Source organism: Mustela nigripes, chromosome 10 (assembly GCF_022355385.1).
Source record: "Mustela nigripes isolate SB6536 chromosome 10, MUSNIG.SB6536, whole genome shotgun sequence".
Taxonomy (NCBI): domain Eukaryota; kingdom Metazoa; phylum Chordata; class Mammalia; order Carnivora; family Mustelidae; genus Mustela; species Mustela nigripes.
In genome coordinates this window covers 57,025,480-57,097,310 of record NC_081566.1, presented here as the reverse complement: position 1 = coordinate 57,097,310, position 71,831 = coordinate 57,025,480, and the positions used below count along the sequence as shown (strand labels likewise).

General features: G+C 44.1%; 1 protein-coding gene and 1 long non-coding RNA gene across 2 annotated transcripts; both read left to right on the top strand.

Annotated features, from left to right (window-relative positions):
* Positions 1-30,783: 30,783 nt before the first annotated feature.
* Positions 30,784-70,005, top strand: DUSP10 (dual specificity phosphatase 10). Its single transcript, XM_059414115.1, has 4 exons — positions 30,784-30,900; positions 33,173-34,026; positions 65,055-65,426; positions 68,680-70,005. The coding sequence occupies exons 2-4, from the start codon at positions 33,216-33,218 to the stop codon at positions 68,943-68,945; spliced, it is 1,449 nt and encodes a 482-aa protein (XP_059270098.1). The 5' UTR covers positions 30,784-30,900; positions 33,173-33,215; the 3' UTR covers positions 68,946-70,005.
* Positions 36,089-37,380, top strand: LOC132026206 (uncharacterized). Its single transcript, XR_009406829.1, has 3 exons — positions 36,089-36,142; positions 36,602-36,636; positions 37,210-37,380. It is a non-coding gene; the product is annotated as an uncharacterized LOC132026206 (long non-coding RNA).
* Positions 70,006-71,831: the final 1,826 nt, after the last annotated feature.

The window sequence follows — 71,831 nt, the reverse complement described above, 5'->3', positions numbered from 1 at the left end:
ACATGAGGAAGCAGCCTTTGACTCCAAAATGCCAGCCTGTGCATTTGAATCAAATGTCGGGATTTTTTAAGCATATACCCTCAAATGTATTTTCCCTAATGTCCATCAAATTGTTAGGGGTTAATAATGGAAGATTAAGAACACTGCTATCATCCAACTTGATGTAATCCTTCGGTGCATATTAATTTTTGTGGAAAGTGCTTAACAGCTTGTTTGAATATCTTTTCTTTGAACTAACTGGATTGGCCATCTGTTTTTACAACATAGGGAAGACCTGGAGTTGTCCTAAGTCTGTACCTTTTTAATCATGACTCTATATTTTTAAAATGCAAGATTAATTTCTTCAGAACACCAAAGGAAGTTCAGAAACCCTCCTCAGATGGAAATAAAAAGCCAGAGTATTGTGAACCTTTTAGTGCGTTGGGATCGATTTATGCACAGAGCTTAATTTTTGACTACTAAGACTCCATGATGTGGCTGTAACGTAAAACGCACAATACCTGTCCCTCTGTAAGGAAGTATATAAAGATGAAGAGGATAGGGTGCCCTCAGAGGGGTCAGCATCCTACGGGGAAATGGAGAAGCTCAAGAAAAGCAAGAAATGAAAGGGATGGAAAGTGGCATTTGGGGCAGAGAGAACATTTTCCACCTGCTCTTACTGCTTGATTGGTTTCCAGTCAATCTTCTCTCCAGATTTTGCTGATGTTGCTAGAACACTCAAGAATCCTGGACACTCTCCTTCGCCCAAATAAAACTTTCATTTAGAGAGGATTTGCTAAAGGAATACAAGGGAAGTGGTAGCCTTAGCATTGAGCTCACACAGCAGTTCTTAAAAGTAGCCCTTCATGGCTGCTGGGCAGGCTCAGCTCTTCAGCTACATGGCCAGTAGGTAGGTTTGGTGACTGCGTTCTCAGAAGAACATTGCACAAGTACAAGAAATTTAGGCTCCTCTTCCATTTCTGCCAAGGTCTGGATGTCTAGGCAGTCTTGATTTTCACATGCGCTGGGCCTCATTTTCTTCATCTCTAATATCAGGAAGATTATTCTACTTTCTTCCCCAGGATGAAGCCAGGAGGGAAGAAGCTGTAGTACAGAGAGGGCCTTTGTGAACCGTGCTGCACTCCAGGCTGTAAGAGATAAGGACTATTTTTCTTACCCACGTACTCCAGGTCTCCCTTCTGGTCTCTTCACTCTCATCCAGCCATCGCTTCAGTGCCTGCTCAGGAGGCTGTTGGACACACTAATGTGGGGTCTTCCTGAAGGCATTGCATCATGATCCTGATCAGAAGGAGACCGGATTCCAAGCCCTTCGGGAATTCTCTGGGAATCCATTTCTGTAGCTCCAAAGTCAAGTTTTGGAGTTCTCTCTGTCGTAGAAATTCCCGTGCCACAGCAGGCAATATTTGGGCACTCTATCTATCTTCCATTTGGAGAAGACTCTGCGGTTCAGACTTTTCTTCCCTGTGCTTTAAGTGTCCGTCCGCATTTCCCACTAGTGGGGAAATCAAAAGCATTCAAACAGGATGGTAACTCCTCTTGGTTAAATGTCATCCTCTTTACCTCATCTCCACTGAGCACTTGAGTCTGAACCTACTGCCGAGGCTACTCCAACCTTCGCTTCCTAAGACGAGGAGGGTCATCAGCCCCAGCTTTGGGGCTTTTCAAGCAATGCCTTTTTTTTTTTTTTAAACTTAACTTAACTTTATTTATTTAGAGAGAGAAAGAGGGAGAGCATGTTCACATGTGGGGGGATGGGCAAAGGGAGGGCAAAGGGCAAAGGGAGGGGGAGAGAGGGAATCTCAAGCAGATTCCATACTGAGTTCAGAGCCCAACCCGGGGCTCAATCAATTGAGGTGTGTGTGTGTGTGTGTGTGTGTGTGTGTGTGTGTGTGCATGTGTTTAAACTCCACCGTAATTAATTCCCAAACTTGATATATAAATTCTCACCTCCAGAAGGTTGGATACGTATCCATTAAAAGATTTGCATGCATATATATGTGCGAGATCAAGTCTTTCCAGCTCTCATTTGAAGAATATAGGTTATAAATCCATACTCAGGATGACCAAGGTATTAATAATTACTTCTGTAATGTTTGATATTTGCAGAGTGACTTGCTGTTATTTATTACATGATTGCTTTACATAGAACAGTATTTTTTCCTTGCTCAAAAGAGCAGGAAATGAAGAATGGGCTTTTATAAAGGTTTAGAATGATGTCTTTGCCATCTTCTGTCATGCGGCCGTTGTGGAGCTCTCTCTGAAAGAGACAGGGTGTAAAGCCACATTCCTTTGTGTGTCACTGACCAAGAACTCATAAAGTAAGTAGGACAGACTAGTGCTCAGTTTTCACTGCATAACTATGAGCAAGGTTTTCTTTCTTGACATAAGGCTGTAATCATTCCACAGACTCCTTTTCTATAAGGATATCCTTAATTTATTGGAAGGTACAAATTTGGATTTGAAGATATCTACTCTATACACATCTTGTGGCTCTACTGTCTTACTAACTTGATCTTAGTCAAACCATTTTGCTATTCTTGGTCTCTGAGTTCTTCATTTGTCACATTGGAATGACAACATCTAATGCATAGGGTAGAACAAGGTTTGCTGGGAGAATAAAATAATGGGTACAAAGCACTTTGAAAATATCAGAAGTCCATTAAGAGGTGTTATTATTACTATTCTTCAAACCAAGGTTTCTTTCTATCCCACCCTATCTGGAAACTGAAATTCCTGGCTCAGCCTCCCTGATCTAAATTTTAATTATGTATTTTGTCTTACTACACTGTTTACAGATTTCAACTTCTTTTGCCTTATATTGGTAGGCAAAATAGCATAGGGTTGAGACGACTAATTCTGGATTCAGATAGACAAAGATTTAAGTCCAAGGATTTGATTTAATCAAGACATCTAACTCTGGCCAGTAACCATTACTAGACCAGTCTTCTCCCCATAAATAAATATTAAGCAGGACAAAATATGTGAGACTTTTTTTTTTTCAGCCATCAAGCAGTAGACAACATCAGACTATGATCCCCGAGAAAGGGAAAACTCACGAGATCCCATTTGTGGAAAATGTCTCCAATGCAGCACAGAGACCTGGAGTAAAAGCTGACTGCACAGGAGTCCTTCAGCGAAGGAGCAACATCTGAAGCCATTAAAGGGGTTAGAATCTGTGAGACAGGGCACAAGAAAGAAAACTGTGAAAAGAGGGTCATACTCTATTAGGGGGGTTTCCCATGAGTTCTTGAGTGGAGAATGGGCTGCACTTCCACAGAAAGAGACCAAAGGAGACTTACCATATAGTTACTGATGTAGGACTGTAAGCAGAACAGGCTTTCTTGCGGTCTAGTAGTGCTGGTAGGTGGCAGAGTACCAGCTTAGGTCTTGAGAACTTCCCTAGACACCTAGCTGAAATACTAAGAAAAAGATATTGGAGGTAAGGAACATACCCTAGACTAAGTCCTACCCTATATCACTCACACATATCTTAAAACCAAGCTTTGACAAGATTTTCACGAGAAACAGAGTGAGCGTTTTGAAATGCACCAAACCAAAAAAGCTTGGGAAACATCTTGATCTCTCCACAGACCTTCCATAACAAAGCCTAAAATAAAGCCTAAACAAGTTCAAAGTTATTACCTCATGACTAAATGCTTGCCAGAAAAAAGTTCAACATTTTGGAGAATAAAAGAATCCAGCATCTCTCAATAGATAATTAACAATGTCTGGTAGACAATAAAAAGCCCTAAACATGAAAGGAAACAGGAAAATCTAATCTATGGTCAAGAAAAGAAGTCAGTAGAAAACTGACATCAGGATGGCCCAGATGTTGGATTTGCCAGTCAAATATTTTAATGTTTTTACTTAAAACATATCAAGGATGAAAGGAAAGTATGTCTTAATGAGTAAATAAAAAATATTAGCAAAGGAAAGCACTATGAAATAAAAAAAAAAAACAGATTCATTTAGAGCTGAAAATAAATTAATTGTAATAAAAAATTATCTAAAGTTCTTAACAGGAGATTACAGATAACAGAAAAAAGGGACTGACTTGAAGAAATATAGATAGAAATTATTCAGTCAGCATAACAAAAGGGGAGAAACAGTGAAAGAATGAACAGAGTCTAGACCCCATAAGACAGCATCAAATACTATAAAAGACACATAATTGCAGTTTCAGAAGGAGAAAGGAGTGATAAAGTAGTAGAAAAAGCATATTTTAAGAAACAGTGGCTGGAAAATGTGTAAATTTGAAGAAAGATATAACTTAGAAATCTTAGAAGTTTGAGAAAACTTGGGTGCCTGGGTTAAGTCTCTGCTTTTGACTCAGGTCATGATCTCAGGGTCTTGGGATCCAGGCCTGCATCAGGCTCTCTGCTCAGCAGGGAGTCTGCTCCCCGCCCCACTTCCCCACCCCCCGCCTGCCTCTCTGCCTACTTGTGACCTCTCTCTCTCTGTCCAATAAATAAATAAAATCTTAAAAAAAAAAAAAAAGCTTGAGAAAACTTAAGCCCAATTAATACAAAGAAAGTCACATCCAGGTACATCATAGTCATCCTGCTGCAAAGCCAAAACTAAAGAGAAAAACTTCAAAGTAGACAGAAAAAAGAAAATAGAGCTATCAAGCTCTGAAAAGATATGGTAGAAACTTAAATGCATATTGCTTTAAGAAATCAGTCTGAAAAGGCTGCATACTATAGGATTGTCCTGAAAAAGGTAAAACTATAGAGACAATAAAACAGATGAGGGATTGTCAAGGGTTTGAGGGGTGACAAGAAAGGACAGATGGGTGGAACACGGGATTTTTAAGGCAGTGAACCTATTCTCTATGATGCTGTAACAGAGGATGTAAGACATCCTGCATTTGTCAAAACACGTGGAATATACAACACAAAGAGTGAACTCTAATGTCAACTATGGACTTAAGTTAATAATAATGTGTCAGCATTGATTCATCAACTGTAGTAAATGTGTCATACCAACCTAAGATATCAGTAAGGGGGAAACTGTGAGCAGGGGAGGGAAGGAGTTAGGGAAACTCTCTGTACTATCTGCTCGTTTTTCTGTGAACCAAAAACCACTCTAAAAATTAAAGTCCATTAGATAAAAAAAAAAAAGAAGGCATGTTTTATACAAGGGCATGTTCTTATATAAGAACATACCAGAAGGCATGTTCTTATACAAAATAAGAAATTGAGACTACTTCTCATTAGAAACAATGGGAGCCAGAAGCCACTGGAATAGTGCCTTTAAATTGCTACAACGACGATAAAAAGCCTGTCAACTAAGGTTTCTATATCCCGAAGAAAAATATCATTCAAAAAGGAGGGTGAAAAAATGAGGATATTTTATTCAAATAAACAAAAGCTGACACATATGCTAAGAAGTTAATGTAAGAAATGAAATAGAGTACTGAAATTACTCAATTAATCCAAAACAAGTTTAAAAATTAGAGAAACAGAGGAATAAAAAACAGCAGGAAAAATGGAAATCAAATAGCAAAATGGTAGATTAAACTCAACCATATCAATAATTTCATTCAATGTAAATGAGTCGAACACTCCTATTAAAAGAGAGTTATTTCCAGACTGAATAAAAAAAGCAATACCCACTTATATGCTATTTAAATGCAAAGAAGTATACAATACAAACAGAATGCATAAAAAATTGTGTGTCTGTATGAATAACCGGGCAGAGTAGATTTCAGACCAACTACTAATGTTAAAGGGAAAGATTGCACAATAATGAAAGGGAAATTCATCAGGAAGTGGTAACAATTTAAATATGAATGTAACTAAGAGCTGTGAAAGGTATATGAAGCACAATGATAGAATTAAAGGAAAAAATAGAAAAATCCATCACACTAGAGATTTTAACACGCACTACATCAGCCAGGAATCTTTAAAGAAACAGATGTGTGTATGCAAGCATGTGTATAAAGAGATTTATTTCAAGAAATTGGCTGGTGCAGCTGTGGGGGCTGGAAAATCTGAAATCTATAGGGCAGGCCTGTAGATTGGAAACTCAAGCAGGACTTGATGTTGGAATCTTGCTCTTGAAGCTTTTCAACTGGCTGACTGGGCTCCACCCTATTATCGAGGATAATCTCTTTTTTACTTAAAGTCAAATAAGCATAGGGGTTAACCCCATCTACAAAACATCTTCACAGCAACATCTAGATTACTGTGTGATTAAATAGTGGGGATCCTGGAGTCTAACCAAGTTTGACACATAAAGCAGGTAGTTACAGTAATTGATAGACTATGCACATAGAAATTCAGTAATGATATGGAAGATATGAAAAGTAACATCAACTAACTTGACCTAATTGACAGGATAGAACACGACAGCCAACATCTTCAGAATACACATACTCTTCAGGTACCGATGGAACACTTACCAAGACAGACCCTATGCTGGGCCATAAAATAAGTCTCCATACATTTCGAGACTAAATGCTTGATCCCATAATGGTTTAACCACTTCCTGTGTCTGTAATTCCATTTTCCTCCTCTGTAACATGCTCACGGCATAGACGCTGCCATTATGGTTGGGCTATTATGAAGTTTATGAGGATTCATTGAGCTAATTTATGAAAAGCCTTTTGCAACAGCTCTAGAAAATGCTTAATAAATAATAGTATTAAAATGGCAATGATGGGACACCTGGGTGGCTCAGTTGGTGGGACGACTGCTTTCAGCTCAGGTCCTGATCCCGGAGTCCCGGGATCGAGTCCCGCATCGGGCTCCCAGCTCCATGGGGAGTCTGCTTCTCTCTCTGACCTTCTCCTTGTTAATGCTCTCTCTCTCAAGTAAATAAATAAAATCTTTAAAAAAAATAAAATAAAATGGCAATGATGATGAACTGACTGAAATTAAACAAAAAATCTAACAAAAGCCAGCGCACAATCTGTTACTAGTTATAGTAACAATTCATTTAATCAGAAAATACTCTTGAAGTTTTAGGATATGCCAAGATCTCTGCAAGAGAAAAACAATGATGGTAAAAAGAAGTCCCTGTCCCTGCTTTCTTGAAATGTATTGTCTGGTGAGAGAAATAAATACTAATCAAGTAGTCACTTTGAGATGAGTGATGTGAATAAAAGGTTAAAATCTAATGCAAAACAAAGGAACTTAACATCACTGGGGAGAAGACAGTTGCAGAAAGAGAACTGAATGTGTGAAGGCTCATCTTAATGGTGAGAGAAGCCCCGCGTGGCTGGGGTGAGCAGAGTCAAGGACACCTATGTGTGATGAGGTCACCACGCATGGCAAGGCCACCATGCATGGACCCCAGACTCCCTGCTGGGGAGCTTGCATCCTCCCATCCACTCTGAGTAAACAATTGAGTGAAACGACTGGTTTGACCATTTTCAGGAATAGTTAATAATTTCCCTATAGCTCGGTTTAATTAATCAGGACATTTTTGTTCCTGTTGCCCAGTAACACATCAGGAATCACAGAGGGAGAGTGATTTGGCCAAAAACCAAAACTAAACAAGACAAAACTTTAACAGAATATTTGATAGTTGAACATCCCTGCTGATGTTCCCCCGTGAAAACATCGGTTTCATTTGTTCGCATCTGCTGGAACTTCAGGGTCTGCAAACAGTGCTTCCACCCGAGGAGCAGCACCCCAAAATGCAACACCACCCCCCTTTCACCTTAGGAAAATCTTCCACTGTCCTCCCAGGACAACTGTATTCGCTTCTATCCTCATGAGCCACGCAGAAAAAGGAAATGGACGTTTCTTTTGGGGATGATGTGGAAAGCACTGTGAGTTTGCATAGAAACACACACATACACACACATTTCTACCAAGTGAAATGAAAGAAGGTTAAGAACCATGACATGGATTAAAAAAACAAGCAGTAAAACATGTGCAAATCTGTAAATGTGAGTGTTGTAAAGTGGAGGCAGTGATATGGCTACGAATTAGAAGTCAGAGGTTATAGTATCAAATATCAGATTTCCATGATACTATCTGCTCCATGCTGTCTCCCTCAGTGAGGACATGTGACGACTAGGGGATCAACAGGAAGAGCTGCCAAAGGGACATCAACCAGAGGGTCAGAGAGTGGCTGATGCCATATGCTTTGAGAAGGCATATCTATTTTCATTTCTTCAAATCTTTTAGGAGGATGAGAAAATGACATTTAAAACTACTTTGGAGAACCTAATTCTGTTCCCAAAGGAAGTATATGATAACAGATGAAATGATGGAACTTGTGTAGAAAGTAGTCCTGGCAAATCACCTGGGTGGCTCAGTTGGTTAAACGTCTGCCTTTGGCTCAGGTCATGATCTCAGGGTCCTGGGATGGAGTTCCACATCTGGTTCCCTGCTCAGCCAGGAGACAGCTTTTCCCTCCGCTCCTCCCCCCTCCTCATGCTTTCTTTCAAACAAACAAACAAACAGATAAATAAATAAATAATTTTTAAAAATAAAAAAAGAGACCCCTGATAGTTGACAATACAGTAGAGTCCTGGTGAAAAGAAACAGGTGCTAGGTAGTTGGAGAAGCAAACCACACTCCGAGGGTAGGACAGAGCAGGAGCTGTTACAGTGGTAATGTCGGGGGTGGGAGGTGCAGGATCGGGGTGTCTGGATGGAGAGGATCCCATAGAAGCTACACAGAAGCAGGGGAGGTGACATTGCTGCAGGTTTTCCAAGATCAGTTCTGGAGGTCCTCTCTGCAGCATAGTGTCTATAGCTAGTTATACTTGATTGCATACTGGGAAATTTCTAAGAGGGTAGATCTTATGTTGTGCTCTTTTCACACACACACACACACACACACACACACACACACACATGAAAAATAATAATAAAGTGGGTAAGGAAACTTTGGGAGGTAATGGATATTTCTACAGCTGTGATGGGGTTGATGGTTTCATGAATGGATATGTATCCTTAAATTCATTGAGTTTTATGCATTAAGTAAGTCCAACCTTTTGTCCCTCAAATTTATCTGAATACAATGGTTAAGAAAAGAAGAAGAAGAAGAAGGAGGAGGAGGAGCAAGAGGAGGAGGAGAAGGAGGAGGAGGAGAAGAAGAAGAAGAAAAAGAAGAAGAAGAAGGAGAAGGAGAAAGCATGGTGATTTTAAAAAAAAGAACAATGCAGTCTGGTATAAAAGAAGAATGCCTGTGTGGTATGGGAAATACTATGTAGTAGCAGTAAACAATTACCAAAAGATGGTTAAATGAAGAGTTGCCAACAGGTGGAGATGGGAAATTCTAGAAGGCAAGGAGGTGGTTGGCAAGTGAGGGGTTTGGTCAGTCCTCAAACACCTGGGCTAAGACTATAGGCAGGCCAACTGTCCCAAAATAAGGGTCTGCAACAACAGCTTGGAGTCAGGCAGGGCACTTCCAGGGGAAGCTTGTGGGACTTGAAGCTTATACAATTTGGGGATCCAATTTAAGAAAAACAGTACAAAATTGAACACGCAAAGTTAAATACACAAGTGACTTCATTTAGAATGAGAAAACCACAATGCATTACGTAACTGGAAAAGTTGGTAGTTCACCAGTTTTACAAAATACAGAAAAATAATGCAATTTCACAATGGAACTTAACTCAACTCTATGACTGCAAAAGCAAACTGCCTGATACATCTCTAAAATGCTTGCTTTTTATGTTTAGACTACATATTCCTTGATCACCTTTCATGTTACAATGATTTTGTTATATTATTATTATTATTATTATATTATTTTTATAGAGTGGAGAGATAATTCAGTCTTTCCTCTAATATGTCTGAATTTTTTAAGTAAACTTTCTTTATTAAAACAGCTTTAGATTTGCAAAAAAATTGTGAAGACAGTCTAGCTCCCATACACATCATACCCAGTTGCCCCTCTTACTAGCCTTTGACTTTAATATGGTACATTTGCTACAATTAATGAAGGGATATTGATATATTATTGTTAACTGAAGTCAGTATGATACTCAGATGTCTTTAGTTTTTGCCAAGTATTTTTTTTTCTGTTCCAGGATCTCATCCAGGACACCACATTGCCCTTGGTGGTCAGGTCTCCTTAGGTTCCTCTTGGCTGTGAGTGTCTCAGACTTCCTTTGTGTTTGAAGACCAGTTTTGAAGGGGACTGGTAAGGGGTTTTGTAGAATGTCCTCTCATTGGGTTTTACCTAATGTTTGTCTCGTGATTAGACTGAGGTTATAGATTTCGGGGAAGAAAGCCACAGAGAAAAAGTGTCATTTCATCATGTATTGTCAAATGTATGTATCATTCCTCTCCTCATTCTGTTCTCTTTGAAAGAAAATCACTATTTGTGGCCCCCACTTAAGAAAATTTAGGGAGTTATGGGGCACCTGCGTGGCTCAGTCGATTAACCATCTGACTCTTAATTTCGGCTCAGGTCTTGATTTCAGGGTCATGAGTTAAAGCCCCAAACTGGGCTCCATGCTGGGTGTGGAACTTATTTAAAAAAAAAAAAAAAAGACCGGGGGCACCTGGGTGGCTCAGTGTGTTAAAGCTTCTGCCTTTGGCTCAGGTCATGATCTCAGGGCTCTGGGATAGAGCCCTGAATCTTTGCTCAGCAGGGAGCCTGCTTCCCATCTCTCTATCTGCCTACCTCTCTGCTTACTTGTGATCTCTGTCTGTCAAATAAATAAATAAAATCTTTAAAAAAATAAATAAAATAAAATAAATAAAAATAAATAAATAAACAGAGAGAGAGAGAGAGAAGAAGAAGCAGGGAGTTTCCTTCCTCCTTGAGGGCAGAACATCTACATAAATTATTTTGAAATCTTTAGCATGAAAAATGTATCTCTTCTCCCTCACTGATGTATTTATTCAATCATCTATTCATATCATTATAAATATGTGGTATTTATTTCAGACTTTGGATTATAATCCAATACTATTTTATTTATATTGTTGCTGCAATTGTTTCTACTTGAACCATCAGAAGCTCTTTCAGTCAGCTCCTGTGCCTCTTTGAAATACTCCTGTCATTATGATTATAATTATAATTAAATACTTTGTTATTTTCTGACACTACAGGATGCTCCAGGATCCTCTTGTATATTTCCTTCCCCAGTCCTAGAAGGAGTTCTGGCTCCTTTGTTTGGAGAATGGTATTAGAAACCAAGATGGTAAGCATCACGCATGTTCATTGCTACTATCCTGCAGGTGCTCCAGGCTCTCAGCTGACAAAACAAGGAAACAGATGTACACACTAGCCTATATATATGGATATTTTTGCATGTAACCATCTGTGTCTGTATTAAGTCAAACATCGGTTTATACTGAAGACATGCACTCTAGCATATATATACACATATGTATGAATATTTCTGTATTTAACCATCTATCTCTATATTAAGCAGACCATAGGCTTGTACTGATGTCTCCAACACTAGACTGTTGTCTCACAGATCATCATTCTAGTCTCTTCTCCATGTCCATCTGTGACCTCCCACATCAACAGTGAGGAAGATGACACCCACTGTCCACCATCTTTTCCTTACCTAACCAATTCCAGGTAGACATGTACAGCAGTGTAAGAATTGTTAACACTTTGCCCCGTGGGATACAACTTTGTCAACTAGAGTCTAGTGCCGATGCAGGGCTTGATTTGGTCATGATTCCCGCAGACTCCAGTAATTTCCAAAGTTACTTAGGTCAGCACCTTTTTGCCCCGTCCCTTTCAGAACATTTGTTTCACATATTTTTTTTAATGCAGTTGGATTATTTCGTCATGTCCTGCATTCCATCCTAAGATCTCCTGACCTCCTAAATGGTTTTTTAAAAGTGTGTGTGCATTAAAGTTCACTCTGTGCTGTAAAATGCATAGTGTCAAGGGTCCCTGATTCTGGGAAGTTTGTTTTCTCCTCATGGTGGTTCAGAGATGTTTCTTTAGGATGTGTCACTCATTCTCAGCAACATCAAATACGTTTTTTAGGATCATTATCAAAATTGGGAAAACTCTACTGAAGTTTCATAAATGAGCTGTAAGATTTGGAAGAACTTTCCACAGACTTCCATCTGGTGCCATGCATTTCAAGCCTGGCTTCTTCACACCCACATATTTGTGATGCCATAGCCCTGCCTATTTGTGTCACAACAGCAAGAGCGCTCACATACCGGGCAGTGGAAGTATTCCTGGAAATCAGTCTTGCTTTGGAACAGCTAGTAGTGTCTTAACTACGTGGAAGTATTTGTAACCACAGAAAACACCTTACTGGTTTTAAATAATTGTAGCTTCAATATATCACTTTTGCAAATTTTTTAAAAAATACGAGACCATATGGACATAATCCTATGACCCCATAGGAAATGAGGGACCCCAAAGATTTATTGGCTTCATGGCAAATCTACTTCTGAGTCAGACAGACCAGTCAGTCATTCAACAAATATTGACCGGGCACCTGATATGTAAAGAGCTGTGTGTTCAATAATAAATGAGACACAGTTCTGCCCTCAGGCCCTCACCAAAACCCCATGCCGGTAGCAAGATACAGTGCTACCGTTGGGAGCAAAGCACAGCATAGTGCGAGGAGAGAACTGGGAGTTGACAGAACAAGGACTGAGAGATAAGGGGCCAGAGCTGTTGAAGGAATGCAGCCTCCGTGGGGCAAGGGCTGAGGGGGAGGGCTGGACCCACGTTCTGAGCAGCGCTGGTGATCCTGCGCTTGAGGTACTGGAGATAGTACCTCTAGCTCACGGTCAGAATGATGCAGGGAACCAGGCTCACAGCAGCATGGCAGACGGCCCAGTGGTTGAGTAGGGAGGGTGCTGCAGCAAGAAACTGCCTGCCCTCCGTCTGCCCAGGGAGTCCCCTGCTAAGATGCACTCCATGTGGGACACCAAAGAGTGACCGGAACTTAGAGACTTGAGAGGGCCCGTCTCAGCCTTCACTCTTGTCCCATTTTCTCTTGCTAAGCCAGGCACACCATCAAGATGACAAATGAACTGGAGGCTAACACCCAAAATGAACTGAAGTTGAGGAAAATAAACATTTAACTTTTATTTATTTCTATTGCTGTTGTGTTCACAGCAAGGGTAGCAAGGGAAGGAAGGAACCACTTGAACCTCTTCAATAATCATCCCAAGTCAGGGATTTGCAGCCCCATCTTAGGCAGAAGATGTTAAGAGAGCCTGGCCAGCTTTACCTGCTGTCAGGTGTCCCTTCTGGGAGGGGCTGTGCCAGACACTGAGATACATCAAGGAGCAAGGCGGTAGAATAGTTAGCATCACAGAGTTTCCAACCCAGTGGTGATAAATTCTAAAATTACAAAATACGAGAGAGGCTGTATGTTCTCATAGTCTGAGGCACATACCCTTGTCTGGGGGATGAGGAGGGCTGGTCATGAAAGTTGCTTAAGACATACAGACTTCCCCAAAGTTCACTTTCCTGAGAAGCTTAGAGGACACTCTCCTTTTCCACTCTAATTGGTCACCCTCTACCCTCTACCTCCTCCTCTACCCCTCCAAACCTGGCCAAACTCTCTGTCCTCCCTTGGCCTCCCTCTTGTCCATTTCAGCTCCATCCCGAACCTATCCCTAGAGCTGGTTTCCTTCTCACATGGAGTATCTGACCCTCCTTCAACTTTTCCAATTTGCATCACCATCTTCTGGAAATAACACAATTTGTTTTGTCCCCTCTCGAACAATTAAAAAATGTATTGAGCATTTATAATACATACCAGGCATTGAACAATGTTTCACATTTACTTTTCACTTCTACCTTATGAGATATGTTCTGGTATTTTCCTGCTTTGACCAATAAGAAAACTTGTCAGGAAATCGTAACTTGCCCCAGTTTACACAGGAAGTAGAAGTTGCCAGACTTGTCATGGAATCGGTTGATTCCCAAGGCCACGTTCTTAACTATTATGCCAAACTATCTCCACAAGGGATTGTGATACGCCCTGAAACTCTGGATGACCTTCCCATGGGGAGAAGGTTTTTCTGACTTTACAGGGGCCACAAGACACTGAGTTGCACCTTCCCATAGTGGGCAGTTCTGTTCCTCCCCCACCGAAGGGGTGCCTCGACTCCTTAGTGGTGGGTGTGGACATTCGCTTCAAGATGAGAGATGGGCCTTTGCAGGGTGCCTTACAGCAGAAAGAAGAACACACTCAAAGAAGACCTAGAAGATGGTCCGAGGAGCTGGGACCCATGCCTCAGACCCGCTGAGCTGTGGGCTGCTTGCTCAAGACAGGAGATGAGAAGCAAAGCCAGCTTGTCTGAGGAGCCAGGAGAGCAGGGCTGTGGTGGTATACTTGCCTCCTCCCAGTAGGAGGAGCATCTGTGGAGGGGGATATCGTGGGGAGGTGAGCCAGGACTAGAAATCCCCTTTCTGAAAATTAATTTTTTTATTCAGTCATCAGACCCATGTGGTGACCCTCCTGTGTAAGTCCTGGGCATCGGGGACCAGACAAAACAGACAAATGTCCCTGCCCTGGAGAGGTTTCATTTGGGGGCCTCTGGCAGCAAAGTGAATGAATCAGTGACCAAAATGCACCTGATCATGCTGGTGATAATGGAACCCCACCCCTGAAGAACAGCACGGTCAGCGTTGTCGAATTAATGGCTTGGGCGGCAAATATTCACTGTAAGAAGCTGCTTTGCTTCAGAGCCAAAGTTCACTCTGGAGACCCCTCAAAGAGGCACCAGAGAGAGATCCCTGAGTATGGGCAAAATAGGGTCTAAATAATCAAAAGTGTACTTATGCCCAACTTCTCCGAGATTCACCTCATAGAGAGAGCAGGATGTTCCAGGGAGCGGGTGTGAATAAGGTGGCCTAATTTCCGTGACTCGCGCTCTAATACCTAGTGGAGTTGCTGGCTCCATGAGTTGTTTGATAGTAAGGCTATTACAAACACTGCAATTAATGAACGTCTAGTCAAGACAACCAGAAATGATGTTCCTTAATATTAATTTGCACTTCACTTCTTTGGCGACCTTGAATAAGTCATCTCACTTTTGTAAATTTCATGTTCCTTTTCGGGAAAAAAAAAAAAAGGAGGGGTGCGCTAAATAATTCCTAAGTTTCCTTCGCACCCTTACAGAGTATTTCTGTAACGTTTCATGAAAGAAGTCATTCCAGGGGATGAGTATGAGTGGAATGCTGCTCAAATGCGTGCCAGATGCAGAAGGCAAGCAGCACATCGGCCAGAGGGTCCGCTTTGAGAGCCCGGATCTGCAGGTCCTCCTGTATTGGGAGCCCTGGACAAGCCATCGTGTAGACTGTAGGCATCACTCACTCAGGAGCTGTTTTGTTTTCCCTCCCCTTGGTTGACTGCCATGCTGTTCTGACCATTTCTATCAATGCCTGAGGGGCTCTCAAAGCAGCTGCACACATCTGGGGCCCTTGGAGAAGGAGGTACTCTGCGTGAGAGAGGTCCCAGAAAACCAAAGCTTATTTCTGCAGGTGTCAATGCTCTCCTCCAACATCTAACCTCTTTCCCTCTGGGTTGGGAAGAGGAACACCTGCTACAGTTCTGTGTGGAGCTCCTGAATCTCCTGCGCAGGGCTGGGGCTGGTCCCCAGATAAATGGGCACTTTTTTTTTTTTTTTTTTTTTAATGTTTAAGATTCTTGTGTTTTTGTTTCTTGCCTGCTTATTTGGTTTTGTTCTTTCCTCCGCAATCCACTCTCTCATCCCCCTCGCTTTTTGATTCTGTTTTGCATCTGTTTATTTAACATGTAACTGCTTAGTTGAGGTCCCTGAAAGCCGTCTGTGCTTCCCGAATGTGTGTGACCTGAGGTTTGTGGCAGCGTGTTTCTCAGAATAAGGACATTTTATTTATTTATTTTGTAAGACTTTATTGGTTTGAGAGAGAAAGACTGCACACAGAGGGAGAGGGAGAAGCAGACTCCCCGCTGAGCAGGAAGCCCGGCACGGGACTCGATCCCAGGACCCCAAGACCATGACCAGAACTGAAGGCAGATGTTTAACTCACTGAGCCACTCACGTGCCTCAGAATGAGGCTTTTTAAGCTTTCTATTAGGATGCTTTCAAAGCTGATTTTCTTGTGATTATTGAGTATAAAAATCTGTATTTAGAAATCAAGAGATAATTTATGAAATAAATAATTGCCTGCTTTCATGAATCTGTTTTAAGTAGGGAGGCCATGGGCGCTGGGGGTAAGAATAGGAGGAAAACTAAAATGTTGTCGAGCCAGAAGGAGCTGTTGCTCTGTGAAATGTGAAAGGCTGCCTCCTTCCTCGGACTTTACGCTTTCTTATCTGCAAAAGGAGAATAGGAACATATACCTCTGAGCTGTTGTGAAGTTCAAAATGTGATACAGTGTCTGAAATCACGTTGTAAAGGACAACACGTAATAAAATCATAACCGCTATTAGGAGACAGCCTCTCGCTGTAAGTTACCCGTGGGCGTATCTCATCCTGTAAACTGTAAGCTATTTTAGGATGGAAAGTTTGCCTTATATCCAAGGGTGACATTCAAAATATTTAACAACTGGTAGGGCATCAGCCAACTAGATGCTGGCCAAAAAGAGCCAGGATGCCTAGGCTAATGTTTGGACCAGTCCTTGTCACGTGCAGGGCAATCCCAGGAAGGGTCTGGTATGACGCCTTGACATAAGGTACGCTCAGTGAATGGATTTAACGTATTATTTGCTTTGTGAAACCTCTGTCTCCGCATCCACATGACTTCTTAGGCGCGTGTGATCTATCCCTGCCCTACTTGACTCACCAACAGAATTTTTTTTTTCCCAAGTTCAGTCCCAGTATTAATCCCTGAACACCTGAAGCCTCTTTTCTTTTACCTGAGTTACAGATTCATTAACCCAGACTTTTTAGAAATGTTATTATTAGAACTTTAATCACCCATGTCCTCCTTTTAAGGTCTTTCTAAAATTACTTTCTGGCAATAATAATTATGTCAATCAGGGGCCATCCAAATATAGCTGTGGCCCTTGAGCCAAATCAAGACGGGAGTTTCCAGCTATCATCTATTATTTGGCTCCAAATGGTTGTGCTAGTTTCCCCCACGCCTTTTCTGTCCTACCTATCTTTCTTTTTGCATCAAGTGACAACACCACACATAGTAAGGGGAGTCCTACAGGCCAGGATAGACTGTCAGACCTGGGTCTTTCTTTCCATCTATTGCTGTGTTGGAATCTGGGGCCAGACTGTCCAAGTCTTATGTTACAGGAATGTGAAGGGAAGTACGAGATTTTAAGTAACAGGGCCTAAGCCAAGGGCAGAAGTCAAAATGGTAGTGGGGGGGAGGGGTTGGGAGGATAGTGGCATTTGTGTTGGAGGATTGTGGAAACCAGGAAGCCTAGAAATGAAAAGTAGCTGACAACATGCGCAGGGGTAGGAGTTTCAATGTGACAGATGGTCTTGACTGAAGCTGCTTTTGATAGGATGCAGGAGACCTTCTGTTGATGTAACCAGATTTAGTGAGAGAAGCCACAGTCAGTGGAAGCTTTTCAGGAATGGCCTGACTGGTTCCAGCCCCCACCTCTATTGCTGGAGTTCTGTGACTGCATCTACAGGCTTCGTTAGTTCAGTCTGGGCTCTGAGACCACCTTGAACGTAGTCGGGCGGCAGTTCATGACCCCATGTCCATCACCTCTGCTCAGGACGTGGTCAGCTAAGTTGTCCCTTTCTGCCTTGACAGTCCTCAAGCGAGAATGAGGATAGAAAGAGGGTGGACTTGAGAGTTACGTGTGTGTTTGGGGGGGGGGGTAGCCACAGGGCTGATGAATGACTGGTTAAGGTTGGAGAGAGGAGTGTGAGATAAAATAACCCCTGATGTTTCAGGCTTGGAGACCTGGTTGGAGGGAGACACCAACTCACTGAGGAAGACAGCAGAGGAGCTGGAGCAAGTTGGGGAGCTAAGGCGCTGAATTCAGTCTTGTAAGAGATGTCTGTGGGGTTATTTGGGCTGAATTGTCAGTAGGAGACTGTACAGACCAGTGTGACCCAGAAGTGCCTTCTCTGTGCACTGTGATGAGAAAAGGAGCCCGACCGGAAGGTAAATTAATGCTCTGCTCCTTTCAGACAGAGGAAAACATTCAGTTGAACCAAACAGTGTATTTAGCAATGTTGTTTATTTACATTCGGGCACCAAACTCTTTCTCTGAATTTAGACCAGCAACAAACAGTGTGTGGTCCGGCACTAGTCACAGACCAGACTTCGAGAAGCCTGGGTCTGGACTGTCAATTCGGGAGAGTCTGAGCTGGAAGTCTGGGCAGAACCTCAGCGTGTGCTGCTCTTCCCTCTCCCAGCGCGCCCTCCCCTCCTCTCTCCGTACTGAATGTTTATCACATTCCCTGCTCATCTCAGAAACCAAGGCGACCCTTTACTTTCTAAGGCTGCTGATAGCCCCCGTTCTGCCGACGCATTCACCCATCCTCCTGCCTGGGCTTCTGGGTCACAGCAGCTCTTTCTCTCTTGTATCTTCTATACCTCATTCCAACCAGCAGCTCAGGTCAGCTTCTACTATGCTCACCTCTTCTGTTCTAAAACAAAACAGAAAGCCCCCCCCCCCCCCAAGACCCCCCATGCTGGTGCTTTGTCTATGGAGCTCCTGGCTCCCTCCTTTTCTTAATCACCAAACCTCCTGAAACTGGAATCTTTGACATAGTGTCCACTTCCCCCCTTCCCTCCCTGCCTCTCTGCAACATGCTCCCCTCTGTCTTCTTTCTTCCAAGTGCCCCTTCTCTTCTCCAGCTGCCCTTCCGCAAACTGTTCTCCGTCCACAGGTGCCTAGCAGATAAGACCAGTGTCTTCTTTTCCAGAGGGATTACCAAAAGTGTGTTCCTGGGTAAGCTGCATCAACTGGCTTCTAGCATCTGCTGCAAATGAGGAGGTTTGTGCTAGGGCTCTCGCAAGGAGTCTCGCAAGTAGTTTGATTCCAGAAATGTTTATTGAATGTTTCCTATGTGCCAAGAATTGATTGAGGACATGTCAAGAAGTTTGAGTTGAGTTCCCCTACCAGCTGCCATGTGAGAGCAGCCTAACCGGTTACCGCAAATGCTTTGTGCGACAAGGCAGTGTGCCAGCCGGGGCTCTCCAGAGACACAGAACCGATGGGACATATTTAGATATATTGAAGAGGAGATTTATTATAGGAATTGGATCACAACATTAAGGAGGCTGAGCAGCTGGGGAACCAGGAAAGCTCATGATATAATACAATTCAGTCCAAGTTCAAAAGCCTGAGAACCCACCTCGTGGTGGGGTGGGGTTGTGGGGGGTGGTCATTGGTGTAAGTCCTGGAGACTGAGGCCAGACAACCAGAAGCGCTGACATCCATGAGGTGGGGAAGAGAGAAATTAGTTCTTTTTGACCTTTTAATTCCATTTGGACCCTCAATGGATTGGATGATGGGTATTATCCTGAGGTCATGGACTATCTTCTTTTCTATCTGCTGGTTCCAATGTTAATTTCTTCTGGAAACATCAGTACAAACCACACCCAGAAATGATGTTTATCAGCTATCGGGGCGCACCACATCCCAGTCAAGTTGATACATAAACTTACCCACTACAGGGCAGCATATAAATAAGCCAACAAATAAATATGATCCGGGCTGCTCATTTTTATTTAGCCAGAGCGGGCAGCTGGTCACTGAGCACCCACTCTGTGTCGGGCACGTTGCTAGCTGCACAGATGTCATCGCTGTTTCTAATCCTCACAAACCCCTGGGAGCGGGTGCTTTTATCCCCATTCCAAAAACCAAACCAAGGCTCAGAAGGAATAAGGAAGGTTCACATATGAAAACAAGAGACTCTGGCATTGTATTTTGTGGTCTATTTATTCATATACTTTCTGGCTTAATGCCTGTTTTCTCTTCTAAACTTTAAGCTCTGCAGGGCAGAGAAGGTGTTACTTTTGTTCACCATGAATCCCTAGCACCTAATAGGCCCAGAGTCGCTTATTGGCTTAACTAATTAATAAGGTGATCAGATTAAATTCCAGCGTCTCTTGGCTTTAAAGTCTGTGCTCTTTTTGCCGAGAGACTTGGTTCCTTATAAAGTGCCTGTGTATGTCACAGACTTTGGGGGGGAACATGAGAGCCCCATTAGTGATTTTTCGAGGGTGTTTCTGTGTCATTTGGGGCTAGGTCTTGCCAGAGAGTACACACCCTGATTGATAGGACCTAAGATAGCCATGCAGTCAGATGAGCCATCTTCAGAAGGGGTGGGGAGAGGGATGCCAGGACACGTACCACAACATCAGATCTGAGAGCCACGAGATGGATCAAGAGACGGATTTGGGGGAGCCTCGGTGCCTCAGTCGGTTGAATGTCTAACTCTTGATTTTGGCTCAATTTGTGAACTTGGGGTCCTGCAATCAAGCCCCCTGTTGGACTCCACACTGAGGTTGGACACTGCTTGGGATTCTCTCTTTCTCTCTGCAACCTGCACCCCCAACCCCGACAAACACTCTCTCAAAAAATTAAAAGAGATGAATTCAGTGCCTGTTGAAAAGGAACCAAAAGAGTAGGGAATTCACTGCCTTACAAAAATGTCTAGGGCCAGCTCTGTTGATCTGGAACACAACTCTCCAACAGACATTTAATACAAGCCACAAATGAAAACAATCTATGTAACTGAAAAATTTCTAGTAATTCCATTTTAAAAAAGTCACTGCAAGTGAAGAAAGTGAAAGTAATTATATTTTATTGAACCTCATATTTTTTTTAAAGATTTTTATTTATTTATTTGAGAGAGAGAGCACGCGCTAGAGCAAGAGAGAGCATGACCTGGGGGAGAGGCAGGCAGAGGGAGGGGGAGAAGCAGACTCCCCGCTGAGCAGAGATCCCTATGTGGGGCTCTATCCCAGGATCCTGAGATCATGACCCGAGTCCAAGGCACACGCTTAACCAGCTGAGCCACCCAGGTGTCCCTAAACCCATATTTCTAGAATATTATTTCCACATGTAATCAAGATGAAATTATTAATGAGATATTTTGTTCTTCTGACTGACTCTTTAAAACCTGGTATGTATTTTACACTTACAGTGTTAATGTAGATTAACCCCAAACCAAATGCTCAAAGAGCCACATGTGGCTGGTGGCTACTGAATTGGATGGTCTGAGTCCAGGCGTGTAATCTGTAGACCAGCTCCTTCAAAACCATGGGGAAGTGCATTAGGAAATGTAGAATCTTGGATCCCACCACTGACTTACTGAATCAGAGCCAGCATTTTTATAAGACACCCTGGTGATCTGTGTGAACCTAGAGGTGGAGAAGCTCTGGTCTAGAGAACAGGCTTCCGGTCTGCCAGAAACTGGGGAGGATGAAGCAGAGCTGTAGATTTGCAGTCAAGCTCCTCACACATTCCTGAGAAGGAGCCAGGGAATCTGTGCAGCTGCAGAAACAGAGGACACTTTCGTCTCCTATGTGGTTTCGTGAACTGTGGCCTCCTCATTTTGAGAAGTCCACACAAGGCTCCTATGCTGAGATCTTTTAATGATCCAACTGCATGTTGATTACCTTGGAAAAGCAAAAGTAAACAAGAATTAAGTAACTGCAACCTTAGTTCTGTGTTTCAAAATGTCTCTCAATAGGTGATATAAAATTGGGAAAGCAATCTATACTTACTATGGAAACTCCCCACAAGCTCCAGTTTCAAGATGTTTAGGTAAAGATTAAATATGCATTTGGGGGAAAACAAACATATTCATATCTTTCTTCCTTCAGGCTAAATGGACACAAATAAGGGTCTCAGGAACATAACTTATTTTTATCTTTCCAATCTCTCGATTGCTTTAGAATCCAAAGCCAGAAGCCTCACTGGGATTTTCTGAGTTTTTCTAATAAATTGTAGGGGGTGGGGCAGGGTAGGGTTGGACGTTTGTTTTCCTTCTGTATCAGAGATCCTACCTTAGATCAAAATTTTTTAAAAGATTTCCTATCTTAGATTTATTGAGTGTATCCTTATCACCCTTTCACTAGCTTTAAACTCTTGGACATGAAGACACTCAGATGAAGAGTCACTCAGTTGAGTGTGTCTTTAGTAATTCAGGACAGGAAAGGAGATGTGTCAACATGTGACACAATGTGCATCTCCCAGGCTTTCCTCTGCTTTGTCCATAAAAGGAAAGAAAGGTATATATTGGTCAGGGTTGTCCAGGGAAACAGAATCAAAGGGTGTATGTATACATACATAGGGAGATTTGTTTTAAGGAATTGACCCATTTGATTGAGAAGGCTAGTAAGTCCAAAATCTGCAAGATGGGCTGGCAGACTAGAGACCTAGGAAGAGACCATGTTTCAGTTTAAGCGCAAAGGCCAGCTGCTGGCAGGATTCTCTCTTCCCTGGGGGAGATTGATCTTTGTTCTCTTGATGCTTTCAACTGATTAGATGAGGTCCACCCACCCACATTATGGAGAATAATCTGCTTCACTCAAAGTCCATCAGTTGAAGTGTCAGTCTTATCCAAAAGACAACCCTCACAGAAATATCCAGAATAATGTTTGACCAGCTATCTTGGCACTGTAGTGCAGTTGAGTTGACACATGAAATTAATCACCAGAGGCGAAGATCACAGTAGCTTAAACACACAGAGGGAAAAGCTCTGCACCTTCAGAGGAGAGAGGCACAATCTGCTCCTCATACTGTGGGATTCCAATACAGTGGCTCTGGGCATGCAGTTGAACATACCACAAGCTGGTTCAGCTTTCCCAGAAGGTGAGGACTAGATGCTTTCATCCTCGAGGCCCCATAGCTAGGCACAGGAGCAGACCATTGCTGCCGGAGTCAGAGCTGCCTCCCAGAGTCTAGATGCATCAAGACCAACATTCCTATGGCTTCCTTCCCATCCCAGGTGCAGGGGCCCAGTATCTGCTGGGGACCGCTAGGCTCAGCGTCAGGGCCACCATGAGTTTCAGCAGCCAAGCATTCAAAACAGCTTGCTGTGGCCAGATTCTGTTCCCATCTGCCTTGCTTATGAAAACAAAAATGTCTGGAATCAGCAACATTTCCTCTACTTGTCCACTCTTTGCTCACTCTCTGCCCAAGTATACACTTTGCAACTCTGCAGTCAAAAGTACAAGCAAAAAAAATTATAAACAGAACAAAAATTCCCAGCTATTTCTGTCTTCCTTTTGCCTTCTCTCCTTCCTTCTTTTGGTCCTTTCTTCTTCCTTCCACAACTAATTTTGATGATTGAAAGGCAGAAAGTGGGGAAGCAAAAGTTTGAGCTTCTGGAAAGTAGTCCCAAGTACTAGATGGGCTGGAAGGAGCCATTGGTGGGATATGCTGGCTGATCTTGATGAGCAAAATGTCTAAGTGTCCAACTTCTTATCCACATTCTGGAAAATTCATGTACTACACAAGGATTGGGATGATGCATGGAAAAGGGACTCCAAATCCGCTATGAAGAATATAAAGAAAACACTTCAGTGGATTGGTTGTTGTTATGAATCCAATTTAAAGTTTAGTGTAGCAATTTATCCAATAGTATCTCTTTTGCTAGTTCCTAGGAATTGGAATTGCAAAAGGCAGCATTGGAGATGGCTAAGAATTCCCTGTGAATCATACATCTTAATGTGTCCCCCACACACCCCTGTCCCCAGCTCCATGCTTTGGCAGATAAATGATGCACAGCGCCAGCTCTGTGTGGCCACCTTCTGATCTGATCTATTTATTTTCTTTGAATTCTGAATTTCTTGTGAACTGGAAGTGTATGGCATCAATAACATTTTCTTCTTCTCTCAGATTCCTACTTGAACTACAAGTCTAGTCAACTTCAACAGGAATTTTATTCTTGTGAATAACTTGCATTGACAGGACCTGACCTGACCTGCATTCATTTGAGCATCTATGATGTGCCTGGGTGTTCCTGTGGGCTCAGTACTCAGAAATTCACCCAGAAATGGACTCCTCTGCCACATTTGCACATTCTTAGTGCTTGCAGGCCGAGAATGTCATTCTGAAGTGGTTGCTTTATCCACTGCATAAATCGGGGGCAACAATGAACACCGTATGCTGCGTGCCTAAGGGGATGTGGGCCATCTTCACCGAACACTAGAAACAGGACTTCTCAGGTCATAGCTCCCTGTCTAGTCCAGAACTGGAACAGCATGTTTTTAAGAGCCCATTACCCACTCCCAGGAGGACGAAGAACTTACGGGCTTCCAGGCACCGGTCTGGGTGAAATGCCTCTTTCTGAAAAAAGCTATTCATCGGCATCAGTCACATGCTGGAAAACAAACACTGGCCGAGCTGCCTGGCTGGGAGAGGAGCACATGGAAACAGATGTCTTTGAACGCTGCATAAGGGAAGATGTTGAAAGAGAAAAGGAGCATGCCTGCCTTCTGCTGAAACTCAGTGAACAAGAAGGGCGAAATTTTCCTGAGCACGGAAGACGATCACAGTGCAGAGTGCTGACAGATGCAAACTTGAGTAGGATACGGATCATGAGGAGATGGATGGTAATGAGAAAGCTGTTGATATTTGTGTAGAAGCCAGGAGAAACAGAAATTGAAGTTAAGATATACAGGGGGAGAATCTGGTGGGCAAACAGAAGAAGCAATGGGGCTCCATGGGGACGGATCTTTGGTTGATATCTGCATAAGTAATTTATAAGAAGGCTGGACTTAGGGACTTCGGAGGTGCCTTAACTTCTTGCTATGGCAGAAGGTCCAGATCAGTAGCTTCAAAGGCATCAGATGAGCCAGGTGTGCATCTAGGGAAAAACAGTGCAAGGGTATGGTAAGAAAAATGCTCCGTTCATTCATCCGCTCGTTTCTTCATTTCCTGGGAACTTCCTGAGCTCACACTCCACTCTGTGCCAGCTCTGGTGCCTGGCTCGGGGATGGGACGGTGAACTAGTCCAGGTCTGGGTAATAGATCTGTCCTAGGCTTTCCCCTGCTGCCTGCAGCAGCGACCGAAAGCGCTGACCAAGTTTAGAGCGCTATTCAGGAGGATTCTGGAACCAAAGCGGAGTTTTTGATGCCGTCCAGAACATGGAGGATCCAGCAGTGAGAAAGACCATGCGAGGACAGAAGGGACTCCAAGCGGTTCAGGAGAAAGCAGAGGGAAAAACAGTGCATTCTCACAAAGAGGCAATTAAAAAAATACGCTGGAAGTTGGGAGGTGGAGGGGGATACGAAAGAAGTTTATAAAATCACAGAGAGAGTGAATTAAATCACACGTAATGGTTAAAAGCAGATGTTCTGGCGCCAGATCGTCTGGGTTCCAGTGCTGCCTCTGCTGCTTTGTAGCTGTGTGACCCAGGGCAGATTCTTCACCCGTCTGTATTTCTGTGTCCTCATCTTTTAATTAGGGCTAATAAAAGTAGTACCTACTTATAGCCCTGATGTGAATGTGAAGCTTTAAGAGAGTTAATGCTTGCCAGTCACATGCAGCAGTGCTGGGCACATAGCGGAATGAGACTCCATACCGATTACTATTATTTTTCCAAATGCCAGATCTTTAAAGCCGGTTCAGTCCCTGTTTAATTTGTAAAGATCAGTAAGGCACAGTATGACACACTGGGCCATGTGAAGGAGCTCGTTCTGTCTGGAAGCCATACAGCCGTAAGCCACTAAAAGATGCTCACAGAATGTTAGAGTAATTCCTTTGCATTAGACCTGACCCAGGTGGCAGGGGCTTTGGAAATGCTTAGAGGGTGTGTTTACCTCTGCTTGTCTAGGCATCCCAGGAGGTCCCTTCACAGTACTCAGTCACAACCTCCTGGGGTTGAGCGGCTGTGGGTCTGACGGCATTTTCTAATGAGAAAATGATTGCTCAGCCTGGCAGAGGGGAGAATGTGAAGTCTTTGATGTAGCAACACATAATAATAATAGGCCATCCATCCCAGAGCAACGCATTGCTGGAAACCAACCGCCAGTGAGTTCTTTGTTTGGCATTTTCATAAAGAAAAGAAGTTTGTGTCAATGATCCACACATGCGGGCCTGGCCAGAATTCTTTTTTGACAAACAGCAGGAGGCATTTCTGAGGTCACAAATGGAAGGATGAGTGGGGAGGAACAGCTAAGTGCTTGGAGAGGGACCAGTTTGCCTTAGTTGAAACAGGGAGTTTATTAATTCCCCAGGAGGTCAGTCACTTCCTCTACTGTAGAGGCCATGCTGGACCTTGAGATGAAGTTGAGGTCAAGTCCTAAGGTCAAGGATGGCTTCGGTCAAGTCATCTCCATTCCCTGGGCCTCCAGTTGCCTTACAGGTAAAATGATGGGCCAGGATTAAAACAAAGCACCACACCACACCACACCACACCAAAATACCAAGCAGAGTCCTTTCTTCAGTGAACTCTCACTTCGGAGTCTCAGGAATAGAAGAATACATCTCAAGGGTGGGTTGGGGGTTGGTAGCATGGTCTCAGAGCTCCTCCAGCTCACCCCCCAAGCTCTGACTTTACCCTACCCCTGGCTTTGGTGTCTCCGCTCCCTGTGGCTCATCCTAGCACAGCTTGAAAACGACAGGCCTAGATAAGCTCTAAGTCCATTTCGACTCTAACATTCTGTGGTTCTGGTGCCTTTGGCACCAAAATGACCTCAAATCAAAGGCAGGATTATAGGCTCTAGAACAGCACTGCACACAAAAAGATGTAGTGTGTAAGTCTTTTCCAATTTCCTAGTAGTCATATTCTAAGAAGTAAAAAGAAACAGGTTAAATTAATTTCATTAACATATTTTATTGAGGGGCACCTGAGTGGCTCAGTCAGTTAAATGTCTGTCTTCCGCTTAGGTCATGATTTTAGGGTCCTCAGCAGGGAGTCTGCTCTTCCTTCTGTCCCTTTCCACACCTTGCCCCTGGTCATGTTCTCTCTCTTGCTCTCAAATAAAAAAATAAAATCTTTAAAATTGTTTTATATTAACCTCATATATCCAAAGAGTTCAACATGTAGTTGACATAAAAATAATTGAGATATTTTAGATTTTTTAACATGGAGTTTTCAAAATCCCACATGTATGTTAAACTTACAACACATTTAAGTTCATATTTGCCACATTGCAAGTGTTCAGTAGTCACTTGTGGCAAATGGCTACCGTACTGAAAAATGCAGATCTAGAACCTTCCATGGCTCAGAGCCTTTTCCAGAGTCACAGGTGCAACCTACTCATGACTTTAGTGAGAAAGATCTGCAGGCATCCTTGTGTCCAAACTCATGGAGAATGAGACCAGCAGAGGGCCCGGCTTCTGTTTCCATCACCCCACAAACACAGTAGCGGCCACCTCTTCCAGTAGATCCTTCTCACCAGCCTTTCTGTGGCCCTGGAACGTGTTTCAGGATGTTTTCCAAGGCTGGCCTCAATGACCTCAGCTCCTTGGACACCTCATCTTTCTATCCCTCAGCTCTTTCCCCACTTCTTGGTAATTTACTAACACCTTTGCCCTGTGATGTATTATTTCTAAGTTTTCTTTAAGTTTTTCTCTGCCTTAATTTTAGTACCTCTAGGAATCCGCCTTGACCTTGAGGATTATTTTGAAAACCCAGCTCTCACATCCACCCCTACCTTCTGCCATCATCCCACACACTTACCCATTTGAGAGCACATCAAGGAAGTCATTTAATTAATACATTCTTTTTTCAAATGATCCATATTATATCTATATGTTGACTTGAGTTATTTTCATCTTTTGGCTTTAACATATAGTGCTTTCCACCAAAACAGTATTTTCCTCATGTTGTTTGTTGGAACAAAGATGTGGTTCAGCATAATCATATTAGAACACTCAAATGCAGTGAAGATGCTTTGCTGTTTCTTTGGGACTAAAATTGAACATTAAGGCTTTGCTGGCAATTTGTATACAGATCAGGTTCATAGCCATTGGCTGGCTGGTATTACAAATTTAAATCTAAGGGCAGTACTTCAGATAGTGTTTTCACATTTATGACTGAAAACAAAATGAAAAACAAAATCACCTCTTTTTGTGCAAAAGAAGTTCAAAAGTATAATGACTGTGAAAATAGCCATCTGTGATCTATTCTCTACCACTCTATAATTTGAACATAAGCTATACCTTTAGAAATGCTTAATTAAAAAAATAATTACATGTTTGCATATGTTAATGATCTGGTAATTCTTCCATGTTTCAAGTTTGATAAATGGTGAGGAATTTTGCCATTTTTCCTAATTTTTCAGCTTGGATGGCTTCGACTCTTAGTCAACTAAATTATAATAATCCACTAGTTTGAAACTATAATAAAATAATTATCTCATTAAATGAGTTAAATTTGTTTTTGAAGTGACATTCCCCTTCTGGGTCTCTGGGAAAAGCTGTTATAAACTATTCTGCAATTGTATAAATCCCTACTTTGTTGGGCTTAGATAGTGAGGTATTAGCAATGAATTCATAATCTACAGATCACAAGTGCTTTTAAACAGAGGCACCCAGTTTCTGCAAGCAAAGACAATGCTTTTTTTTTTTTTTTTTTACTGAATGCCTTTTATCAGCAGAGTCATCAGAGTGTCCCCTCTTGTGCAAACCCCCTCCCCCAGCACTCCCACCAGGACTTTTCCCTTTTCCTTCTGGGCTGCGATGTTACCGTCTTGCAGATAAATGAGCTCAGTGAGTCTGGATGAACACACACTACAGATGAGAGTCAGAATCAGGACTTACACCCAGAACTTTCTGACCCTAAATTAATGAACATTTTTTCAATAACTGTCTATGGTTAGGGAAAGGCAAGCTATTACAGCTCCAAATAGATCCATGTAGACCCTCTGGGAACTTCCATTCTGATTTCTATGAAATTAACCAGAACCAATTCCTTGGCCAGGACCTGCTGATCCCCAAGGTGTAAGGACCAAAAGGTGTGCTCTAAGTACTCATTAGTTATCATTAAGGGGGTGAACGTGTATGTGTTTTGGTGTATGAATGCAAAAAGGGCTACACAGAACCCTTTTCTTTTAAAGATGATTGTATGCATTTATTGAACGTTGAAACATGGGTGTGAAAGCTGGACTGCATATGTGTATACACATACATTAAAAACTATACAGATATCCCCCTCCCCCATCCCCAAGGAATCCAAGAGGATTGATTTCTCTTTAGCAGCTCGCGGAGTGTGTTGCGGGCCATCCTTTGGCAACTTCTGATTTCAAATCTGCACTTAAATGAATTATATGGATACGTCGCTGCCACTGAGTTTACTTAATAGGCCTGGAGCCTTAAGTATGTCTCCAAACACCTTCAATCTAGTAAGAGAGAAAACTCATAGCCAAATATTCTAGTGTTCCTAATGTAATGTATTCCATTGTCATTATTAAACTCCTTCGCTTGTCTCTCTGAGACAGGAGACGGAAAAGGAAAGAAAAGGAAAAGCTCTATTTCTTTACGGTTCTGTGATGCCGGCTTTCCGCAGTTCATCTTGTCATCTCCACTCCTTTGCGTACCCCATCACAACTTTCCTGGCAGTTTCCCTGCTATTTTCGTGCCGAGACGCAAGCCAGCCTGCCTCGCCCCCCACTCTTTTCCTCTGGATGGGTACCTCGGCTGGCCACCCCGCGGGCGACAAAAAAAAAAAAAAAAAAAAAAAAAAAAAGAGTTGGAAAACCCAGGGGTCGGCGTCGCCTCCTCGACGCTCCGCTGGCTACACTGGATCTGGCTATTTACACCCAGCTCCAGCTCCTTGCCGCCCGCGGAGGTGTTCCAGAAACGTCGGGCTGGCTGTCCTCGCCTCGCCTGGGGCCTTTCGGGGTGGCGTGGAGGCTGGCGACGGCGCGGGGAAGGCGGGCGGAAGGCCGGGCCCGGGGACCCTGCGCGGTAGGCGGGAGACAGGGCCCCAGGGGTGTGGCAAGCGCATGGCAAGCACCACGACGCCCGGCCTAGTGGGCTCGCTCCCCGCCGATTCTGGAACCGCCTCTGAGCAGCCCTCCACAGCGCCGCCTCGGTGCTCCCGGCCGAGCCCAGGGAAGCGGGAGGCGGACAGCGGGGGACAGAGGGGGCGTGACCCGGGCGCAGATGCAAGCGAGCCTGAGGGCGCCGCGCCACGGCCGCGTCGGGTAGCAGTAGGGCAGCCGGAGGGGCAGCGACATCTGCGGGCTGGCGGCCGACGCTTCCAGGCGGCGCGGAGCCGAGCGGGGCGGCCCGATGACACCCGGCGCAGCTTGGCTGGGCGGGCCTCGCATTCCGGGTCCCGCCGGCCGACTCCCCAGCTGCGCCCGGGTCCCGGGCCCCAGCGCGTGGCGGGTGCTCGAGGGCCGGTGCAGAAGCGACTCCTCTGGCTGCGCGCTCACGTCTGTGCCACCGCAGGAGGCTCGGCGACGTTTGTGAATCTCGGGTTAGGGTTTGTCAAAATACCTCTAGCGACTCGGAGAACCCGGTTTCCCCACTGGGGACGGCGATCGTTCTTGTTTCTTGCCTTTAGAAAGTTACTTCGACACTTTTGATCTTCCGTCCCGAGTAAGAAGGAAAAAGAAAGCGCGATCTGCCCCCGGGGTTGGGGGACTCAGGAGGCTCCGGGAAAGGGACAGAGCCAGTTTTAAGCCGGAGCGGCGAGTTTGGCCCATTGACACTTCAGCCCCAGAAAGGGTTAACTGCATCCAGCCCGTTCGGTTTACATGTAAATAGAGAGCAGCTGCTTCGCGCGGGCCCCGGCTGGCCCTTTTAAGTTTTTGATTGGTTGCCAATGACATCACCGCCCGTGTTATAACACTGTGGACCCGGAGCGGCGTCGGATAAACCCTCCTTAAAGAGACGAGGCCACGCCCCCGGCTCCTCCCCCCAGGCTGTCCATTGGCCGCGGGCCGCTGTGAGGTAGCGGTCGGCTTTGTCCGGATTTCTATTGGCCCAACGTGCCGTCGGTCGGCAGCCGGCCCGCCCCCTCAGAATCTTACATTTACAGTGTAGCAAAAGAGAAAGTAACTATGTTGCTGCTGGAGATCAATGAAGCCAAGTGAATGGGGGCTGAATGGGCGAATCCTTAGCTGAAGCGGAGCGCCAGATGGTGGAGGGCTACACTTATTTATGAAGTAAGTGGAAGTCACCGCGGCTACTCCTGAGAGCCCCGGAGTGTAAGGCAGTGAGAGTGTGAGTGTGAGTGAGTGTGTGTGTGTGTGTGTGTGTGTGTGTGTGATGCGATGCTCACGGGGGAGCCACAGCAGGTGAGGTTATAGGGTTCCGGCTGATGGCTCACGCTATCCAGTGCGTTTACTCTCCTTGCAGTCTACTTGGATTTGGGGAGAAGAAAAAAAATGAGGGTTGTTGGGATGCTTTGCGGCAGTTTTAAATGCCAGGGGCTTGTTAGTGCGTTGTGTTGCGAAGGGGAATAAGCGCCCAGAAGTGGGGAAGTAGCATTCTCTAACGACTTAATTTTCTTCCCAGCCCTTGCCTAGAGGTGGAAGGACGACTAGAAAGGGAGAGGGGGTAGCATAGTGTTTCTCTGTTTCTCTGGGAGGTTTCCTGGGCCAGTCTGGATGCTTTCACGGGCAACATATACGCCCGACCCTCTGCTGCAGGGATGCAGATCTCTTTATACACTCGGGGCGTGTGTGTGTGTGTGTGTGTGTGTGTGTGTGTGTGTGTGTGTGTGTGTGTTGTGTGTGTGTGTGTGAGAGAGAGAGAGAGAGAGAGAGAAAGCCAGCCGCGCACTCCGTGTGGAGGTGGGGGTCCCAGCCTGTGTCTCCGCGAGCACGCTTATGCGTCCCTCGCAAAGGAAATGGACTGTTGATCCTGGGACGTACCCTACCTGATAACACAATAGCAAAGACTTTCACCGCTTGCTCCAGCTGGGAAACAGTTATAGCTTCTGGAATAGTACTTGCTCTTCAAAAAAATACTACGCAAGGGAGGGAGGGAGGAGGGGCGGGGAGGGGAGAGGTGAGAGGACAGGAGGGAGGAAGGGGGCTGAATCCTTCTCTCCCATCCAAAGGTGGGTGAGAGAAACGTGAGTCGGTGGGGATCTGTGGACCTGTCGGGTGCGTGTCTCTGAGTGTATGAGTGTGCGCGCGTGTGGATTCTGCCTGTGACACTTTGGCTCTGTGTCAGAGAGTGGTGCGGTCGTGTGTAGACGGATGATAGATGACATTTTCCCAGACATCTCTTAAAGTTCGTTTAGGTGAGGACTCTTGCATGGGGTTTGGTTTCTTTTCTCTGAGTATGTCTAATAGCAGAAGAGCCCGTAGGGTCGGGTTGTCGAGTGCCCCTGTGCCTATGGGAAGGAAGGAACTGTATTCCTTTGCAGGCGTCCTCTCAGGTGACAGGAGGTGGACCCAGTGGGCAACACCTCACGGCCCCCATTAACAGGGCAAGCCCTTTCTATGGAATTCATCCTCTTCAAGGGGCAGGAGTCTTTCTGTGGGGGATTGAAATATTATACACAGTGGCTCCCTCCCTCACGTTGAGAGAAGCTCTGGGTTGCATAGTCTGTGCCACTAGGGAACTGAAGGAGTGGGCAGTCAGAGTGATCATTTTCTTAAAGGCAGGAGTGTGGGCGGGGAAAAGGGGGATTGAGGTGGGCAGCAGAGGAGCAAAGGGTGATGGGTCTGCCAGGCTTGGGGGGTTACCAGACCTGGCTTCTTGACCTGAGTCTTTGTTTCAGGACAGTTCCTTTGTAACAAAAGGGGAAATGCAGATTAATTTATAAGAGACTAACAGGAAACACAGGAGGTTTTAATATGACTGTGTTGTGCTTTTCAAAGGGATGCAAAGCAAGAATAGCTCCTAGTTAAAGAGATTCACTTGGGGGATACTTTCATTCTGATTCGCAGAAAGTTGCCATCCACCCCTGATGTATATTTAGCTGCTGTATATTTCGGTGAGCCGTGCCAGAGCTCGTGGTCATTCCCTCGCCTTTGCAGTGGGTGAAGGAATTAAATGGAAAATATGCAAGGGAGGACAAATGGGTCTTTCTCATATGGTTGCGCTATGCTTCTGCCCAGGAGATGGGGCCCGGAATAGATGCCTCTTAAGAGCCTTCCCTTCTGTCTTTGGCTTTTCTGACTCTCTGTACTTGTACTTTCTCCGAGGCTGAACTTCGATGTAGGTCCATGAGAGGTTGTTCATCAACATTTGTGTAGACCGTCCGTGGAACCTAAGACTTAGTCACCAAATAGGTGGGGGCCCTCAGGTTGACATCATCTTCGAATCTCTAAAAATGAGTTTTGGGCTTGGAGAGTGGCATGATAAAGGGCCCCTAGGACAACTTCACTCAGAGGGATGCACAGGCCTTTCCTAGGGTTTGGATCAGACTGCCTTTTGTGTCACGTGACTTTATTCTTTCTTTCCCCCTCCCCTTCTTTACAGACTGTCTTGAGTTCTTCTTCAATTGCCAGTTTTCAGCCTCCTCATGCCTCCGTCTCCTTTAGACGACAGGGTAGTAGTGGCACTGTCTAGGCCCGTCCGACCTCAGGATCTCAACCTTTGTTTAGACTCTAGCTACCTTGGCTCTGCCGCCCCAGGCAGTAACAGCCACCCTCCAGTCATTGCCGCCACCGTCGTATCCCTCAAGGCTGCGAATCTGACGTATATGCCCTCATCCAGCGGCTCTGCCCGCTCCCTGAATTGTGGATGCAGCAGTGCCAGCTGCTGCACTGTGGCAACCTACGACAAGGACAATCAGGCCCAAACCCAAGCCATCGCTGCCGGCACCGCCACCACCACCATCGGAACCTCTACCACCTACCCTGCCAACCAGATGGTCAACAACAATGAGAATGCAGGCTCTCTAAGTCCGTCAGGTGGGGTGGGCAGCCCCGTGTCAGGGACCCCCAAGCAGTTGGCCAGCATCAAAATAATCTACCCCAATGACTTGGCGAAGAAGATGACCAAATGCAGCAAGAGTCACCTGCCAAGCCAGGGCCCTGTCATCATTGACTGCAGGCCCTTCATGGAGTACAACAAAAGTCACATCCAAGGAGCTGTCCACATTAACTGTGCCGATAAGATCAGCCGGCGGAGACTGCAGCAGGGCAAGATCACGGTCTTAGACTTGATTTCCTGTAGGGAAGGCAAGGACTCTTTCAAGAGGATCTTTTCCAAAGAAATTATAGTTTATGATGAGAATACCAATGAGCCGAGCCGAGTGATGCCCTCCCAGCCACTTCACATAGTCCTCGAGTCCCTGAAGAGAGAAGGCAAAGAACCTCTCGTGTTGAAAGGTAATGCCCCTGTCCCCCTCCCAAGCACAGTCCTGGTTAGCCTGGGTTCACTTTGGGTTTGTCTTAGAAGTGCCAGGATTCTCCTTACCATGGCTACGTGAGACCAAAATAGCCTTCCTTCTTCTTGTCTTCCCTTCTTTGCCCTTAACTATTTTGCTGTAGTGAGAAAAACCAGTCACATGGAACCAGAAGCCAGAAGACCCAGGTGCTAGCCTCCGCACAGCTTTTCATTTGTACTGTGCGAGCATTTCACCTCTCTGAGACTGTTCTCTCACCTTTTAGTGGGGCTGTGGACCACCAGATGGTATCTCAAGTCATAGCTAGTCCAGTAGCTCTATTCCAGTCAAAAACCAGTTGGAAAGTTACAGTCTCTCAGATTTAACCAAAGTTGATGGACCCGAGGAAGCAGAAGCTATGGTGAACTATCAGTAAACCTTCAGGTACCAGTGTTTTTTATAGGAAATCTTCTTTCTCACCTCTGACTAGATTGGCTTTTCTATGGATTATAAAGTGACCTTCAAGAAGGGCAGAGGTCTTTCCTGTAAGCACCCGCCAGCCCCCCAGCACCAAAGCGTAAGTGTCCCAACGACATCCATTCTTCTGCCAAAGCTCCAAGGGGACAGAGACATTTTTATGAAATATTCCTCAACCCTTTGTTCTTTCTGGCCTCATCTGACAAACATTGGCATCATGGCTCCTTCCAGGATGGGGTGGTCGGTCACTTGGCCCCTTACACTGAATGCAGAATAACTCTGACATCAGTGTTGCTGAGCCTGGGCAGGAAGAAATAATTACCCACTGTTTTCTGAGCTTCTTCCACACAGTGTTGCCTAACATAGCAGGGGAACCTTCATCTCGTGTCTATCTGACTCGCTGCTCTTTGCCCTCAGATGTTGTCATTTGGGGCACTACACACCACTCTTTTTCTTTGGTGTCTTCTGTCCTTTGAGGGCGCTGAGAGATGGTCATCTTCTCTCTTTTCTTCTCTTGTGTTTTGAGCTAAGGTACACAGTTTCTGGGCCACATCACTACCAAGTCTCCTGAAGTGTGTTGACCAGAGGTACTGCTCTGTTCTTTTGAACACCTTGCATATTAAATGCAATAGGCCATTGGGATGAGTAAGTCACTTATTTATTTTATCTTTTGTGTGACAGCTCTGCCATTCTCCTTCTTGTCTTCTCGATCATGCACTCTGCCTTTTGTTAAGTAGCATTATTGGAAATATGGTTCTGAATTATGTTGACAAATCCCCTACCCCCCACGACTTCCATCCCATCCCCTCCAAGCTCTTCTTGAGCTTGCTGTCATTGGGCTCAACTGCTACAAAGGCATAACTTTTCTTAGGGTTGAAAGGCTCTGGTGGGAAGGAGAACATGATGGAGGTCATATCCAGAGAATTTCAGCAGGGCCCAGGCATTTTTGTTGTGGTTGATGAATTTTCTTAGGATTACAGACACATTCAGATTTCCTTTGTGTAGCTCTGTATTTTATTGTTTTCATTCTTGTTTGGTTGACTTTGAGTGATTCCCAGTTGGCATACCCAGCTAGTGTTCTCTCACCATGATCTTGGCTTGTTTTGTCTTTTTTGGATGAGAAAATACAGTCCACAAATTTCTCATTTGTAATAGTTTATCTTGGGGAACAAAGAGAGGGGTAGCCAGTGGTCTTGTAGGTCATCTCTTTGCTCATGTAGTGTCGATGTTAGGAAAAAGCAGACCTTTTGTGTCTATGTGATTTGAGGACAGACATCGAACAATACAAATTAAGGTGACTCTGGACTTGAACATGTGGATGACTAGGCGGAATTGGAGATCTTACCCTCTTGTTTGCAGTGGACATTATTGTGTTTAGGGGTGGCCTGTCAAATGCTTGGAAATGAACCTCCCCGGTGTTACCGAAGAAAGTGGGGTTCCTTCCCCGTGGATGTAGCTGAGAGTCCGGGCAGCCTGGGCTTGCTCCTCAGTGTCAGTGAAGTTAAGATTGCCTCAGTGGGGCGGGGCCGGACATGCTGCTGACCTCACCACTGGGCACCCCAGGCGGCCGCGGTGAGGGCTCATCATTTTCGGGTTGGTGAGACACAGCGGCGGTCGACCTGGAAGACGCACTGGTGGTAGAGGTTGGATTATTTGTAGTTTTGGGTGCTTTTCCTTCAAATATCTGGGAATTTGATTGAAAATAGTTTAGGAGCAAAAGGGTTGGTAATTTAATTTATTTATTATTGTCATCATTATTATGTTGGTCTCTTTGGGGGGAATGGCTTAAAATTGGGACCAAGATGGGAAAGAAAGGAGAGTGATCATAATTATGATACCTGTAGCTACCCTTTCATCTGGGTATACCAAAGCTTAATACCATAGCACCGTGGAGGTAAAGAATGGGGTGGGCATCTCTCAGAAGACATGGTCAGCGACTTCTCCCAAGTTCTTGAGTGGGTCAAGCAGACCATTCTGGTCTGGCTTCTCTGCTGAGGTTTATTTTACTAATCCCCTCCCTAGGTGATGCAAGATTTTATTTTAGTGAAATGGTAACGGTACCATTTTGGAATGAGTGATTTTTTTTTTTTTTTTTTTTGCAGGGAAACTATGGTGGTGAAGGTAGTTAGAATGAAAGGTAGAAACTTTGAAGTCCTCATTAATTTATTTTGAGAGATTTCAGTACAATCTTGGGTAATTTATGGCTGGCCCAACTGATTCTCTGGTTTATGTTTGTAAACTTGTAAACACTGGTTGCTACCCTCCCCTGTCCAAGTTTTCTGTCCCCCTGTTTCAATGCCATGTTCTCCATTTTTGGTACTGCTTTGTCAAGTAGAGCGGCTGCTCAGTTACCATTTTAGTAATGCTGTGTCAGGTTGGGAAGAAACTGATCAGAGCCGCAGAAGCCCCGGGATTAAGTTACTGTTCTAATTTACAGTCCCCTCCCTGTTGTGACCTGTGTCTGAATCCATGTTTTATTCTCATCTTCTGAAGAATAAATGGCATCAGACCAGTGCTTCTATTCCTTGTGGTGAAAATGATCCAAATGCATAAATATTTAGGGATTTGCAAAATTTTTGAAATCAACCCCAAGTTGATTTTCAGTATGATTTTTAACCAAACTGAATAAGAAGGCTAGATGGTTCTGGACCTCCCAGAAGGAGAGCCACCATCTTTGTTTTGATGTTTATAAGGTACCCTTCCTTTTCAGGAAAGCTGGATTCAGGAAAATCATCGTTTACCTGTGTTGAAAAGGATAATCTACTACCACCTGCCTCCTCCTTAAAGACCTCTGTGCCTTTAAAACTTTTATTATAAGAATTTTCAGATATGCAGAAAAATAAGAAAGGGGATCGAGAGCACCGTATATCTACCCCGCAGATTAAACCATTGTTCTTAATTGCCTTATTGGCTTTCTCTCCCTTTTTCGGTTGTTGAAATATTTTATAGTACAGGTAACATTTTAATATAGCCAGATATGTTTCAGGTTTAAAGTTACTGCTCTAGAATTAATAAGGCTGCAGCTATTGTATAGTACCGTGCAGACAACATTTTCACTCCTGAATACCTCAGTGTCTTACGCCCACTTTTTCAAACTTAAATTTCCACCGTGACTAGCTAGCTCTCGGGTCTGTGGAGAAGCCTTTCTCCCTCGGAGTGGGAGGGCTCTGGGCGCCTCCTTGGGGGGCTGTAGCTCTCCCTTCCACGTGGATGTGTCAGGCCCGTGCCTGTTCTTGCTCTGGGCTGTCAGGAAACAAAGACTGACCGACAGACCCAGCCCCACCGCGGACCTGCTGCTGCACCAGCAGTGTTCAGTGGGGAGCAGTGGAGGGAGGGACAATCTCTTCAGGAGGCTGATCCATAGGGAGTTCAATTTGTAGACTATAAAACCTTCCATCATAATTCCTGAGGGATAAAGCACGCAGAGTACACGTTCTTCCATAATCACAAACGCTTCTGAAGTAACACTTACAGGCGGTACTGAGTTGGACGACCAAGTGTGAAAGGCTATGCTCAGTAATCAGAGACCCCAGGAAAATAGTCTTTTTTGTGTGTTGTTTGTCGTGGGGGAACAACAGTCTTCCTCTTGTCTCTCTGGATGTCGGGAGGAACTTTTTAAAAGATACGTGAAATAAAGACGTACCTCCTGTAGGCACAAACTTCGTGTTGTTATTCTGAGCCCCCGCTTAACATCCAAACATGCCCGACATTCGCCTTGTTGCAAATGGTGGGGAAATTCAGGCAGGATTTTGGATCCAGTCTGTCTGATTCTAGCCTTGGTCCCTTTGTACTAGCCATGAACCCCTGGGCAAATTGCTTCATCCCTTACTTCCTTAATTTACTCCTTTATAAAAGAGGATGTAAAAGCAGCTATGTTACAATGTTAGTCTAGGAGTCGAAAGAAGTCATGTGTACAGAGGGCCCAGACCAGTTTTCATACATGGTGAGTGCTCCCTAACTGAAGCTTCATACTGTTATTACCATTGGTTGAAAAGAAATGATGGCATCAGTATAAAGACAATCTGGGCTCCCCTTCCAAAGGAGTGTAAGTGACAAGCGAGGTATAACGGAGAGTGTGTGTGTGTGTGTGTGTGTGTGTGTGTGTGTGTTGCTATGGCCTAAAAATAACTTGTTGACTGTTCCCTGATTTAAGTAGCATACAGTTGGAGTGCCAAGTAATTATAAAAACATGTTGAGCCAAGACGCCAGAGTTATTTGGGCATATCCTAGAATTATTTATTTGTAGGGGAAATTTGTAAAAATATGATGATAAGTCTGTCCAACTAGTGTCCCATAATGAAAGTGGAAAACTATTAAGCTTCGTTTTTTCTGGCCTCTCATCAGGCTGATTTATTTTTGGAATAAGGATTGTAGTCTGACTATAAAAGGGTAGGTGGAAGGAGGGGGGAGTGTGCTTCATTTTCAAAAGTTCTCGAAGCTTTGAGTTGTGTCGATACGGCGTGTGAAGGAAAAAGGAGGGAACCGTGGGAAGGCCTGCTCGTTTCTGTAAGTGAGACGCGATCCTTTTCTCCGAACTGGTTCACAGTGGCCTGTACTCTGAGCTTTTGGATATACTACCCTGCCTCCTAATTAGAATGTAAGTGGAAAGATGTAAGTGAGCTGTCTCCCTCCTCCCTGTCCTTGCTTGATCTGTTCCTCGTTCACTGTGTGCTCAGCAAAGTGGGGTTTAGCCCATTTGCTCTTGAGTTCAAATCTAGGCTTTTCTATTGACCAACTGTAGGTGCCCTTAGGGAGCTCAGGTCACCTCCCAAAGCCCCACTTCTTTCTCCACTGTCAAAGAGGCATACTTCCCCCATCATAGGACGGCTTGAGACAACGGAAATCAGGTACCTGGGCACATAAATAGCTCTCGGTCTGGGCCCGGTTCCACCACCCTCGTGCCCTTTCAGATCCTCTTACGTTAGACGCTGGTCAGAGGAGAAGATGGCAAGTTGTTCCAAGCACAGTACTACGGGAGCCTGTTAATATCAACCACTTGTCCTTGCTAACTCAGATCGGTTAAGTTAACCATCTGGCTTGTCAAGGACAAGTTCAATAAACTCCTTTCCGGCAGTGGCAGATAATGATGTTAGATTAGTAAAAGGAGAGTGAGGGCAGAGAGGGTTGACAAAATCCTGGGAGCAGAGAAACTCTCTGTATAGCCTGCGGCGCACGTACCCTCAGAAGCTAAGGGTGGGCCTTTGACCAGAAACCAAGCCAGCCCTGCTTCCTAAGACTCGGTGTTGGCCGCAGCCAGGCTCCCGGACCCAGCCTGGGGGAGCAGTTTGGGCATAAAAATGGGTCAGTTTGCAGTGCCTAGGCAATTGACTTCAAGTAGATAGACAAGGATACACTGGGCAGTAGGAATGGAAATTCTGATCCCAGAGGAGGTCTTCTCACATTCTTTGAACTCAAGCATCTCACTTTTTAGAATAAGAAGGAACTTTAGAGGCCCCCTAGTCCCAAAGTTGTCCCTGCAGGCTGCCTACTGGAGTCCCTTGGGATGATTTAAAACCTACAATGCTCAGTTTCCACCTCTGGACAGTTTGATTAAATTGGTCTGGGGGTACAGCTTGTGCATCAAGAATTTGAAGAGCTTCCCTGGTGGTTCTGACATGCCGCAAAGTTTGAATACCATTGATCTAGTCCTGTTTTTTCATTATGCAGTTACTGAAATGGACCTAGAGAGATTTAACTTGCCCAAGGTCACATGCATGATTAATTTTAGAGCCTGGGTCCTTAGTGCTAAAATAGGTCTTGCCAGGTTGGTAGGTGTGTGTATGTGTGTGTGTGTGTGTGTGTGTGATTATCTAATGATAACAGTATCTAATGTGAGCATACAAATATGAAATAATATACTTAATTAATAATTTTTAGTATTAATACCCTTTTTTGTTGAATTTTGAGATTTCAGTCCAGAACTATAGGGACCTAAGTCTAAGCTCTTTTGGAAGCAGCAGCTCATGGTCCTGATACTTGCCTGGGTCCTGGAAATACAGGACAAATATTAACATAGATTTAAACTTGTCTTCTGGGAAACTTAGTGGTTTAATAACGAGCTGGAACACACGTATCAAAGTGCACCCTTGTACCAGAGAATCTCAGGGTTCTAGAGACTTTTTGATATGTTGGTCTCCACGGAGGTACAGCCTGTGCATGGAGTAAGCTCATTCATTTGTTCAGCAAATACTACTGAATGCCTTCTGCATGCTGGGCTTTTGTTTTCAGGCTGGGGACTCTGCCCCCAAAACCCTTACAATCTTAATGCTTTGGTGAGAGAATACCCAGACCGGGCCGGTATTCCAGATCTTTCTACCTTGAAGATCATGTACCTGTTTGTATTCTTTGTCCTACACAACCTTATTTAGGGAGGAGTTCATCTTCAGGGCTGTCATTCTCCTGGGAAGTACAGGTTTGTGAGACATTTGGCATTCCTTTCTTTGTCCCTTGCAGGATAAAGTCTGGCTTTTTCTAAGCACATCTTCATGGGCCAATAGAATTTATTCCCAAAGACTTGATCCAAAGAGAAATGATTTTTTTTTTTTTTTGGTTAAATTGTAGGTTTTTAATGGAAAAGAGTATACACGTTCTCTCTCTGCTTTAGAAGCTCGGGGCTGACAGGCCTTCTTCGTGCATTAGAGTGGAACTTTGTAATTTGGACCTCACTAATTTTGGACATGTTGCTAATAGGAACATAGCTGGTGTTTATTTTTTCCTGAATGCTATCTATGAAAAGAGGGCATGCTAAGCAAATAAGCATTGTAAATGATATTTCAAAGACAAGGTTTTAGCCTGCTCAGGAAAAAGAGAAATAAAAAGTTTGCAAGTACGATTAAAAACCATGCTAGGAGACCGGGCTGGGATAAAAACACAAAGTCTGTCATCTCAAAGCCTGCGTTATTTCCCCTGATCCGTGTGGGTCCCTCTTGGGCCAAGTTTCACTGGCTGCATTTCCATATACTCTAGACTCTACTACACTCATATTATATAACCCTTACTAATTCAGAAAAATTGGAGGGAAGAGAAAATGATGAGTGTGAATCAAAACATGAATTTTACCATACATTTAGAAATACACACTTTATGTTGACATTGACGTGTATTTTCTAATTATGAAGTCTGGCTCTGAGATGTGTTCATCCATCAGCCCAAGAGGAAGATAGTAGCATCCTGTTTCTTCCTAGCTTGTGTCTGTTTCATCTGTTATTGCTTAAAGGTGTGGGGATATATATATGTGTGTGTGTAATTACACACACATATACATATCTCTACTCCTCTACCCCAGCAAGACCCGTTTTTCATGTGTAATGGGAAGGAAAGGGAACCTGGAGCTTCTGCTCTTGGGTCAGGAAATGAGCCCTGCAGCCCAGTACTTTCATAGAAGACAAAGGACGTTACCCCAGGCCCTGCTTCTGGCCAAGTGGAAGATCACTAACAGGGACCAAAGGATCCCTCAAATTATCTGTATTGCCTTTAAGGTTTTACTTTCAGTGAAGACCTCATCATCTTTTTTCCACCTTCTAAGGCTGGAGTTTCATGGCAAAACAAGGCCAAACTTTCTCAGGGCTCCACCAGAGGGTTTCAGTTTCTTTGTCTCGCCTTCCAGATGGGACCCCTGTTGGGCATCTGTTGCCCAGTTTCTCAACGAGAGACATAAATAAAAAGGCCTGACCCAGGGGTTGTCCCTGGCCGGTGTCCCTTTTGCGGTGCATAAACCCTTGCCGATCTTAGCTGGTATCTACAGGTGACGAGGCAGTCACCGCTTTTGGCAGGGCATCACTCTCCAGTTTCCTTTATAGTTCTTCTATGGAAGGACTCATCCCACCAGTTTGAATCACGGCCCCAAGGTCCACAACCCCCGGGCTAAACGTTGCCAGCTGTTGCTGCTGGCAAGTGGCAAGAAGACCAGGTTGGGGGGGTAAGGGGAGGGGCAGTGGAGTAGCGGGAACAGAACAGGGTGACAATGGCGGAGCCCCTCGGGGTGGCAGGGCCTTCTGGGTCCTGGCCCTGGTCCTGGGTTCTAAAGTTCAAGACAGTGAGTTACTGTCATTAGCTATCGGAGCGTCTGCTTCCCTCTTAAAATAGTTAAGTCTAGACACAGATTTCTAAGGGGGGCTTCCATGAAGGGCTAGGGGGCATTTTCTCGGGTCTTATATTTCTAGTCTTACGAAAATAGCACATTTTTATGATAAGACTTTATAAGAAGGGTTTTATGGTTCTCATGAAGTGATATTTTCATCTGACAGCAGAACACCATTTAATCACACATAACTACTCTGGGTCTGGCCAACCTGTCATCCCTGAAATTAAAAAAAATTATTTCCCAGATAGTTTGGGAAGTTGGGCATCAGACTGTCATAATCTGTGTCTTATTTTGTTCTCAGTGCAGCTTTGTGAGAGAGGCTGTAGATCTCGGGTTTCACGGATGCAGAATTTGAGGAACAGATTCAATATTTTCTTCCATGTTATTAACCAGTGAGTTGGTGAATGAGAATGGAACCCCAGTGCTTAGGATGTTGAGGCCCAAGTTCCTTCCAAGCTGGCTGCATGCTTATTCATAAATAAGTGAGCTCTAGATCTCGTTTCTTATGGTTGCTTTAAGTGTGCTTTATCTCTGAGGTGCCCTAAGTTATATCATTTCCCCCAGCCCCTCCGTTTTCTTGTTTCCCCCTCCACTGGGAATGCCACTGCTTCGAAAATTGGCCCACTCTGTGTCCTCAGAGAAGAGCAGTCTTCCCGTGACCTCGCTCTGAATTATATCTCAGCTTTTGGCAACTTCAAACTTTGGTGATGGCAGAGGCTTTTAAGGAGTAACAGATTGAATAAAGAAACTTTGAAGACTGCAGTAATTATCTCTAACATTTACGAAATGTTTATTATATATACCAGACTCGATGCTCGGAGCTTTCTATCTCATGATAACACTCTAGCTTATACGGGAGTGACTGAGACTCCAAGAGGTTCAGGCCCTTGTCCAAGGTCATTCAGCCATTGGAGCCTGGGCCCAGCACTGTTACGCTTCTGCTGGGTGCGTTTTCAATATAAGAGAAACTTTGGATGCATTCTCCTAGTAGCCTGTGGATATGGGGATGATGTTCCTTCTGCACATATTAATATATTTACTTTCTAAAGGGGGAATTAGATGAGCCAGAAAAAAAAGATAAGTACAAAGTTAGACGAAGAAAGTATGATGGAATATGTGATATGATGTATGGTGAGATGATACATGATGACCTTCCGCAGACTCCAATACTCAAAGACGTTTGATTGCTTCGTAGTCATCATCCATTCTGTTAGTGTGGATAATAACGTTCACTATAGATCCCCACCAACCCAAATTGTGTGAGGAAGGAATTTCTAATAGGGTTATCATTATCCTTTGAGAGAGTCAATTCTCTGGGATAGGTGAACAGAGATCTTAAACCATTTACTTTTTATTATTTTTCTCTTCTTTCTTTTCCTTTCTTATCTTTCTTCTTCCCTTCTATAGCCTAAGCCTGCATGTACAGCTCAGATCATCAGGGCGCATGGCAGGGATGGACCCTAGAAAACACCTAACTGACACCCTCGAAGGCTAGCAGAACAGACCCCTGGGAACCTGGGCCAGAAGCAGCAGAATTATTGAGTATGTGTTCCAAGAGTCCCATTTTACAGATGTGCACACTGATGCCTTACTCAAAAGCATCGAAGTAGCGGGGAGCAGAACTAGCACAGGATTCACGTTTCCTTACTCTTGGTTCAAGAATTTGTTTTAACCCCAGTGGGAGTGTAATCCTTCAGTGTGTATCTGAATTGTTATCAAATAAGAGACTCTTAGGGGTCCACATGTTTGGCCAGATCGCTCCACATTTTTATTCCCTTTTTCTTTGTAGCGAGCTTCGTATGTGATTTCTCAATGAAGCGGTCTGCGGATTTGTGTTTGTCATCACTCTTCTTCAGAATTTAAATCTCTCCCAGCACACCAAGTATAGCAGGGAGGTTAACCACACATTCTAGAGCCAGACTGCTGAGTTTGAATTCTGAGTTTGCTGCTTATTAGAAGCATGAACTTGAGCGCACTAAATTGGGTGTACCTCGTTTTTCTTATCCATGAAATGGGGAAGATAAGGATACTTTCCTCATGGAATTAATTGAGGATTAAATGAGATAACACCTGCACAAATGCTTTGAACAACGCCAGACACACAACGAGTAGCATTTATTAAAAATGTCCCATAATTATAATCTGAAAGAGCCACAAGAATAATTCATCGTTGTCTATTTATGTCCAGGGGATACATGAGTGATCTAATTCAGAAAAATGAATTGACATTGCCCCTGGTACAATCTAAATAGAAACAACTCCTTGACGCTTGGTAGATTTGGGTTTAAAGGTTTGGAAAAACCCAGTGGGGTGGATAGCTAAGTACATCCGTACTTTTTTCTGAATCAGTGCCATACTGGAAAATTATAGACTATTTCTCTGTGTGGAAATCTTATAAAATTAAGTCTCAGCAAAGACTCAATTCCATACCCATTGTTGGAATATCAAGAAAATTTTAGAAAGGAGAAAACAGATGATATACTCATCCCCCTGCCTGGCCTCGTTTCAGTTTTACATATTCTCTTCATTCTTTACCCATATATGTGCATAATTTGCAGAGTTTCTCATATGGAAACTGAAATTCATTTTCACTTTACATTGCATATAGTTTTGCTTCCCTCATGACCAGCAGATTTTATTTAAATGTTATGACATGTCTTATTTTGTGGGTTCCTCACATTTTACTTGACGAATCTTCCTATCAATGACATCAAGATTATTTCCAAGTTTTTGATTGTATAAGAGAAGCCTCTTCAGGGAGTACCTTCCCGAATCTTCCTCACCACCCTCCCCATCCCCACCCCTACCTCCACCTTAAGGAATAGAGGGTAGGGCCAGCTACCTTGGTTTTATATTGTGCATTCCTACCTTTCTTTCCAGAATACAAGAACCAACTACTCAGGAAAGTTACTAATTTTTAGGGAAGTCTTTGTCCTCAAGCGTAGGTCTCCACAGGCATCTCAGCTGTGTGTGCAGCACACATCCCTGAATAAAGCATGCGTTGGTAAGTCTTGGGCTTCTGCTTTGGTGGGCAGAGTGAGGAAGTGTGGAGATACCACTCAGCACTATTAAGAAACAGAAGCCATTGTGGAAGTGGACAGTCTAGCAGGGTCAATACCCCCTCGTTTTGTAAATATGAGTCACCCCCAGTTTCATGCTGCTGATAAGATACTCCAGAAGGGACATCATTACAATAACAGCAGAAAGAACTGGACTTTGTGAGATGCTGACTAATATGTGTTTCTGGGTCCCCCCTGCCCCGTCCCTCCTTAAACCCTGGGGTTTTAGGGCAGTGTTGAAGTCTTCTGAGTGTTTAAGCAAGTGCAGTCAAAAGAATACATCAGATCAGAGACAATTCCCATTAGTTCTTTTTGCCAAATTGAGGTAAAATGCCCTTTAAATAGGAGCTAATTCTCTGACAGATAATTAGCTTGTCTTCCTTGATAAGGTATGTGAATTGGATTGCATTTATTATAATTAATCTTGCATATTATGTAAAAATGCATTCGTCTGCCCTTATTAGGTGGATCTCTTTATTCTTACCTTGAGGGTGGCTGGCACTGGCCCCATCCCAACTCCAATGAGAATTGAATGAATTAGATGAATGTCAGGGTGTTGGGCAGCTCTCCCTTGCAAAAGTTGGGACCCACAGCCGAATGTGGGGCGCCACCATTAAGAGACAGCACTTCCATATTAATATCTGCAAAGTTTAAAAAAAAAGAACCTTTGAGAATGTTCTGGGACCTGAGAATCAGAACCTACAAAGCTGCCTAAACAATTACCTTGAAATCTGTCCCCTACTAGTGATATTTTTTGAATTTATAGTGCAGAACTTTTTCCAGGGAGTGCAGGGTAGGTGACTGGTTTGGTATACTAGCTGGTGGCTGGGCAGTGACTCTGGGGGGTGGGGGGGCTCCTCAGTGAGTCAAGGAGCTAAACTCCTCCCTCTGGTTTCCTCCCACCCTCTCCCCTCCCCCTCTCCCCCAGCCATTCACAGCTACTTACTTGCAGCTCTGTGCTTTGGGGCATCTTTTCCCATTGAAAGCTATTGCCTGTTGTCCCTTGATTTTGCCAGTTTGAAATCTATGTCAGGGAGATGTGGGAGCATGGGAATAAAAAAGCATGCTGTGGATTAACTATCCAAGAGCCTCTCTACACCAAGTTGAAGTGGTTCTTTTCCTGAGAAGAGGGGGGCTATTTTACATTCTGTGGAGCTGACAGGCATAGCGCGGCGTAGGTTTTAGTCATTTGCCACTGCCTCTGTGCACATACATATTTCAGTTCACATTTTTAAACAGGGTTGGTACAGCACTGAGCTCCAACTCATTTAGTGGAAATAACAGCCCTCGATCTAAGCTCTCCAGTGATCTCTATCTGAACACTATCCAGTGTGGTAGGTAGCCAGGACTCACAGGGGGCCCCTGAGCCTTTGAAATGGGACTAGTCTGAACAGAAACATGTCACATTTGTAAAATACATGCTAGATTTTAAAGACTTTGTGTAAAAGAAGAATGTAATATATTTCATTGGTAATTGTTTTAACATGGGCGTGCCTGGGTGGCTCACTTGGTAAGTGTCTGACTCTTAATTTTGGCTCAGGGTCATGATCTCAGAGTTGTGAGATTGAGTCCTATGTGGGGCTCTGTGCCCATGGAGCTTGCTTAAAGTTCTCTCTCTCCTTCTCCCTCTACCCCTCCCCCCTACCTCTCTCTCTCCATCGCTCTAAATAAATAAATAAATAAATAAAAGAAATGTTTTAACATTGATTGCATGTTGAAATGATACTATTTGGGGCATGTTGAGGTAAGTAAAATATATTATTAATGTTAATTTTATCAGTTGCTTTTTACTTTTATAAATGCAGCTACTAGAAAAATAATTTTGTTACATGGTGCTGATCTATATATAGTAATAACAGTATTATTATCCGGATCTACTTTTTAGATGAGGACACGGAAGCTGAGAGAGGTTTGGTAAATTGCCCAAAGTCACACAGCAGAAAGCCAAATTCGGAGCCACCTGACTCTGGAGCTCATACCCTTCCCCACTGCTGAACTGTATGATAGAGAATTTGTCCAGCTTTTGTCCTTGGTTCCTGGGTCATAACCTGTAATCACACCCAAGCTTATGCTAATGAGATAGCTTAGGCTAATAAGATAGTTTAGGCTAATGAGATGTTTCAGAATAAGGGTGGGCCATCAGGAGGACAAACAATGTGATTAGAGGATGGGGGACTCGCTATTATCCAGACCTCCTCCTGGTAAGAAAGAAGGGCTGGATATTGAGTTCAGTCACATGACCAAATGGTTCACTGAACCATGCCTCTGTGATGAAACCCCAGGAAAAACTCTGAACCTGAGAGCTCAGCTCAGCTTCCTGATTAATGAATGCATTGATGTGCTAGGAGGGTGATAGGGGTCTTCGAGGCCAGGAAACTCTGTGTTTAGGACCTTCCCAGACCTCCCTCTCTTGGTCTCCTCATTTGCCTGGTTCTGATTTGTATCCTTTGTAATAAAACTAAGAGTAAGTATGACATTTTCCTGAATTTAAGAGTCATTGTAGTGAATTATCCAAACTGAGGGGGTGTGGGAATCCCAGAATTTTAGTCTACTGGTCAGAAGCGTGGATGGCCTGGGACTCCTGAACTTGGCGTTGGTATCTGAAGTGAGGGGACTGTGGCCTTCGCTTGTGGAGTCTGTGCTGACTCCACATTGTTAGGGTCAGGATTGTACTGCAGCCTTACAGGAGAACGTACCTTTCATCTGGATATATATTTTAGGGGCACGGTAATTGGGAAAATGAAGGACTTGCTTGTTTCCCTAACCCCATATCATGGGCGACAATGGCTAGTTCCATTCTAGACGTGTAAAATGACTCAGCCTTTGAGTCATTAACCACCAGTCAATGCTTTTGACCACTAGGCTCAGCCTGGAGATGGGGAAGTCTCTGATGCCACCACAGCCAGTAGCTCCTGGCCCGCAACACTTAGGGTCTGCTCTGTGTCTTCATTCCGCAGACAGCCCTACGTGATGGTGATGGCATATAGAGATGACATGCCGGCACCTCATTCATGCCAGAGATTCTTAAATATTGATTTGGGATGGAGTTCCTTATAGGAAACTGATCAAGGGTGATGCTGTGGGTAAGGAGCATTTTTGTAGGTTAATTTTTAATAGTTTTCATTGCGATAACCATACTTTTTTTTGTGGTTAAGATTTTATTTATTTATTTGAGATTGAGAGAAAGAGAGAGAGAGAGCAAAAGCAGGGTGAGGGGCAGAGGGAGAAGCAGACTCCCTGCAGAGCAGGGAGTGACCTGAGCTGAAGGCAGACACTTAACTGACTGAGCCACCCAGGTGCCTCTAGAACCATACTTTTGTGGTTCCATTACATCTCATAAACACTGTGTTCAAATCAATTGTCTTTTCTTTGGAGGCTTTCGTTTGCATTTTTAAACCATGATCCTGTGTCCTTTATTGATTTATTTTTGTTTGGTTTCTCCTTCCTTGCTTAAAATAGACACTGTCTCTTGCCTGTGGTTCTAACTATCGTCCTTCTGTTCCTACTCAGGCCTGGCCCTTGTCCTGCAAGGCCTCTTAGGTCACCAACTCCTAGAAAGTGGAGTCCTGAAAGGACGTCTTGGGGCGGCCCTTGAAGGCACGTTTCTAAGAAAAGACAAACTTAAACTCTGTGGTGATTACGAGGGAAAATTCCTTTACCAGTGAAAGCTAGGAGTAAAACCAAAAGGGTTCTAGAGGTATAAAAGAGGTCTTTTGAAATACTGAAGATGACTTGATTTCTCTCCGACTTGGGCCATCCCTGGGTGCTCGTCATTCTGTCCCTATGGGAGGCTCGCTCTTCAGAGCTGGTCACTTTCAAGGTGTAGGGGACTGTAACCCCTTGAGCATCTCTCCCTGCTACTGTCAGTGACTGTGGAACGTCAGTCAGTCCCAGTTTCTAAGAGGGAAGTTGGATCATCGGAAACAACTAAAGGGGTACAGAGGCATTCCGTTCTCACCCCGACCCTTGAGCCTCTCCCCTTCCGGAGGACCAGAGTTCCCGAGGCCCCTTGTCTGCCTATGAGCGGACTGTAGTGTTACAGAAACGTTGCTACGGAGACATGTACAATGGAACAGAGTAACGTGTAACGATGTTACAGAGACATGAGCAGACATAATGTTACTCCCGTGAGAGAGCGAGGGTTGTCCCGGCCCCTCGCTCATACTGAGTGCTTCATAAATGTGTGAGAAGAGGAAGCTCATGTTTGAAGAAAAAGTTCTGAAGATGTGATCATGCTTTAAAGTGACCTTAAGATTAAGTAACTTGCCCAAAGACGCAGGACTAATGAGAGGGGTGAGAGGAACCCAGAATGCCTGATTTTAAGGTCCCACGTTGTGTGTCTTCAACGGGAGGCAGAAGAAACAGCCGCTGACGTGGTGCAGACCTTGTCCCCGAATCGTCTATCTGTTCCTGCTCACCGTGCCCAGGGCGGGGGTCAGTGAGCTCAGAGAGGCTGAGCCAGAGCTCGTTGGGATTTGTACACACAGTCCCGGGCCCCCCAGCTCATACTGAGTGCTTCATAAATGTGTGTAGAACTGAACTGCCACCCCCTCAAAAGTCCCTGAGATCTCTCAGGCCAGGCGTGCCCTCCAGGGCCTTTTTTTTTCTTCCCTCATGGCTGCTTTCCATCCATCTCCCCGTCTCACCACTCATCTAGAATGTCCAAGGGGGAGGTCTGGGGAAGGAAGAAAGCACTGGAAGCCACCAGGTGCACATTGTCTCCGGCTGCAGCCATGACAAGCTATGACCCAAGTCATAGCTACTTGTCACATGCAGGTCTGGGTCCTTGCGCAGGCTGCCACTTTCCCGGGAGCCTTGTCGGTCCTCCTTCCCAGCCGCAGAGGGCCAGGATCTCTGTGTCCTTGTACTGACCTCACCTGTCCGGTCCGGCACCTGCCTTCTGTGAGTCACAGTTGGACAGTTCTTTTTTTTTTTTTTTAATTAAAAAATATTATTAAAAAAATTTTTAAGATTTTATTTATTTGACAGACACAGATCACAAGCAGTCAGAGAGGCAGGCAGAGAGAGAGGGGGAAGCAGGCTTCCTGCTAAGCAGAGAGCCCAATGCAGAGCTTGATCCCAGGACCCTGAGATCATGACCTGAGCCGAAGGCAGCGGCTTAACCCACTGAGCCACCCAGGAGCCCCTATTTAAAAATTTTTTTTAAAGATTTTATTTATTTATTTGAGAGAGAGAGGGAGCACGAGCAGGGGGAAGGGCAGAGAGAGAGGAAGAAGCAGACCCCCCACCCCCCACCCCCCCCCCCCCGGAGCAGGGAGCCCAAGGTGGAGCTCGATCCCAGGGCCCTGGGATCATGACTTGAGCTGAAGGCAGATGCTTAACTGACTGTGCCACCCAGGTGCCCCCTTGGTAGGTTCTTTAAAGATTTATGCCAGTCCTTTTGTTAAGCTTCCTCCAATGTACCTTAATCCTTCCTTCTGTCTCATTAGATTTATCCTCAGAGAATATATGAATATATACATATATGTATATATATATATTTTTTAATCTCTCAAGTCCCTAACATTATGCTGAACCACGCATAATAGGTGTTTGTCAACTAACTGGCGTTTCCCCATCTCATTGCAAAGGTCACATAATCTAGAAATATTTCATGAGCCCCTGTACAAATTGGGTATTACTCTGGGTGCCAGACAGTAAATACCTTTATAATTTCTGTTAATAACTACCAGCATTAGCTCACTCAGTTCTTGCAGTAACTCTTGTTGCCTATGGTACTTTGTCCCGTTTTACAAATGAGGAAACTACAGTACAGGAGGGTTAAGCAGCCTGGCCAAGATCCCACTGCTAGAACGTCCTGGAGAGAGCTCAGGCCTCAGCACGGTGAACTGCTGGGCTCCATTTCCCCAAAGACAAACAGCATATGGACATTCTTGGGTGGGGTTGGGAGGGCGGTGGGGGGGTGGGGTGGGGCTCACCAGTTGAATAATCACAATACACAAGTAAAGAAATGACAAGTAATTTCCGATTGTGGTAACCGCCCTAAAGACAATAAACTCTGAGGACTTGATGATACAAAACGAAGGAGTGACCAGAGCGGGTTCACTGTAGACTGGGTGTCGGGCAGACCTTTGGGAGGAGACTGCGTCTAATCCTAGGTCTGAACCACCCACGTGATGAACGAGAGGGAGACGGTTCCAGGAAGAGAGAGCAGCAAGTGCTTGGGCCCCTCTAGTGGGAGGCTGACCACCCAGGCCTCAGCACCAAAAGATAGCTTCTCCCTGGTTCTTGCACCCGGAGCCGGTTTAACAAAGCTGTGTTAAATTACTGAGTGCTGGCATTGGGAGCGCAGAATCCCCATTTGGAGAAACTCCTGATTTCATAGAAGTGGCAGCAGAGGTCCCAGGCTAGAACCGAGGATCCCTCGATCTTGCGTTTCAGGTGCTGGCCCGTTGGGACTTCTGTCACCCCAAGCAATGTGGGGCATTGGCATGGCCTTCAAGGGGATGTGTGTGGGTGGTGTGACAGTGCCAGATGTGGGGAGCATCTCAAGCCTGCTCTTCACTGCACATGTCCCAGGTTGAACTGACCATGACTTCGTTGGCCCTCCGCTTAGCCTCAACTCGAGTCCATGAGCATGGTATATCGTCCCAGCCCCCTCCTCAAAGATGCACTGGTCTCTTAGTGAGTTTCCCCTTAATTTCAGGAGGTGGTCTACAAAGTGGACCTCGACCTGCTAGCTTTTTTTTTTTTTTTTTTTTTTTTTTAGATTTTATTTATTCATTTGACAGAGAGAGATCACAAGTAGGCAGAGAGGCAGGCAGAGAGAGAGAGAGGAGGAAGCAGGCTCCCCGCTGAGCAGAGAGCCCGATGCGGGACTCGATCCCAGGACCCTGAGATCATGACCTGAGCCGAAGGCAGCGGCCCAACCCACTGAGCCACCCAGGCGCCCGACCTGCTAGCTTTTGATCTGGTGTGACCTCCTGTCTCTCGCTGTGCCCTGAGGCCTCCCCTGGCTTTGGGCCCACGCTTCTGAGCTCAGCCCTCCCTCCGGGGTCCGACTGTGTGCCACAGGCAGGCTGGGTGCCATCTGCTGTGGGGGGAGCTCACGCCTGCTCACTCTGGCCGTTGATCGTTAAGTGCTCAGTCTTGCTTCGTTTTTCTTGCCAAATATAGAATTCAGCTTGGTGACTTGAGGAACTTGTTGCTATGCTTTTCGTGAACTGAAAACATAGGTTCTGTAAAACAATTCAGATTTTGATGTTGACACTTGATCTTTTCCCCTTCCACTTCCTGAATTCCCTAAGCTACAGCTTTTGACCTCCAGGGCATATTTAAAAAACAGGGTCATAAAAGCTGTTTGTTTGGACATGGGGCTTTCATTCAAGCAGGTGAAGATGCACCCAGGATTGTTGTCCCTGTCTTCCCTTGGTGTGTGTCCCTTTGCCTTGCTTCCTGCCTCTCCTCCCCTTCTCTTGCCATGGATGTTTCTAGATGACCTTTTGTGAATGTAATTTCCAATGAGAATGTTTCACAGTAGAAATATGCTCTCCCTTGAGGCTTTGCTCCTGATATTTCTAGAGATTTATTTAATTGGACTCTACTTAAATCCCATTGGAAAACATACTTTTGCTGTGAAGTTGTGATGTGTTTAATTTGGGGTCTAAGACAAATGTCGGTCCTCGGGGGAGCTGGACTGTTAGCAGCCGTGCTCCTTTTTGTACACTGGGGTTGTTTAATGAATAGCTTCACTGGGCTTTCCTCTGTTTGTTTGTTTAGCAATGCTTCATTATTTAAACTTCTGCCCTGAAAAGCAAAGAATGTTTTCCCTCTCTTCAGAGAATTGAATAATAATGGAGAGTATCTAGTTGAGCTCTTGGGAAAAATATGGCTTTGTGTTTTATAACACTCTCCTCCTGTTAACATTCTTCCCTCTGCAGCCTTCCAGTATGATCTCATGGATTTTTTTCCCCCTCCCTTAATCCGCCTTGATGGATTAACCGGTATTGAGGTTTTTAGCGAACAGAGAAGGTGGAGCCCTACCGTGGTAGAGAGTAGCTTCCTAAATACACAGAAATTGTCCAACAAAAATGTTCTTCAGCCCAGAGAGGTGTTGCGGGGACAGCATGGGTCAAGGCTGAGCCACAAGGAGTGTATAATGAATGAATTAGGTGTCTTTGGGAATGGAGTAGGCTTCTCCGCTTGCAACGGGCTCATGGAGCTAAGATTCTGGAGGGTTCCATGGACTTGCTTCTGATGGCCATGCTGGTCCATAGGCAGCATCCTCATCCTGACTTGGAACGTCTCTGGCTTGATTTTAAGATATGGTACTGACATGGTTCGGTTCCCAGGGGCCAGATTCTCAGGTATTCCATAAGTTTGGGTGTGGTTCTTGGAAAGTAGGAATTATAATTTGTAGTTTTAACAAGTCAGCTATGGTGCTGAGAAAAGTGGTACGGTATTAATCTGCAAAATACCGTAGACTGGGTCACTTAAACAACAGAAGTTTATTTTCTCCCAATTCTGGAGGCTGGGAGTCTGAGATTTGGGGGCTGGAATGGTCAGGTTCTGGCGAATGTCCTCTTCCCAGTTTGTAGGTGGTCACCTTCTTGCTGTGTCCCTGATGGTGGACTGACAGTCACCAAGCTCTATCTCTTCTTATGAGGACCCCACCCCATGTCCTCATCTAAACCTAATGATCTCTCAAAGACCCCCATCTCCCAATACCACAACATTTTGGAGTTGGGGGGTGTCAGGCTTCAACATGCAAATTTGGCATGGAGTGGGGGACACAGTCCCTATAGGAAAAAAAGATGTTATTTGGGGAGAGAAAGGGTGTGATTTATGCCCAGGTCTTGGAGTAGAGTTAAATCACACCATCTGGTAAATTATTTTTCCCCCCTTCTCTCTTGATCCCCTTTTCTTTTCAAACACATAATAATCCCTATTATGGACTTCTGAACATTCAAGAGCTTCCTGCTTACTGACCTTAGAATAAAATCCTCCTCACTGCTTAATGTCCCTAAGAGGCCCTCTGCAGAGTTTTGTTTTTTTTTTTAACTCTGTTGGTCACTCCCTCCCCCTGCCTGCTCAAGGGAGTCAGCCCCATGTTTGAAGGCTTCAAACATGGGGCTGACTCGCTTGAGTCACTACAGGCATACGAGTGTCCTGCCCTTGCGAAGAGTGTGGTTCTCTCTACCTTCTACCCCTTTCCCAAACCAGCCAGTCCCTTCTCATCCCCAGGGAGGCTCTCCCTGAAACCCATCTAATTAGTGCCCTCTTCCAGACCCCAGGAACTGGAGGGCACCTCCTGTCCCTTACCATAATTAATCATTACCTTTCTCTTTGTGTGTGTATCTGTTTATCATCCATCTCCTCCCATTGGACCCTGACCTGTGGGGACGGAGCAGGGTGGAGAGACGGAGGGGACATCTTCAGCATGTCATTCAAATCCCCCCAAATTTGGGAGGGCTCATTCTTAGATGGGAGAGATTATCAAGGGGAAACATCTACAGATATCCCTGGTGTGTCTAAGAGAACCCAGAGACTCGAGCAGAGTGTTTCTGGTGCACCTTTGTCCCTGGGAGCTGTTTGGTCTGTGCTGAGACTTTGGGACAGTTTAGACGTGGAAAGCTGGAGGAATGAAAGGGAAATCCAAACTTGCAGTTTTCCAGGGACCTGGGGCTGGAACTTCCTCCGGTCCCTGTGCTCCATTCTTTTCTCTCCACACAACATTCACTCGAAAGCCATTCACTCAATTGAGTCCCAAAGCCCCATCGTGAAGAGAAAACAGTTACATCTTCTTTCTTTCACTGGCATTTTTGGTAGAGGGGCAGGGGAGCTTGTTCTAGAGGCAGGTAGACTCCCCGCGAGAAGGAGATTCCACAAGTGGGTCTGTGGATGGAGTGGGAGGCTGCAGGGGGCAACTGGACCCACCAGGGGTGGCTGCTCTGCCCATTCCAGGCCAGGCTATAGGGCGAGGGGAGCTTGTCCCAGCCTCTCAGACAGAGGGGCAGACTCCCCGGAGTCAATGATGCTCACCCCTGCCTTCCAGGTGGTTCTTGTTGAAATCTTTCTGACAGAATAGAGAGAGTGGGTATCAAGATGGGGTTTTCTGCATGAACAGGGCCTCACTATGGGCCCTGGGGAGGAGAAGGGGCCTGATCTCTTTTCCCATCCCTACCCTGCACTCTTTAAAAATGGGTTTCAGACATCATCTGCGGATTCATTGGCAGGCCAAGCATCATACCTGTTCCAGGTAGAATCTCCCCTCTCATTTTCTTCCCTGATTCTCCGTAGGGTTTCTGAGATAGACTGGGGGGGGGGGGGGGGGGGGGGGGGGGGGGGGACAGAGGGGGCAAACCGGGGGGGGGCCAAGTGCGTCCTGCGAGAACCTGAGGGGGTTCCTGGGCCTGTGGGAACCCTGAAATCTTACGGTTCAAATCCCACTCACAGAAAAGTCATCTGCTCATTAAAATAACACGAAGCTGCTTGATTGTTGTCTTTGTGGAAAATTACATGACTGTCATCGGCTGTTGCTTCTGGCAGTGCTTTCTGTTCTAATGTAAATACATGAGGTCACAGATTTAAAGAAACAGGCTGTGTTTACCTCCTGGTGAAGAATCCTCTCCAGCCATCCAACTCGTGCTCCCTCGACAGGCAGGAGTTACACTTGGGGAATCCTGAACCCTCCTTACCCATGAAAGCCTCAAAGTTGGGATGGTGTTGGGTGGGGGGGGGGGCATTAGAAGTCCACCTCCCTTCGTGGGAGAAACTGCTTTTTTTTTTTTTTTTAAAGATTTTTTATTTTATTTATTTGACAGAGATCACAAGTAGGCAGAGAGGCAGGCAGAGAGAGAGGGGGAAGCAGGCTCCCTGATGAGCAGAGACCCCATGTGGGGCTGGATCCCAGGGTCCTGGGATCATGACCTGAGCTGAAGGCAGAGGCTTTAACCCACTGAGCCACCCAGTCCTTTTTTAGTGCACTGGAGCTCCTGCCCAAGGCTGAAGAGGGAGTCTGGGCACTGTTCTGACCTGTTCAGCAGTGAAGGTGATTGGAAGCCCAGGGAGGCAACTTCTGAGCTGGGAGGTGTGTGAGGTGGTGGGGACAGAGACAGCATCTCTGGAATTTGGACAGAAACGTGCCAGCATCAGCGTTCCTTGGAAAGGCTACGATCAGAGTTTCATTTTCAACTTTTTAAAATCAGGGTTCCTGAGTTGTTGGATCCTTCTGATTCCATTTACTTTTTTGAAATAACTATTTATGCATGTATTTATATAAAAAAAAATTCCCACTGAGGATACTACAAAGATTTGATCGATCAAAGAAGGAAGCAGTGTCTTTTAAAACATAAGAAAGAAGGGCCCCCAAACAAGTTAATGATTGAAAATAGTTATAAAAGCACATAGAGACAAAATTGAAGCTGAGAGCTCATTGTAAATTGTACAAAGACTGGGAACGAGCAAAGGCTGATTTTAGTTCTTGATATAGATTAAGGTCGTGTATTAGCTTCTTTTCCAGAATGCTGGATTTTATTAGTCTACCAGATTGTGGTCTGAAGAATATAAAAATGAGTAAGTTACTTGAGTTACAATGACTAGACAATAAACAAGCAATGTTTATTTGGGGTGAGCGTTAGTGGTCTAATTTATGATTTTTGTCCAGTAGAAAATCCTTTGAAAGGACTTTATTATTTAAACTCAGAATTTGAGAAAATTCTAGTGTAAACTTTTCAGGAAATTTCTTTAAAACATAACTAAATACCTCTTGGCTAGATTAAGTAATATCAAGGATAAGAACAAGAGTGACCTATATAGTCTGTTATAGGAGACAATTTTGTGAAGGGCATGATGCTATGTATATTTTTTTAAAGAATTTATTTATTTGAGAGAGAAAGTGTGCAAGACAGCACAATACTGGGGGAGAGTCAGAGGAAGAAACAGACTCTCTGCTGAGCAAGGACCTCCCCCCTAATGTGGGGCTGGAACCCAGGACTCTGGGATCATGACATGAGCCGAAGGCAGATGCTTAACAGACAGAGCCCCCTAGGGGGCATTCTTGAAATACTTCCTACCTATGATTTGTCACTAGGTAAAGTTGACACCAGAGAGAACTTTTACCTTTATCTTTTAATGTTTGTAAATTATTTCCAAAAAGGGATTGATATCTATCTCAATATCTCTTCCCTACAGTTATTGGGATCAAATATATCAAGAAACCACCTGTCTTCCTGTGACATTTGGCAAAACCCCGTGTACTGAGGGATTTAAATAAGACTATTCCTGCTCTCCAAGAACCAAAGTTCTATTAAAACGATTAATTTATATATACATAGGAAGAAAAATACCCCCCCAAAAAAGAATAAACATTAAAAGTACAGTTTTAGTTGTGAAGTGATGTTGCATGTGAGCCTATTTCGGACGCTTGAACTAAGATTTTATACGGTGACCCCAAGCAAAATTTTGAACATCTCAACTAATTGAGGAATTATAGGAATGGAAAAGTTATACATGCACACACTTTTTCTATATCTCTATTTCTAAAATTTCTAGAAATATATGTGTATTTATGTATATATATGTGTGTGTGTGTGTGTGTGTGTGTGTGTGTGTGTATCTCCATAAAATTTGCCAGGCATGCATTTATATGTATTGATGACCCTATATATCCTGCCTCTATTGACATCTTAGAACACAAATAACTAAATATAAGGAAGTTTCCAGGGGAGACCACCAACCAGCAGACTGAGCCCCCCTTCTGCATGCCATTTCCTCTTGCATTAGTGGAATATAAGCTGTGACCGAATTGACCGTTCCAAGAGCAGGGCTGTAGGCAGGGTGCCCTGTAGGCTCTGCTTTGATAGCCTGTCCCTTGCTTGGGACTGGTGCTAGCAGATGTTCTTTTCTTCATGTCTCTGTGTCTCTGAAACATCTGTGTCTTCTTTTGTGGTCCCACCTCTATCTAGCTCAGCCCCCAACTCTGACCCTCCAGAGTACAGCCATCCTCCAGCACTGACCACCCAGAGTGCTCCTTATCTTGGTGGCCCCAAGGACAATTCTTATGCAAATAGCTACGGGTTTGAAAAATCTTCTTAAGGATAGGAGGATGGATGTTTCACCAGTGGTTTCCATGAATGAATCATTACCTGAGACTGAGTAGTAAGTAGTATTCCCGTTTTATACTTAAGGAAAAGTAAGAAACACCCAATAATGTTCAGAAAGCCACACAGCTAGCATGGGGTCGAGCTACTATTCTGAATCAAGGCAAGGATTTCCCCCTGCTGCCTTATATATCAGAGACTACCTTATAGAGTTGGCTTTTGAAATATATCTGTAGATAACTTGTATCTCCTATCAAAGAGACCAAAGAATTAAAAAACAAAAAACAAAACAAAACCCACGAGGTGACACAGATATATCTTCCTGGAACACTTAATATTTGTCCAAATCGTCCATATGTGTTCCGTTGGATTGAAGATCCTGGCGTTGTTAAGAAGGTTAAGCTTAATGATACCTCTTTGTTTATATCTTTTCACACGTTGCACATTTCACAGGGAAGCGATGAAACAGTGTGATTGGGAGACTCCTCCCTGACTCATGGCCTCACTAACCGAACTGTGGGACCCAGCTTCCCAAGTCTCCCTCTTCCTTAGGTAACAGAAGTGTTTCTTGATCCCTTTGTTTCTTCCTATACCTACTGACACCGCGCTCTCACTGGACACAGTCTCTCTCTTTAATATAGACGCCCCACACATTGCCTGGGGACAGGGTCATAGGACAGTGTAGGGGACATCAGCAGCCATTGAACTTGAAATCATCCCTACTATAAAATACAGTCTGTGGACTCTGAAGACAATTCCATGTAAAGCAGGAACAGTATCCTGTACAGCTTTAGCTGCTATCCCAAATACTTCTCCTGTGAAGGTGGGTGGTTTTCTGCCTTGAAAAGCATGACATCACCATGGCCCTGTCTTTGAGCGTTTCAGCGCAGGAAGCCTGGCGTCCCCTCCAGTTGATCCAGGCTTTGTTTCTTCCACAAGGGTCCTTGTGTATAAGAATCTCGGGAGTCTGCTTTGATGCATTGCAATTGCCTGAAGGACCCACAAAATAGGATCCTTTAGGGCCCCGTTTTACACCAGTAGCTCTCCCCTTGGTAGTAATAATATTTAACTCAGGTATCATTTTATCCACGTTAAGAGACCTAGGAGATGGATACCAGGGTTAACTACATATTGTGGATGTGAAAACAGAGGCATAGGAACATTAAATAACTTGCGCGAGGTAACACAGCTAGTTAGTGCTGGCAGCTAGTTAGTGTAGGATTTTGAAACCAAGCCGTGTGCCTCCACAGTCTGTGTTCTTAACCACTGTCATCAAAGTACCATTTTACTTGAAAAGACTGCTCACCCAGGCTTTAGTCGGTAGAGCATCCAACTCTTGATTTGGATCGGGTCATGATCTCAGGGTTGTGAGATCAAGTCAGGTGTCAGGCTCTGCACTCAGCAGAGAGGGTCTCTCTCTTGCTCTCTCTCTGCCCCTCCCCACTGCTTGCATTCTCTCTCTCTCTGAAATAAAGAAATAAAACTTAAAAAAAAAAACTAATAAATAAATAAACAAATAGAAGTCTAGTCTCCCCCTAAGAGAAAACAGACAACAAAAAGGGGTGGTTGGTATGCTCGCTGCAAGCTGGTAGAAGTTGCATTTTCATCCCCTTCCTTCTCTCTTTGGGTGTTAATTCCACTTGCTGGCCTTCAGCGAGAGTTGTCCTGACATTTCTGGAGAGTACTCACTTTCCAGCATCACAGGAAACCTAAAAGCGTGTGTGTGAAAGTGCTGTCCATCTTCCGAATATGGAAATCCCTTGCTTATAGCTCCTGCATTTGGACGTGGTTCTTTCTGTTGCCACCCAGAGCACCGCTTCTGAATCATATCGCAGAAGGCTCTGCTGCTTCTAGAACTGCACCATGGCCAAAACAGCAGCAGGAGCCGCAACCAAGCTACAAAGAGCTTTGCCACTAAAACCAGAGTCCGTTGCTGCTGTGGGTCTGTGGCCATGCTGTTGGAAGAAACCAGGACTTGTATTTCTACATATTTTTCTTTAGGGGTAGAATCTTCTTTGTTGTTCCCATTCAGAATCAAAGTGCTGACCATGCTCATTTTGGCAGAGAACCTAGTTTTGAGATAAGGTTGGAAATGTTTGCCCCCAGCAGTGTTGCTCGTGCCTTGAAAATATTTGCACTGTGACTGCAAGCAATTGTGTGTGTAAGAAGATGGCTCAGCCCGGTGGGGCCTAGGGCGTGGAGTAAAAGATGGGCCAAGAACACTTTTATTTAAAACATACTCCGTCACTGGAAAAAACAAATAAACAAAACCCCCAAAACCAAACTAAGCCAAAACAAAAAACAACCACACAGAAATTTAAAAAATATGCAGTTTTTATTGGGAAAGCAAGAACAAAGGAAATCAAACCTATTTGTTTAGGAAGAATAGGGAGCTGTGGCTTCTTTATGATAAAAGTATATTATTTAAATGTTAAAACCACGCAGGTCCATTAGGCCTTAGCTCTTATTTTTTTTTTTTAGATTTTATTTATTTATTTGATAAAGAGAGAGAGATCACAAGTAGGCAGAGAGGCAGGCAGAGAAAGAGGGGAAAGCGGGCTCCCCACTGAGCAGAGAGCCCGATGCGGGGATTGATCCCAGGACCCCGAGATTATGATCTGAGCCGAAGGCAGAGGCTTAACCCACTGAGCCACCCAGGCGCCCCGGACTTAGCTCTTTTTAAATAAAATGTTAAAAGTAAAAACTCTGGAACATTTGCTTACTGGTCATTTAGAGTCTTTATATTAAGGAAAAGAAAAAAAAATTTTTTTTTAGATCTTTAAAATAGTGGTTTCCCAAAGTAATGAAAACAAAAAAGTGCTTACCATGGATAGATGTTGTTTCAAAATACTTTATTTTTACTAACCAGTCTAATCCTCAAAACAGGAATGTGAGATAGGTATGATTATTATCCCTGTTTTATATCTGGGAAAACTGAGGAACCAGGAGGTAAGGAATTTGCTCAGGATCTGGTAGCTTGTGTCGCCAGAGCTGGGACTGAGATCCACGCCATCTGGCCTGAGAACCACTGCCCAGCACTTAGGGTTCTCACGGACTGCAGTGTGGACAGATCAAAGAGAGATGAGGACACGGACAGTGATGATAGCAGAGTAAGAAGACATTATTTATCAAATGCCTGGTTATAGATCACCATGTTTTCATAGGCTGCCCCTACCACAGCTCCATGGGTAGGTGACATTATGCCCACTTTACAGATCAGTAAACCAAAGCTTAGTGAGGGACAGTGATTTGCACCATGACTCACAGCTCTCATGGGGCAGAATCAACATTGTAGCCTGGATCTGTCCGCCTCTAACATGTGCTCTTAATCACCAGCTACTTTGTCTCTACCTCACTTGTTAGTTATCCTGTTAGAATGTTCTTATGTAGTAATAAGGAACAGGACATAATCAGTCTCCTCATTAAGTGATCAGGCTGTTCAGCCGCTAGTGGGATAGGGTGGGGGAAGGTGGTTGGAGGAGAAAACCATATTAGCCTTAGTCTTTCCTGCTCTCCTTCCCCAGCTTCCAAGTCCAATCTCCTAAGAGAATAAAACCATCCTCTCTGCAGACATTTCTCTAAAAAAACACCATTGTGAGATCTGACTGGTTGGTTTGGCTTGGAGCACCCCCCTTGTCCCAGGAGAGTTGCGTGACTGCTGTGTGTGGATATGCACGACCCTTAGTGAGAACTGATGCCTGCGCTGGTCAGCAGACCGACAAGTGAATGGGAGACTGTTTCTTCATGCCCCTCAAGGAGAATTTTCTTGTGCAACTCATGTATTTGAGTCATAACATTTCCTTTAATATCCTCTCCATCTTCAAATAGTGATGAACAGAGTTCCCACATGGCTTAAACATACCATATACATGTAGTTTTGCACATGAGCACCCCCTGGGATTCAATGCATTCTGTGTCTGTCTGTCTCAAATTCCCTTCTCCCCTCCCCCATGGTTTTTTTCCCCCCATTAGGCAAATGGAAGGCCCATGCCACCTGTTAGCATTACATCATTGGCTCCCCAGAACACAGTTGCACCAAAGGCCTTAAACAAAGTAGTTCTTCTTGTATTGTTTGTACTCAAAGAGCTGATATCATGCCAACTGATGTCATTGTATGTCTTTGTGTAACTGCTATGGCAACTGGGCAGGTGGGGAGCCTCCAGCTGATGTCATGGGGAAAGGAGGTGTAGAGACAGAATTTTAAAAAGCTGTATGCTGCTTTTTTCTGTGTGTGGGTTTTTTTGGCATGCATTTTTTTTTAAACTAGCTGCTTTTAAGACAAATTACAGCTTGAGTACCCTAAATAAGAATAGACAAAAGCCCCCCGCACCCCTTAGAGACTTCTTTTGAATTTATCTTGTTGGTCTTTCCTCTCATATGAAAAAGTGTAACCACTGCCCTTTTCTTAAGGGGAAAAAAAAAAGTGAATTAGGTTCCCATCACAGCATCAGTGTGAATTGTTTACTTGGATTTTATGGAGGCAAAGCTGAGCGGATTTTTAAATAACTCTTCATAGTCTTTTTCATGGGGTTTGTAATGGTGATGGTGGGTAATTTCATTTTTTTTTCTAGAAAGTAGTCACTACTGAAGTAGTCTTTCTGGTTTTCCATTTCTTCTCTTTACTTTAAAAATAATCTCTTAGGGCACAGACAAACTTTTTACTCATGATATCATAGCAGAGTGAACTAGTAATATGTAAAGGCAGAGTTTAATTCTAGATATCCATTAAAATGAATTTGTAGCTCCTGTTTTTCTTTTCAAAAAGCAAAGATAGGTTTTGGCACTTACCGATGAATGAACTGAGTGACCATAATATTACCCTCTTTGAATGATCATTGTGCCACCACTGGACCTTAATGATAATTAATAGGACTTACTGGGTTGTCACGTCTAGCTGGCTATGTACTGGGCAAGCACAGCCTTGAGACTTGGTCTAGGTTATAGTCTGGAGCTCCTGCTATAGATACCAAAGATGAGACTTGAAATGGGAAAGGCATAAGTTACGTTCGGAAACCCCTGGACAGATAAACTTCCTGTCTATTTCAACACAACCATGTCCTGTACCAGCTCTGTGTTTCTGGCCTAATCTCCTAAAACTCTCAGAGGGCATAAATGTTGTATTCTGGAGGCTTTCAGGTTTTAGGAGGTCTCTAACTTCCCCCTCCTTTCAAAGGGAAGACCAGGGTATGTAGTTGTTTGATAAGAATTAGAGCCCATTTGGTGAGAATAATATCAACTCAGATTTCCTGGACCTTATATGTACATTGTGTCATTTGACCCTCCTGATAATCCTTTGGGCTTCTGCATGTGTATGATACATCTAACAAATGTTAAAGGAAAAAGTTAAAGAAACTGTGATCCATAAATTTCCTACCTTAAACAAGTGCTCTTTTTTGCATGGTCTTTTAGTTCTTGATCACAAGTATGGTGAATGTTTTTGAATTGGCTTTGTTTCATTTAACATTACATATAGAAACATTTTCTTTGTTTCCATATTCCTTTCACAACTTTTAATGGCTACATAACATTCCATTGGATGATAATGATAACTTTTCATTTTTTAAGATTTGTTTTTGTCTTTGGCCTTTTCTGTGAAACAGATAATGCTATATAAACCTCTTTGTACATCTAGCTGGATATTTTAGTTAGATCACTTTCTTAAGCTCTATTCCTCAAAGTGCTGCTGGACTTACTCATGGGGTGGTGGTTTGCACACTGTGCCTGTATTCATTAAGTCCAGACTCCCAGTCGCACTAAAAGGTAGATGCTATTTCCCTCATTTTATAGATGGGGAACCACAAGCACAGAGAGAGAAATTAACTTGCCTAAGTCACAGAGCCAAGAAGTTGTGTTCCTGGGACTATAGCCAAGGTAATCTGGGTCTTCCAAGGTCCCTGTCCATAGCCACTCTTCCGTATTGGAAGCTGACTTGTCTTTCTGGGTGAGGTCAGCTTATGGAAGAGTGCAGGGCGTGCCTACACTGCCCACGGAGGTTGGCCATGCTTTCCCTGGCTCCCAAAGTACAAGGTTCTATGTAGGCCGCTGAGCATATGGCACCTTGAGGCAGGTCAAATCTGCTCCTGATAAAATTGCCTGGTGCTGCGAATGAACTCTTTCCAGGGGAACATGCCACGGTTTGTGTAAAGAGCCACATTGCGACAGTACCACATGCAGTGAGATCCTCTGAAGCTTGTCCTGGATCTCCAAATGGCCTTGCATTTTTATTCTGATCTCATTTTTTTAAAAGTGTGCCTCTGCAAGAATGCACTTAACGTCTCTGGGGACAGTGGCATTTTCTGCAACTCTGAAGTTCCAGGGATGGTCATTGTCACTTTCTGTGTGTTTGCTCCAGGTGGACTTAGCAGTTTCAAGCAGAACCATGAAAACCTCTGTGACAACTCCCTCCAGCTCCAAGAGTGCCGGGAGGTGGGGGGCGGCGCATCTGCAGCCCCCAGCAAGCTACCTCAGTCCATCCCCACCACCCCTGACATCGAGAATGCGGAGCTGACGCCCATCTTGCCCTTCTTGTTCCTCGGCAATGAGCAGGACGCTCAGGACCTGGACACCATGCAGCGGCTGAACATCGGCTACATCATCAATGTCACCACTCACCTGCCCCTCTACCACTACGAGAAAGGCCTGTTCAACTACAAGAGGCTGCCGGCTACTGACAGCAACAAGCAGAACCTGAGGCAGTACTTTGAAGAGGCTTTTGAGTTCATCGGTAACTATCTCCCAAGGGGACTTCTCGTCTTCCACCTTCCTTGCCCCAAAGCTTTTGCTTTGATATCAAGCCCAAGGTTTATGCCTGCGTTGCCAAAAAGCTGCTCTGGGGTGTTTTCAGGCTTTGCCACCTGGTGTGGCCAGTGTTCTTCTCAGTCACGGCCCGTTGAACGAATGCATGGGAGCCCCTGGGATGGGTATAAAGAAACAGTGATTCCGTTTGGTGGGGAAATCCACATCCCTCTCCTTCTCAATGAAAAGATGGTAGGGATGCACACGGATATGTTCTGTCCCAGAATTTCAAAAGAAGTAATGGAGAGGAAAGCCCTGGGAGGCCAGAGCTGGCACTGTGGCTGTGGCTATCTGGTCTACCATGTCTGCCAGCGCTTTGCAAGAGGTAAAATACAGTGAAGACGATACTACTTCCAAACTTGCCCATTTTTCCCTTACCTGGGGCTGAATTCATCTGCACTTGGGATAGCTTCTTTATGCGGGGTTGAGGCAAAGGTGACATTTGCTGAAAGGCTGCTTCAGAAGAACGTTTTTCAGTAGAACAGTGCTGTCCTGAACATCTTCTACATGTCACATCAGCACAGGGGAGACAGGAGTGGAGGGCTAAGTTGTTTTTCCTTTCTACTTGCTTTGTCTCCCTTCTGAAACACTGGGTAGCAGAAGGGTGTGAATGTGAGCATTAGCGAGATGGTACTAGATTTCATAAGACTTGCCCCAAAGTCGGAAAGACCAGGTTGTGTAGCCTGAGTAGTTCCCGAGGAGTGGAATTCTAACAACAGTTGACTTTAATCTCCAGAAGGAAGTAACCACCAAGCTAACCCTAATCCTAACTTTAATTTTTGCGGCTTCTATAGCCTTGAACTGTTTTAAGGCTCAAATTATCATGTTGGGGGGACAACTGGGCACCTAGCAGAGGCTCCAGTTTTTTTTTTTCAAGTGACTCCAACTTTCATTACCACAAAAAGGTGATCCACTACTTTTCTCAAATATTGTAGCAGGTTGTTACTGGCCTCTGTCCCAGGAAGAATGCACTCATGTTTGGTGCTCCTTTATCAGGAAAAAAAAACCAAAAACAAAACCTTGGGTCTGGTGGATTTGCTATAGAGTCGGCAGTTCTGGTCTCGTCACCCAGCTGTTTTCCTGGCTAATTCTGCCTTCCATGCAGGACCATGGACTCTTCCGTCTGGAAGCATAGTCTGGGTGGTCACTGAACTCAGAAAAATAAAGTGACTTCTCCAAGATTGTAAGAATTGTAGTGTCGGAGAAGGGAGCAGAATGCAAAGCTCTTGACTCCAAGACAGGGGCCTTTCTATAATACGCTGGGGCAGTGTTCCCAATGCTGTTAGTTCCTGAATGGCAACTAACTAATTTGTGGCTGCAAAGACACCTTAGATTCTTTATTAATTATATTTGAATCAAACTTTGAGCCCTGAGGAAGAACTATTTGTCACCGAGTAGATGAGGAGCTTTCTGGTTGATATATGATGTTATGACTGCAATTTTATCTGACTTAATTCCAGCTGGGGGAGTTAAGAGATTGTTTTCCATTTAATGAGTAGCATCAGACATGCTTGTCCCAACAGGATTTCAAGCAAGGCCTCTGCATTCCTTATACGCTATTCAGGCTTATCTGATCTTTTAAAAAAGGAAAACAAAACAAGTAACAAAGAGCATTTAACCTGAAGAACAATTTGGCATCACAGCCTGTATAGGCACAATGTTATTTTTGTTGTTATATCTTTAGATAACTGAAAGCAGCAGTTTTTGCAACCATGATGACATTTACTGAGAGTCTAATACAAACTAAGCAGAATGTATGTTTAGGATTTAACTATGCCTATTTATTTATTCCTGAATTGGATGATATTATTCCCACATTCCCTGAGCCTTGTTACTGAGTATTCCTCCCAGTATGCAGGTGACTCACACTAGCCTGTAGTGGAACCAATGGTCAAACCTAGCACTTTGCAGCGCATAGTGGAGGTCAATGAATAGTGTGTGCTCAAGGGAAGAAATTGCAAAAGGGAAATACTTTCTTCAGATACTTTTATCTATGAGAAGTAAGCTTAATTCACAGATTTTTAAGATGGAACTTTGCATAATGTTAGTTTTCTCAGTCCGCTGCTGGGTAGTCAATAGAACTAGTTTAACTTAGGGGCAGCTGGCTGGCTCAGTTGGAAGAGCATGCAGCTCTTGATCTCTGGGTCATGAGTTCAAGCCCTGCATTGGGTGTAGAGATTACTTAAGTAAATAAATAAGCCAAAAAAAAAAAAAAGTGGTTTAAGTTAGATCACTCCTTCTCACTCCCCTCCCGTACTTATCATCTACTTGATATTCCTTCAGGGATGCTTTCTTTGGGACGCCTTCTGGTCTAGAAGTGTCATTAAGAATCTGTTTAGGCAGTGCCCATAAGCTATTCCTCTGAGCTTCTAATGTATCTGAAAACTTACAAAGTATTGCTACTTTCAGTTGCTCTGATTTCTGGGCCACCATTAGAATTCCTCCATCTTTGTCATCACCGCCATGTTGGAAGAGCATTCAGGGATGCAGGGGGGTTGGACAGTTCAGTGCAGGTGATGCCTTGTGCCTAAGTACTGGAAGTCTTGAGCTACATTTGCAACAACAGGCTTTTCTGGTAAGAAGCTGAACATAGTTGCTTTCTAGTTGGGTTTCATTTCTCAAATCTCAGAGTTTAGTAAGGCTGGAATCCTTATCTATTTAATACCAGTTCCTGTACAGAACAATTCTATAATATAAAGAAAGAAATGTTTTGTTTTGTTTTCTTCCTCTATCACAGCTGGGAGAGACATTGTTAACAACACGAGTTTTGATAAACCATACAACCTAGTGATTGAAATTAACATCCTTTATCAAAAGGGTCTACTTAATCCGTGGCTTGCTTCACAAGCTAGTTAACTGTGCTGTAACTCTGGCTGCCCTAAGTGGCCACCCCCTGTGCAGCGAACTGTTTCTAGGAATGATTCCTTCCCCTCGTCTTCTCTTTAAATGGAGAAATGTAAATTCTTATTCATGCTAATATTACTTTTAGCCACTTCCGGAGGTTGCAGCATAAGTCTATACGATTAACTAGTAAATTATACTTTGTTTTAAAGCCATTTGAATTTATTTATTCTTTACTCTTTACGAAAGAGAACGTTGTCAAGTCTGGATGAAAGCTAATCTCTCTTTTTCCATATCTTTCTTCCTTCCTGCACCTCTTGGCTTTCTCTCTCCTTTCCCAGAGGAAGCTCACCAGTGCGGGAAAGGGCTTCTCATCCATTGCCAAGCCGGCGTGTCCCGTTCGGCCACCATCGTCATCGCATACTTGATGAAGCACACTCGGATGACCATGACTGATGCCTATAAATTTGTCAAAGGCAAACGACCAATTATTTCCCCAAACCTTAACTTCATGGGGCAGTTACTGGAGTTTGAGGAAGACCTAAACAATGGCGTGACACCTCGGATCCTTACACCAAAGCTGATGGGCGTGGAAACGGTCGTCTGACACAAGTCTGGACGAAGGGATGACTGGTCTCGGTTAAGAGACAAAGAGAAAGAAGGATGGATTCTTTTTTTCCCTTTTTCTTTCTTTTTCTTCTTTTTTCTTTCTTTCTTTTTTTTTTTTTTTTTAGATGGGGGTCAAGTTTGTGAATGGAAACAAAACTTGTTTAAAAACTTTTTATTTTTCACAAGTGTGAGAAGAAATTATCTTTTGATGCCGTTGAGATTTCCTTCCCTCGAACTGATAAAGCAGGGAGACTAGAGCTAGAGTAATTTTTTAAAGCCAACAATAAAAATATGATAAAACTCATTTCTTCCCCCCTTTTCCTTTTAAGCTATTTGTAGAGTTGATGATTAGTCTGTGCAGGTTCATAGACCGAAGATACTACAACTTAAACAAATTAAAAAGAACCAAAAGTAAGAGACAGAAAAGACATTGAATCACAAGGCCCAAGAGCTGCCTGGGCCACCAACACAGGAAAAAAAAAAAACAACCCAACCAAACCAAGCCCTGTAGTACTCACTGGTGCAAAGAGAAAATCAGGGCAGCTTAAGTGGTCTAAGAACCCTTCACATTCTTAAAGAGACAAAAGATACTGTTGATTTTGTGTGTTTCATACTCTGGATTATCCCCCCCCTTCTTTGGGTTTAAGAGATTTTTTTTTTTTTTTTTTTTTTAAATAGCGAGGAGCTGACCATTTTACCATATGCCTTCACTGGCTTCTTGTGCAATAATACGGTGTTTTGAGTGTGCAAACAAGTTAGAGCTGGCAGTCGACAATAGACAAATAGTGCAAATTTGCCAGCTTGGAGATAGAAAGGAATTCAATAAAAATCAATTACTTTCCTTCCCACCTTTTCCCTAATTTTTTTTTTTTTTTAATTTGATTCTGGTTACAGCGCCATAAACCTTGTTACATATGTATATCAGAATGTAAAAAAAAAAAAAAAAAAAAAAGACAAAAATTTATTTAAAAATATTTTTCGCAAAAAAAAAAAACTTGATGTGTTTCTGTTGATTGTGTAAAAATTTATTTTCATTATATAAATGAAACTCATTTTGGGATGTGTCTTTTTTCCTCCTCTTTCACTCAACTCAGGTTCAAGCATCTCTTACCTCTGGTAACTTGTACATGTAACATACTTGGAAATACACACGTTTTTATAAGTGGAAAGTGAGATGAGGGAGGGAAAATATTTTCGGATCCCAGTGTGACGCAGAGAGAATTAGCAAGGAAACCAAAGGGCTCAGGTAATCAATCTGCCTGGTTATCATCCCCCCTGTTCTCTTAGATCTCTACCCTCATCAGCAAATGCAATTTTCCGCATAGGGAAAAACCTCAGGTGAAGTCACTTAGAGGGATGAGGGGGATTCTACTCCAGCCTTTGAGTTCTGGTGACAGGTCACTGCCTGATTGATTGGTTAGAATTCTGTGACCTTTCCAGTGGCTGGCTGAGAAATATTTGTGACCATCCGCCATTTAGGGTTTGGATAGTCCCTCCCCTGCCCTCTTGCCACTCCCCTTGTCACTTGTTCACTTGACATCTTTTGGGTGACACTAACCACAGAGAGTGCAAGGCAGCAAATGGAGCTCAGCATCACGAATACAACTTTCTTATCACACTTGGTTAATACATAGATGGTGTTTCATGGGTTCCCAATGCAGAGAAAAGAGGGCATAGGGCTAGGGGAAGAGTATGATCTTAATGTTTTCTACATTTTATTAAAATACATGTCTAGAGGGACTTGGCCAAGGAGAAGATTCACAGCAAACTGAAATTTGCCTGGGGTGAGTAACAGAATTAAAGAGTCTGGGCATGTCCAGTGCTAGATGACTACGTTTGACCTATTTTTGCGAACATTGTTTAGAACTGCCATAACATAGTATTTTTTGACATTTATTTTTTAAATAGCTTTTCTACTGGAAGTGAAAAAGAAAAGTGAAGACTGAACTTAACAGGAATTAACTGAGAGCTGTTTGAATTATTTTTACGACAAAGAGTTAATCAGGTGAAAAGTAAATTTCTCTTACGGTGTTTTCTGTTCTTCAGACTAATAATTCCCTTGGTGCTACAGCATATTTAAGAAGTCAAGTTGTTATGTGATTAGTGATTTAAAATACATGGTGATTTACTAGGCATTTCTTTTCGTTTATTCTAAATCCAAATGTTAAATTTCTGATAGAGTGTAAGGTTTTTGTTTTTGTTTTTGTTTTTTCCTTTCCTTTCCTTTCTTTTCTTTCTTTCTTTTCTTTTTTCTTTTTTTTTTTTTTAGCAAAACAAGAAGAGAAATCAGTACAATTTCTGTTCTTTAGCTGCGTGGAAATGATTTATGCTTTTTGAACTTGATGATTTTGAGAGTAAGACTGTCCCGGGGCAGACAGGAACCCTGCCAGCCTGCATACCGAGAATTCTGAGAGAGACTCCAGTCTTTTTTGCTAATCTGTTTTGAGTCACTTAGCCTCCATTTCTTCATGAGGAATTTGAACCACTTCATGAAAATAAAATGGATTAACCAAGCTATTGCTGTCAAAACCAGACTCCCCAGGTTTCTGGGCTTCACTAGGTGCCTCGGCTAACTGGGGAATAATTGAGTGTTGTCTTCCTGAGAAACAGTGTCTCTGACTGACTGAAGCATACATCATTCTCAGCATCTGGCAATGATGGTTTTGTGCTGAGTGAATTTAGTGATTCAATAGAGTAAATCTGTTACATACAGATTCAGCAGATAGAGCTGGCACTGTTACCTTAAGTTGAACAGAAAAGTAATTTCTATGTACATTTATTTCAACAGTTAACACTTTTCTAATCAGTGCATATTAACCAGGATATGATGCTCGCCTTTATGCCAGCTGCTTTTGGATCAGGACAAGTGGGCAAAAGGTGGGGC

Excerpts from the sequence above, each read along its gene's own strand:
- DUSP10 (XM_059414115.1), top strand. The coding sequence starts at position 33,216 with ATGCCTCCGTCTCCTTTAGACGACAGGGTAGTAGTGGCACTGTCTAGG. Across the intron at positions 34,027-65,054 it reads AGAACCTCTCGTGTTGAAAG|GTGGACTTAGCAGTTTCAAG; the intron begins GTAATGCCCCTG and ends TGTTTGCTCCAG. Across the intron at positions 65,427-68,679 it reads AGAGGCTTTTGAGTTCATCG|AGGAAGCTCACCAGTGCGGG; the intron begins GTAACTATCTCC and ends CTCCTTTCCCAG.